Raw genomic sequence first — 72,089 nt, forward strand, 5'->3', positions numbered from 1 at the left:
TGGATTACTCTTTCTGATTGCCCATCCATCTGAGGATGGAAAGCTGTGCTGAAATGGAGTTGTGTACCCAAGGACTCATGCAACTTCTTCCAAAATCTTGATGTAAACCTTGGGTCTCGATCAGATATGATGGAAAGTGGAATTCCATGCAGTCTAACTATCTCACTGATATACAATTCTGCTAACTTCTCCAGTGAGTAGTCAGTCCTAACTGGCAGAAAGTGTGCTGACTTGGTCAATCTATCCACTATTACCCATGCTGCATCATGTTTCTTCCGGGTGAGAGGTAGCCCACTTACAAAATCCATGGTGACCCGATCCCACTTCCATTCAGGTATGCGTATTGGCTGTAGCAAACCCGATGGAACTTGATGTTCTGCCTTGACTTGCTGACATGTCAAGCATTTAGTCACATAGTCAGCTATGTCCCTCTTCATACCAGGCCACCAATACTGAAGCTTCAGGTCATGATACATCTTTGTACTTCCTGGGTGCATAGCATATACACTAGTGTGTGCCTCTTTTAGTATATTGGCTTTCAATTCCCCATCATCTGGTACACACAGTCTTCCTTTGTAGTACAGGCACCCATCTGCTTTTACCACATAATCAGTTGCTTTTCCCTCTGAGATCTTGCTCATAATAGCCATTAGCTTCTCATCTACCTTCTGCCCATCTAAAATCTGCTGTAGCAGGTTTGGCCTCACTTGCAACTCAGCCAAAATAGCTCCATCTCGAATCAAAGATAGACGGGCATTCAATGATCTCAAGGCTGTCATGGATTTTCTGCTTAAAGCATCAGCAACTACATTTGCCTTCCCAGGATGGTAGTCAATTACACAGTCATAATCCTTCAGGAACTCAATCCATCGCCTCTGTCTAAGGTTGAGCTCCTTCTGGGTTGGCAAGTATTTCAGGCTTTTGTGGTCCGTGTAAATGTAGCACTTTTCCCCATACAAGTAATGCCTCCATATCTTCAGTGCGAAGATAATTGCTGCAAGCTCTAAATCATGGGTAGGATAATTCTGTTCATGTGGCCTTAGCTGCCTGGAAGCATAAGCGACCACCTTCCCTTCTTGCATCAATACACATCCTAACCCATTATGTGAGGCATCACTGTAGACCACGAAGTCTTTTCCTGACACTGGCTGTGTTAACACTGGTGCCCCTATCAACATAGCCTTTAATTTCTCAAAACTGGTCTGACATTTGTCATTCCAGTCAAATCTGACATTCTTGTGTAACAACTTGGTCATTGGAGCAGCTATTAGGGAAAATCCCTTCACAAATCTTCTGTAATACCCAGCTAGCCCCAAGAAGCTTCTGACCTCAGTTGTGTTTCTGGGAGGCTTCCATTCCATCACTGCTTCTATTTTCTTCGGATCCACCCTAATCCCATCAGCTGACACTATGTGTCCAAGGAATGCAATCTCATTCAACCAAAAGTCACACTTGGACAACTTAGCATACAGCTTCTTTTCTCTCAGGGTTTGTAGAACAATCCTCAAATGCTCATCATGTTCTTCCCTGGTCTTGGAATACACCAGAATATCATCAATAAAGACCACTACGAACCGATCTAGGTATGGATGGAAGATACGGTTCATAAGGTCCATAAATGCCGCTGGTGCATTTGTTAGGCCAAAGGGCATCACCAGAAACTCATAATGCCCATATCATGTCGTGAACGCAATCTTGGGCACATCTACATCCTTCACCCTCAACTGATGATACCCTGATCTGAGATCAATCTTAGAAAATACTCCTGCTCCCTTCAGCTGATCAAACAGATCATCAATTCTAGGCAACGGATATTTGTTCTTCACAGCACTTTATTCAACTGCCGGTAATCAATACAAAGCCTCAAGGACCCATCCTTCTTTTTCACAAACAGCACTGGAGCTCCCCATGGTGACACACTGGGGTGTATGAACCCCTTATCCAGCAACTCTTGCAACTGAGTTTTCAACTCCCTCAATTCAGTGGGTGCCATCCTATAAGGAGCAATGAAAATGGGTGCTGTACCTGGCAGTGTCTCAATAGCAAATTCAACTTCCCTTTCTGGTGGCAAACCAGGAAATTCTTCAGGAAATACCTCTGGGAAGTCTCTCACTGTGGGTATGTCACTCAAGTTTGGCTTAGCCTGCCTAGTATCCACCACATGTGCTAGGTAGGCTTCACAGCCTTTTCTCATCATTCTTCTTGCAACTGTGGCTGAGATGACATTGGACAGGAAATCTGTCCTTTCCCCCACAACTGTAATCTCATTACCCTTCGGAGTTTTCAGAGAAATCCTCTTCAGTTTGCAATCAACTATTGCCTGATGACGTGACAACCAGTCCATTCCCAAAATCACGTCAAACTCGTGGAAGGGCAACTCAATCAGGTCTGCCAAGAATTCATACCCCTGAATCCTTAACAGGCAACCCTTATATACTTTGTTCACTACCACACTGTGGCCCAACGGATTAGTGACCAGAATGTCTTGGTCATTTTCCCCTACTAGTATCCCCCTTTCTACGGGTAGGTTGATGCAGATGTATGAATGAGTGGATCCTGGATCCACCAATGCATGCACAGGTGTAGTGTAGAGGGAGAACGTACCCCTGATGACGTCCAGGGCATCTTGCTCCTCCTGAGCTCTCAGGGCATAATTTCTTGCTGGTGGTCTGCTGTCAGGCCTCTCTGGCGCTCGAATGCAGCCTCTGTGATGGTCCCACCGCGTCGGACTTACTAGATTTTCTACCTCTCGTAGTGCGGGAGGCGGTGCATGCTTGTGTTGGAGCAAATGTAGTAGTTCTGCGTGGGCAATTCCTCGATTGATGTTCACGACCCACACCTCAAGCGAGCACCGCCACTCTCCAACACTCCCCCTTATGCCACTTCAGGCAGTGTGGACATGCAGAAGATGCTGGGGCTGGTCCCCTGAACCCCATCCCTAGAGAGCTGCCCACTGATGGTGTGGACTGACCTCTCCTAGGGGTGAACTGTGGCCTGGGCCCCTGAGGTGACCACGACCACGTGGTGAGCTGTACTGCGTGCGGGAGGACCCTTGAACTTCTTCCCAAATGCGGGAGCTGAACTAGTGACCGGGCCCCTCTTCTGCCTATCCCTTCAGTGCGCTCACCGATTCTTACTTTTTCCACCTTTATTGCAGCTTCCACTAACTTGGTAAATTCTGTGATTCCCAAGGCAGTGAGCTGGATCTTGATGTTGTCATTTAGTCCCTCTTCAAATCTCTTGCACCTTTCAGCTTCATTAGGGACTATCTCCCTTCCATAGCGGCTCAATCTTACGAATTCCTTCTCATATTCGGCCACTGATAGCTGTCTCTGCCTCAGGTTAATAAACTCTCTTCTTCTCTCTTCGGTATCTGATGCCCACATATTTCTTCTTGAATTCAGAGAGGAAGAAATCCCAAGTTACAGCTTTTGGCTGCACTTCACTGGACACCGTGTCCCACCACTCATAAGCATCATCTTGCAAAGAAAGATATGACAACTTCGTGTTTTGCCACGGAGTGCGGTGGAGTTGTTTAGGACTCTGCCTGCATTCAACCAATTCTACCGCAATGAGTCATCTTCTCTCTTGCCATAGAAGTCCACAGCTCCAAACTTTCTTAGTCTTTCCAGGTGTGATTTCTGCTATGGAGCTGGTGGTGGTGGTGGTGCTGGCATTACCCCAGCCATTTGTCTAAAGAAGTCGGCCATTTGTTGGAACATGGCTTGTGGAGGCTGAGCAGGCTCTGCCTGAGCTGGTGGAGTAGATTCTCTCATACCCCCAGTCTCAGCTGCTGCAGGTGGAGCATGAATCTCCACTTCCTCCTCAACAGCTTTCTGAGATGAAGGGTCCATATCCTATTCAAAATAACAAAAACAAACAGATCTGCATTAGTGTCACCTCGACTCTTATAAATGCAATGCATGGTATGGACTCAATCTAGGCCCAGAAACGCCTAAACCGTGCTCTGATACCACTAAATGTGACACCCCTTACCCGTCTACAGTGTAGCCGAGCAAGCTATGCCACACGGTGTACCGGCACACTCTATTTTACCTTAATTAATTTTTTTTGTCAAGGTTTTGAATATAGCTTGTGAAATATAGTTCATTTATTGAAATTATAATTTACTTGATGTTCTGAAAATTTTATAGAAAATCCGGCAGAGTACCGGCTAAAAATGGAGAAAACAGTTCTTCGGAACCTGTTAAAAACACTTCCAAAATTTGTATTCAATCATCTCAAACTCCAATATCCAAAATCTCAACAATATTTCTCAATTTCAGTTCTCAATAACCTTTTCATTTCTCAAACATCCATTTCTCATAATACTCATATACAAGCAATAAATAAATGCTCAAATTTTGCATTCATAGTCATAACTTTCATTATTTACATGAACATCAAAATATATTACATAAGTTCGAATACATATGAGAAAGTAAAAATTTGCTACAAAATATCAAAATGACACCTAGTGTCCTACCAATGCACTGCAGAAGTTGAGGTGACAAGGACACTGTGTAGAACTGCAGGATGGACTCACCCGATCACTGGTCTCTCACGGGCGCACGATCGGGATCTCCAGTACCTACGCGTGGCAAAAGCAACGCGCTAAGCAATAATGCTTAGTGGTGCAATAATATAATAAAAGAAAATAGCAAGAAAATAAATGTGTATAGGATGTGTATGCTTTCTTTGTTTGGTGTTGGTATATTCATTATTTCATTAACTTTGTTCACTTTTATTCATTTGGTTGCCCCAAGTAACCTACACTAGACGACTGGACTGGATAACGGGTAAACTGGCACTGGGTATCTAGTACCTCGGGCCGTCACACCATCGGTCACATATGCATCTCTCGGTGTGCATGAGCGACTAACAATAAGTCAGAATAATATTAGGCACGAGGCCAAGTCTCAATATAATGTCAAAATGGCTAAAAGCCATAAAATCACGGAATGGCATATTGCCATGTGCAGTACTGCTAACTGAACCCTATTGGCATGCCAAACTATCCAAACCAATCTTGTTAGGTATACTAGGGCATTCGATACTTTAAAATTCTTCAATCTTTGAATTTCAAGTTTCGGTGTTAGTATTCACCTCTATGGTCAACTAAAATGTTGACTTTTAGGTAGAAATTAGGTACATTGGTTTTGGCACTCCCAACATACCACATTTTTTATTTATAACTTGTTGGCATTGAGCGTTAATACCATTTCTAAGCATTAAACAAAAGGAGCAGATTTTTCAGATTTTGTACCATAACTTTACTGTTCCATTTGGAACTGTTACTGTGGAAATTTGAAGAAATGGCAAACATGAAAGTTGTTCCTTATTTTGTCTAGTTGAATTTCCTTTTTTGAATCACTCCATTTGGAGTTTTGTAGCTCCAGATATGGTCCAAAAACCACAGCTGGCCGGATTTCCATTCTGCAGAAATTACCATATCTACAGTAACATGAACAGTGACTGCCACTGTCATTTAGGTTAGGTTCTGGCCATAATTTGGGGTAGGTTTCTTCATGAAAGTTGTTTGTCTATGTCATAACTTGTTGCTGTAAAAATTTCAGGTCAATTGACCAAATCTACAGTGAGTTATAGCCAAATGAATAGTTACTGTTCATTTGGTCATTCTGCAGAATCAGTTGCAGGGTATCCGGATTGGGGCCAAGTTTTGGTCCTCTTGCTTTGGTCTTTTGGGCATGGTTTCTTCAGCAAAAATGTGCCATTATAAGCCTAGTTTCATGTCCAATTGGCCAAACACCAATTGAACCAACACAGCCCAAGTTATGGCAGTGCAAGTGGACTGAATTTTCAGTCCCTCTGCTGCTGTCCTAGGGCAGCCTGCAACTCCACTTTGCAATCCTATTTTTCAGTCCATTTTATGGTCAACTTACCTAAAATGGTCACTAATTGACCATTAAAATGTTCTCTAATAATTTCCTAAACCAAGTTTACATTTTTCTCACAAAACCCTAATTCAAATTCATGTTTTATACAATTTACCTTAGTTAGCTTTTAATTCATTATTCTTGTGTTTATAAACTTCCAACATGATTCTAGTTCACTTCAAACTCATCAAAAACACTCCCTTCTATTCCATAGCTAGGGCAGCCGAAATTCATATACTCATAGACATGAGTTTTTGTTCATTTAAATTACAATTCTTACTAAGTTTCAAGTCCCAAATCATGAAAATAAAGAGTTTTGGGGATATAGATGCACTAACCTCTTGTAGGCAGATTTTTCCCAAGTTAAATCTTCACTTTCCTTCACTTTCTAGGCTGCCAAACACTTCCCCAAGAGGTGTGGTTAAGTTTTAATGAAGGGGTTTAGGGTTTAGTGGTGGAAATAAAGGAGAAAGGAAGCTTGCTTGATTGAACATCAATGGAGGGAGGAAGATGGGTTTCGGCTGCACTTGAGGAGAGAGGGATGGCTACTGGTTTTTTGATGAATTTAGTCTTCATTTATCTCTTTTATTAATTAGTCAAAGGGTTACTTAATTGTGATTGGTCATAATTTATAAATGACATCATTAAGATGTCATAAATGAGCTTTTCTTTGATTTTTCTTTTCTTTTCATCACTACTCAATTTCAATTTAATTTCTAGAAATGTTTATTCATATTTTATGTCATATTAATTATTTACTCAACTGGACAAGTCAGCCAAAAATCACCTCTGAAGGCGAAATGACCAAAATGCCCTCCGTTTGGCTTAACGGGTCAAAATTGTCTTACCGATTGAAATATTTTTCTAGGTATTTTCTTGGCATTCTAATGCCATAGGAACCTCAATGACCCTTCTCTGGAGTCCCAAAAATTTATAATTTTTCCCCCGGGTCTAAGGCTCCTCGTTGCGAGAACCGCAACTTCCCTCTGGTTACCCATCGCTAGGGCACCGGCTCGTTTAACTTGGTTGTATTTTATTTCAAAAATTTTTACTAAATTTTTCTTATTAATATTTGAGTTAATTATGATTCCCGACTTTAGTTTAAATATTTTTTCCGGACGTTCTAGCTGTCCGGACCGACACCGGTCATCGAAACAGTAGAATGTATGGAGTTGCTACCGGGAGGGTGTTACACACATACGTGTCCGGAACATACTTCTATCTAAACTCCCTCAGAAAATCTTCCTAAGTCAGAACTGGAGGCTCTACCAGGCTGTGGTGAATGGTCTTCCACCATTCATAAGCGTCCCTTTGCAACAAAGAAATGGAGTATTCAAACTTCAGATCATCTGTGCAGTGTAATTTCTTGAATACTCTCTCCATTCTCTCAAGCCATTATTCTGCTTCCAATGGGCCCACTATACCCTTGAACTCTATCGCCCCATACTTCTTTAACTTTTCGTACTATCTGGCTGGAGGTGGTGGTTGCACTGGAGGTGCTTGCACAGGAGCTTGGACTGGAATATTGCCAGCCATTTGCTAAAATAGTGCAGACATCTGCTGAGCGAACTGAGCATGAAACTACATAGGCGGGACAGGTGCAACTGACCCACTAGCATTTTTAGGAGCTGGGGCCTCCCCCTGTACCTCAGCTGCTACTAATTGCTCTACTTGGTGATCCCCCTCTTCCATACTAAATCACAAGGAGATTTCCCTCCATTAGTCCATATTTATAATGTAATGCACTATATGTATCAATTAATGATAGTTGAGCAGTTGTAATTATTAAATTTTTCAAACATGCAATTTCAAAACTTGTATAAAAACCAAAGCTTTGATACCACTAAAACATGTCACACCTTATCCCTGGTAAGGCATGACATGTTTCTGTAGCATACCTAATGAATTATCAAACTCTACCTACCGATAACCCATTAGTTATGCTACAAAGGATTTTAAAACAAATAATAGCTTTTTATCTTATAAATTCTTTTGCGAAAAACTGCATGAGAATAGTTAAAATTCCATGTAAACATTCATTGGAAATAATGATAGACTAAATATTGCAAAAGTTACATTTTCATAAGTCTCAAAGTAAAATACAAAATAGTTACAAACTCAAAATGTGATAGTAATGCAATACTTTTAAATACAATCTACTCAATATTCATACATCCATACATATAGGTACAAAATACATCAAAAAAAAATTGCAGGGGTATACGTACAATGTATACCCATAATCAAAACTAAAATGCTTCTTCCAAGTCTCTCACTCAGTAGCCTTCTCCTTTCCCTATCCTGCGATAGTATAAATGAGCTATCGCTGAGTGTATCACTCAGTGGTGCACAATTAATAACTTTAAAACTTAAAATAAAGTAAAACTTGTCAAGGTATAATAAATCACATCCTTCTTAAGAATGAAAACATCACAATAGTTCTAAGTTCATAAGAGCCATTTACTGGAATAACATTTCAAATGAGAAATCACACTTTATAAATCATAATTCACAAGCATTAACATTGCCAACATCAACAGACAGTTTAGGCCATTACATAAAATTTCATGATCAGTGCCTTGTTGTACACCACGATAAAGCAATCTCAACCTCACTAACCGTTATTAATGAGGGAAGGGCTAGCTAGCTAATGAGTACTCATGTAGTCTTACCCTACTAACCGTTATTAATAGGAGACATAATCAATATCTGTTATCAACCCCAAGTAGCAGTTACTACAGGAGGAGTTCCGAAAGGGACTGTCATGCTAACTGTAGTTTCAAAACAGTTTTCAAAATTTTCCTACTCAACAACCACATTTATAAATCAATAAACATATTTAAATTCATCATAATATCCATATAAAGGTGGCAATACCCAAATTTCTTAAATGCAAGAGAAAAACTATATTTCAGTCAAAGTAAACTTGTTCAAAGCAAACTCATTGAAATAAACACATTCCAAACAATTTACAAGTTTAAAAACGAAGAAAAGGTTAGTTGTGCACAAACCTTCAATGCTCTCCTTTCTCTTTACTCACTATTCCTTGTCCGTCCCAACCTCTTTCTCTATTGAAAATACACAAATAGAATGTCTCAATACGCATCTCAATTGCTACCAAGAACTCATTACATGAATGTCTAATGCATCCCAAATTAGCTTTGCAAATTTTAGAGAGTTTTAGTTTTGGATAGCTTGGTGCCCCAATCTTTGAACCCAATTTCTACCTAGTTTCGATCATAATTTGGTGAGGTGTTCTTCATGAAAATTGTTCATCTGGGTATTAACTTTATTTTCCTTTTTAAATCACTTAATTCAGAGCTGTGTAGCTCAAGTTATAACCAAAAAACAGTTACTGTTTAAGTTACTGTTCACCCTGCAATTTCAGTTTTAGCAGATTTAACGATCCAAATTCGTTCAGCAATTTGATCAAGTTAAGTCCATAATTTAGTCTAATATTCTTCATATGAAATGTTCTAATATGTCTTAGGTTTCCATCAGTTTAAGAATCGCCTAAATTGAAGTTTTCTAGTGAGAGTTATGGCCATGCAAAATTTGCTGTTCATATGGTCAATCTGCAGATTTCTAGATTTTCTACAGATTTGGTGATTCAATTTTGCTTAGCAATTTGATTGGGTTAAGTCCATAATTTGGCCTTAAGTTCTTCATATGAAATGTTTTACTATGTTTTAAGTTTCTATCGGTTTAAGAATCACCTAAATTGGAGTTTTTTAGAGAGAGTTATGGCCATGCAAATTTACTATTCATATTGTCAATCTGCAAATTTCCAGATTTTCTGCAGATTTTTTGCAGATTTGGTGATTCAACTTTGCTTAGTAATTTGATTGAGTTAAGTCCATAATTTTAAATTTTATCTTAATGAAAATGAAAATTTAAGTTTTCACTTCTTAAATTTCCCCTTACACATTTTTACTTGAATTTTTCCTCAAAAATTTATTCATAATTTAATTTATTATTTTCATTTACTTAAATTGACATTTTGGTAAAAAATCAACTATTAAAGTGAATTGACCAAAATGCCCCTTATCGGGTCATAATCCCTCTTTTACAATATACTCGATGAGTCCTTATATTTTTGGGTCACTTGAATTTTTATTGTGTCTATCTCAATTAATTTTTTATTTATTTTTGGTCCTCAAGGTGTCTTTGAATAGTACTAGTCACAGACCAAAAATGGTAATATTCATAACTCGGAGGTTCGGGGTGTTACTTTATGGATCTTATCCAGCTTTGGTGGTAAAGCTAGCCTGTAGGCTATTGGTACCACTTGTTCAATGACTTCATATGGGCTAATAAACCTATGGCTTAAGTTACCCTTTATCCCAAACCTCAATACTTTCTTCCATGGTGATACTTTGAGAAACACCTTGTCGTTAACTTCATATTCTATATCTTTTCTCTTTAGGTTAGCATATGACTTTTGTCTATTTGAGGCAGCTTTCAAATTAGCTTTAATCAATTTCACATTTTTCTTAGTCTGTTTCACCAGGTCCGGTCCCACAACCTTGTCCTCACCAAGTTCTGTCCAACACAGTGGTGTTCTGCAATTCCTCCCACATAAGGCTTCATAAGGAGCCATCTAAATACTAGCTTGGTAGCTATTGTTGCAAGCAAATTATGCTAGTGGGAGGTATCTATCCCAACTCCCCTCAAATTCTATGATATAACTCCTCAGCATATCCTCAAGCACCTGAATCACCCGTTCTGACTGTCCATCCATTTAAGGATGAAAAGCCGTGCTATAATGGAGTTATGTACCCAAGGCTTCCTATAACTTCTTCTAAAATCTAGATGTAAATCTCGGGTCTGTATCCGATATAATGGAAATTGGGATTTCATATAGTCTAACTATCTCACTGATATACAACTCTGCTAGCTTCTCCAGTGAATAGTCAGCTGGAATTGGCAGAAAATGTGCTGATTTAGTTAATCTATCCACTATCACCCATATTACATCATGTTTCTTCTGGGTGAGAGGTAAACCATTAACAAATCCATGGTGATCCAATCCCATTTCCATTCAGGTATGTTTATAGGCTGTAACAAACCTGATGGAACTTGGTGCTCTGCCTTGACCTGCTGACATGTCAAGCATCTAGTCACATAATCAGCTATATCCTTCTTCATACCAGGCCACCAGTAATAAGGCTTCAGATCATGGAACATTTTAGTACTCCCTGGGTGTATAGCATAAACATTATTGTGTGCCTCTTTCAGAATATTTTTCTTCAATGTTTCATCATCTGGTACACACATTCTTCCTTTGCAGTACAAACTCTCATCTTCTTTCAGCTCATATTTGGCCTCCTTCCTCTTTTTGATTCTGCTTATAATGTTCACCAATTTCTCATCTTATTTTTATGCCTCCTGTATCTGCTGCAGCAAGTTTGACTTTACTTGCAACTCAGCCAAAATAGCTCCATCCTGAGCTAAATATAAGTGGGCGTTCGAGGATCTCAAAGCTGCAATTCCTAGGATGATAATTTATCACACAATCATAGTCCTTCAGGATCTCAATCCATCACCTCTGTCTAAGGTTGAGCTCCTTCTAGGTTGGCAAGTGCTTTAGACTTTTATGGTCTATGTATATGTAACACTTTTCACCATACAAGTAATGCCTCCATATCTTCAATGCAAAGATAATTGCTACTAACTCCAGATCATGAGTAGGGTAGTTCTTTTCATGTGGTCTTAGCTATTTGGAAGCATAGGCAACCATTTTCCCTTCTTGCATTAGAACACACCCTAACCCATTATGAGAAGCATCATTGTAAACTACAAAGTCCTTCCTAGATACTGGCTATGTCAACACTGGTGCCTCTATCAACATAGCCTTTAACTTCTCAAAACTGGCTTGACATTTGTCATTCCAGTCAAATTTTGCATTTTTATGCAGCAACCTGGTCAGTGGAGCAGCTATTAGAGAAAACCCCTTCACAAACCTTCTGTAATACCCAGCTAGCCCCAAGAAACTTCTGACTTCAGTTGCATTCTTGGGAGGCTTCCACTCTATTACAGCTTCAATCTTCTTGGGATCCACTCTAATCCCATCAGCTGATACTATGTGTTTAAGGAAAGTGCAATCTCATTCAATCAGAATTCACACTTGGACAGCTTAGCATATAGCTTCTTCTCCCTCAGAGTCTGCAGAACAATCCTTAAATGCTCATCATGCTCCTCTCTGTTCTTAGAATACACCAGAATGTCATTAATAAAGACCACTACAAATCGATCTAAGTATGGATGGAAGATACAGTTCATAAGATCCATGAAAGCTGCTGGTGCATTTGTCAACCCAAACGACATCATTAGAAATTCATAATGCCCATACCGGGTCCTAAATGCAGTTTTAGACACATCTGCATCTTTTACCCTCAGTTGATGATACCCTGATCTGAGATCAATCTTGGAAAATACCCCTGCTCCCTTCAATTGATCAAATAGATTATCAATTCTGGGTAATGGGTACTTGTTCTTTACTGTTACTTTGTTTAATAGCCGATAGTCTATACATAGTCTTAATGTCCCATCCTTCTTCTTCACAAATAGTACTGGAGCTCCCCATGATGACACATTGGGGCATATAAACCCCTTATCTAGTAACTCCTGTAACTGGATTTTCAGCTCCTTCAATTCAGTGGGTGCCATCCTATAAGGATCAATTGAGATCGGTGCTGTACTCGGCATTACCTCTATGGCAAATTCCACTTTCATTTCTAGTGGTAAACTAGGCAACTCCTCAGGGAAGACATCAGCGAAGTCACATACAGTGGAATATCATGGAGACTAGACTTAACCTTTCGGGTATTAACAACATGCGTTAGATAGGCTTCACAACCCTTCTTGATCAGTCTCTTTACAGTGGTAGCTGAAATAACATTAGACAGGAAGTCTATTCTTTCATCCATAACCATGATCTCTTTGTTCTCAAGAGTTTTCAAAGTAATTCTCTTCAATTTATAATCAACTATTGCCTAGTGATGTGCTAGCCATTCCATCCCAAGGATGACATCAAACTCATGGAAGGGTAATTCAATTAGGTCTATCGAGAACTCATACTCCTAAATCCTCAATGGGCAACCTCTGCACACTTTATTTACCACTACACTGTGGCCTAGTGGGTTAGTGGCTAGGATATCTTGGTTACTTTCCTCTACTTGAATTCCCCTTTTCAAGGGCAACTTAATACAAATGTAAGAATGAGTGGATCCTGGATCCACCAATGCATGCACAAGCATATCATAAAGTAGAAATGTACCCCTGATGACACCCTGAGCATCCTACTCCTCTTGTGCCCTCACAACATATGCCCTGGCTAGTGCCTTTGCCTCTGGCCTCTCAACTGATTCTGATGTAGGCCTCTATGAACTCCCGGCTGCCTCTGTCTGACAATGCTTCCTACCCTCTAAGTTGCAAGGGGGGATCTATCTACTTGTACTAGAGCAGCTATAACATTTCTCTGTGGGCAATCTCTCACTTGATGCTCAGTAGACCCACACTGGAAACATCATCCAGTTAGTCACCAACACTCACCTCTGTACCACTTATGACAATGTAGGCACACTGTAGAAACTGTTGGGGCTGGTACCCTAAACACCGTCCCTAGAGAGCTGCCCATTGATAGAGTGGACTAGCCTCTCCTAGGTGTAAACTGAGATCTGGGCCTCTATGACTGGCCCTGACTCTGTGTCTGGCTATGGCTCTGAGCCTGGGGGCCTTTGAACTTCTTACTAGGTGCAGATGAGGAACTAGCTTGACCTTGACCCCTCTTTTGCTGCCTGTCTCTTTTGTTTTGCTCATCATTTCTAACCCTCTCAACCTTTAGTGCAGCCTCAACCAACTATACAAAGTTTGTGATCCTCAAGGCTGTAATAAGCAGCTTAATATTATCATTTAGCCCCTTTTTAAATCTTCTACATCGGTCTGCCTCAGTAGGGACTATTTCTCTTTCATATCTGCATAATCTTACAAATTCTTATTCATATTCTACCACTAACAATTATCTCTGCCTCAAACTGATGAATTCTCTCCTGCTTTCCTCCAGATACACATTGTTGATGTGTTTCTTCCTGAACTTAGCAGGGAAGAAATCCCAGGTTATTTGAACCGGTTATACCTCCTTTGATACTGTGTCCCACCATTGATAAGCATCCTCCTAAAGTAGGGACATGACACCCTCCAAATTCTGCTCTGGGGTGCAGTGGAGCTGCTGAAGGACCCTTTTTGCTCTTTCCAGCCAATGTTCATTTGTCGCAGGGTCATCTTCTTTTTTACCCTTAAAATCTACAGCCCCATATTTTCTTAATTTCTCCAAATGGGACTTTTGTGGTGCTGGCTGTGGTGGCGAGATTGTTGGGATTGCCCCCATCATTTGTCTGAAAAATGCAGTCATTTGCTCAAATAACGCCTGTTGGGGTTATGCAAGCCCTTTTGGTACTGATGGAGCAGGAGCTTCTCGGCTTCCAGTTTCGGCCATGGGTGGACTATGACTCTCCACCTCTTCTTCAACGGCTCTCTGTGATGCCGGATCCATATCCTAACAATAAATAATCAAAGATAAACAGATTTGTATTAGTGTCACCTCAACTTTTACAAATGCAATGCATGGTATGCACTCTATCTAGGTCTAGAAACGCCTAAACCGTGCTCTGATACTACTAAATATAACACCCCTTACCCAGTCTACAGTGTAGCTGAATAAAGCATGTCACACTTTTTGTCAGAGAACCTTATCTTATCTTACTACATTTCTTGGTAATTACATTTAATATTTATTAATTTAAGTTCAATTATTCAATTGAAAAAACTGATGGAGTCTTCCCTAATTTATTAACATTTCGATGATTTCCCACCTGTTTAAAATTAATTTCATATCATCACACATATTCTCATTATTAATATCATTCTCATCTCAAATTCAATTTTTCAATAATCATTTCCATTCATAACCATTCATACAAATTCATATATGAAGTATGAAAATTTATGAATTTACATTAATGTACAAAATAATTATATAAAGTTCTTAATTTACATTACAAAATTTATTAATAATTACAATACACAAAAATAACTAACTGTGTCTGGTGAACCCTACCAAAATGCACTGCAAGTCTGAGGTGACACAATCCGATACTATGCAAATCCAAAATCTCCAACTCCTAGTCTAAGGTCTAGTGGTCTCTCTCTCCTAGTCTCCAGTACTTACGCGTGATAAAAAATGACGCGCTAAGCATAATGCTTAGTGGTGCAATAATAATATAAAAATAAACTAAATAATTAGAAATAAAGAAATTATACTATTATGCAACACAAGATTTATTTTTGATAACTGTTTGTAATTTATATAATTTAATGGTTTATCTATTTATTATTTATTAGTGAATTTTTAGGACTTATTTTAATGCCCAAGTAACTTATACAAGTTGATTGGACTGGATAAATGGGTAAATTGGCACTGGATATCAAGTACCTCGGGCTGTCAAACCATCGGTCACATAGTGTCTGCCAAGTGTGCAACAGAATGGCTAAAGAGCCATAACGTTAATCGGGCATAAAGCCATGTGTATCAAAGAGTAACAGAATGGTTAGAAGCCATAAATCACAGAATGGCAATAAAAGCCATAAATCATAGAATGGCAAGGAGCCATAAGCAGTACTACAAGTCAGAACTCTATTGGCATGCCAACCTATCCAAACCAATCATAAACTAGGCATACATGAGCACATTAGCATTTTAGATGTTGGTTCTTTACATTGTATCATTATGGTTATTCATAACACTATTCATGCTAAATTTTGGTTATGCCATATATAATGGGAACATAAGTCCCAATTTCATGTACAACCCACATTTTGGTTCATTAAGTGGTTGACATTAACTGCCAACCATACACCAAGTCATTCTAAGAGTATTTCAAAAATTTCAGATTTTGTAACCTAAGTTTACTGTTACATTAGGCCAATCTACAGTGGAAATTTGATCAATTTTTCTTCATCAAAGTTATTCCTTAATGTCTTAACTTTAATTTCCTTTCTGAATTACTCCATTTGGAGTTTTGTAGAGTGAGTTGTACTCATTATAATGTGTGATGTTCATTTGGTCATTTTCAGGATTCCATAATTACAATTCCGGATTCTAGTCAGTTTTTGGCTATTCTCCCATTATTTTCAGGTCAAGGTTTCTTCTTGATATTTGTTCCCCTATGTCTCAGCTTTCCAACGAGGTAAATTTCACTTCATTGGGATTTATACACAATAAGTTATGGTTACATTACCAACCCTGGTTCACAGGCACAGTACCCTGTGATTTCCAAATTTTCAGTATTCAGGTCAATTTTTGCATTCCACATTTGGGTATCTTACACTCAGAATTTGTATAAAGTCTCTAAATCAAAGTTGTAGCCCTATGTCTTCGGTTTCCAGAACAATTTAGATCATCTCAATTGGACTTATATATAGTAAGTTATGCTAATTTTAGTACACAGATATCACAGTGCATTCTACTGGAATCTATGGCAATTTCAGATGCAGAAATTTCAATTTACCCTAGCAATTTGGTTAAGTTGCCCTAGAAATTTGGTTCGGGTCAAATCATCAAAGTTGTAGGTATGGATTTCATCTGTAATTTGGAAATGATTTCACAATAATTGGAGTTGTGAAACTCAAGTTATAGCCATTTGAACCTACTGGACACTAGTTGTCCAGAATCTATTTCGTTGCATATTCCCCCATTCCATCAATAGTTTGGTAATCTTATTTACTCATATGACTAGTTGCATGCCAAATAACTTAATTTAGACATAAATATACCGTTTTAAGCATATGAATTCCAACCTCCAATTTCAAAAACCCTAAACCCCAAGTGCTGAAATTTTAAATTTCTTATAATTAATTAGCACTAACCTTGTTTTAATCTTCAACCAAGCTCACTCCACACTTTCCAATCAATTAAGCTTGTTTCCCCTTACTCCAACTTCCTTGGCTGAATCTTGGCTGCCCCAAAACCTTCCAATTTTCTTTCCTTTCTTACTTGTCTTCCTCAATTAAAGGTTCTAGGTAAATTTCCTAGCAATTTTCACTAAGGTTTATTAAGAAAGTTAAGGTGCATGAAGCTTGATTTTCTTGCTTCAATGGTGGAAGAAAGGTTTGAGAGAGATGAAAGAGAGAGAGAGAGAGAGAGAGAGAGAGAGAGAGAGAATTGGCTGGATGAAGACTAGTTTTCTGCTCCTTTATTTACTTTTTGATATTTATAATTATTTAATAATTAATGGCAAAGTTGTAAATATATTAAAATGGCAAACTTGTAATTCCTTTAATCTTTGTAATAATTTATTTTGACTTTTTTAATAGTTATATTTAATTTTTATAATCTCAATTAATTAATCTAATTTAGCTTTATGACTTAATAAATTTCATTCTTGGTCAATGTGGGACTAAATTTCATTGACCGAATTTTACTCTTACCGGGTTATCGATTTGCATTTTTCTTTAATACTCGATAAGTCCTTCTTTTAAATTTTTCATTAGCTATTCATTTTCTTATTTAAACTTATTTCTTTGCATTTTCTTCACTTATTTATGCATAAGGTCCTATAGGTATCTGGAGTAGCTACCAGATCCGTAATCACTTCCTAGTGAGGTCACCCATCGTTGGGACTTGTGCTTGTTTAACCTATTTACATTTCATTTCTTTGATTTCCCCTTGATTTTACTTAACCTTTATTTAGTTTATTTATAACTCCTCACTCTAGTTTAAGTATAGTTTCAGACATTTTGGCTATCTTACCAGAACAATAGAATATACGAACTACCTAAAGGGCATTACAAGTCATAGGTTATCGAATTTGTAATTCTGTCATTGACAACAGCATGGGGTGTGTAATGGGTTTAATTTACATAGCCTTGCCCCTTGTAATTCTTTGGAGCTTTAATTTTCAGTGATTTAAGGGCACAAAACATGACTCAGGCTGTGTTATTTTAGGTACAAAAGAACACAAGCCATGTTATTATCTATCCCCTTTTTTCGCTGCACTTTTGCATTTCAACACTTCTCCAATTGCCTTTATACCATCCCAAGCCATCGATACACACCTAATAAAGGTTGAAAACTAAGGAATCAGACCAATTTAACACAAAATTTTAAAAGAAAACTAAAAACACTTGAAAATAAGCATGAAGGTAATAAAATATTAAAAAAATACAATGAAAGTAACAAAATACTAACAAAATGCATTAAATATGCTTCCTAAATGCCTATATAATTTGACTGTATCAACTTTACTTTGTTATCAAGTTCTGCTCCAACTCTAACTCCACTGATTAAGATCTTTGGGTCTCGAGTCGTGTCCTTTACCTGTGACTCGAGTACAAAGCTGGTGTTGCGGTTTTTCCTTACCCTCCCTCCTTGAAACTTTGATGATTTCACACATTTTGACTCTCTAAAGGAACTTACCACACTGCAACTGCCATAGTGGTTGAGTTGGTTAATGTACCATCGAGTGAGACCTTTTTCCACACCTAGGCCTCTTTTACTACCATGAGGCCTTTGCACACTGGTGCTACTTTTGCCACTCTACTAGGAGTGACACATCCAGGACTAGAGCTTTACATGCATTCTCTTTAGTTTTGATAGTTTGATATTGTTCAGGGTATTCCTTCCCCTATCCTTATTTACAACCTGATTAGTTAGGCCAGGATTTCTTTTCCTTAGGATTAGATTATTTTGTAGTCTTACAGTGGCTCCAGGCTCTGTGAGACAGCACAATTGTGCTTGATTCCTTCCTCTACTTCCATTGTCTCACTTTTCATTCCTGGTGGACCTATAAGTTTCAAGAATCTATAAGAGTTCAGCTTCCACCAAGTAACTCTTCCATACTTTACTTATTCTTTTTTTTTTTTCTTTTTTTTACTTCTGACCTAATGCCTTTTTACAGGTGCTTCACTTGTTTCTCGTGCCATCAAGAAACAGAAGGTGGCTCCTTTATAGCCTACCCCTCCTACTACCAAGAAAGTAAAGTCCACCACAAAAAAAGTTTAGGCCTAAGATCCAAGGCACATCACATTCTGCTTCTAGACTAAAGAGAGATCCTTTTGCATTTATCCCTCCTAGGCACTTAGGTTGCACAATTCTAAGGACTAAAGGTTCTAAGTTCTAAGACCTTTGACTCGAATTTTGTTGTGATTTTTGCTACCTTTGATTCTAATCACACTGACTCTTCCAATCCCGGGGGTACTTTTACTACAAGCATTTCCTCTTCATAGGGTGCTGCTTCCAATGAGGGTGAGAAAGCTACTGCAACTACCCTTGACCACAGAATAGATACAGAGGTAGCAGATAAGGATGATTTTGACTCCTTGGATGATGACACACTATTCACTTCTCTTTTTGAGGTTCAAAATTTTCAGCATTTGTGCATTACCACCTTGTTTTATTGTATTAACCTTTCCCTTACATGCAGGTATTAGATCCTTAGGTCATAATGACTTCTGTTGACCCTATTATTATTTCCACCATAGACAAACTGATGAGCCTAATATTGTTGCTGCACCAGTTGCTCCTGTGTTTCCATTGTTCAGTTTTTAGACCATATCTAATCCCACATTGGCTCTAAACCTCTCATTCTTCACCAATCTTGAGGTTGATTCTACTAGTTCACCTCTTAAGCCTTCTGTATCAACTGTTAGAACAACTAAAGAGAGACTGAGACTTCTATTCTCCCTAGAGATTAATGATCTTTTTAAGGACTAGCATGATATGATCTTATCTTCTCTCTCCATCTTGGCTGTCTCTGAGCCATCTAGCTAATTTGGTGACTTCCAAGCACAGTTGTTTAATCTATTTCCTCAGCACATGGAAAAGAAAAAGGTAGCTAAGTCTTTAACCAAGGAAATTCAAGGCTTCATATCTCAAAAGGCCAGCCTTTGTTTGTTGGTTGATCAGGCCAACTTGCAGGTAAGCTTAGCATACGAGAAGAAAGATGAGATCACAACTTTAGATCAACAACTAATTTAGCTAGAGGCTACGATTGCCCAGGTAAAGGCCAAAAAGGCATCACTATTGGATCAGGTTTAGGAGATAAATGTTGACTAAACCTAGAGCATCAAAAAGGTAGATGTTAAAGGTAAGCTCTTAAAGTTAGCACTTCCTCAGATGGAGCTCTAAATTTAGAGTCGCCGAAGCTATCTCGAGTTTCTATATTCTTGCTGCAGCCATTGGTCATTTCTTAGAGCAGTTGTCCTTGCATTAATTTATATTTGATTTGTGATAGTACTTTTTATAGGAAGTAGTACAGTATATTCTCATGATAGTTATTTGAGAACTTTGATAAATATTTGAGCCATGGATTGGCTCTTTTTTTATTTATATTAGTGGCTAACAGGCCTACTTTATTACATAGTTGCATTTTGACTTTATATGTGTGAATACATCGAAAACATTATTGATTGTCAGCTTTGTTTATTCTAATGCCTATAGAAACCTTCAAAGAAAGCATGGGGTTGGCCAAGTGAGGCCGCGGATTCGACTTTAGCTTTCTTCCTCTGACTTCTCTTATACTTCCCATATAATGGGAAAGTACTTCTTCAGGTACTTGCCATTAATTGCCTTATGGTACGACTCCCCTACAAGGCTAGCCAACCAATAAGCATTTCCCTTGAGTACCTGATGCACTTGGAAAGGTCTTACCCAATTTGGAGACCATTTGCCAAACCTTTTGTCCTTAGCACCAATAGGTAGTAGTATCTTCCACACTAGGTCTCCTTTTTGAAAACTCTGTCTTTGGATCTTTTTGTTGTAAATCTTTGATACTTTTCTCTTTTGTACAGCCATATACTTTCCTCTTAATCAAAATAAAAAATTAAGAAAAATCCAAAAATTAAAATGACAAAATAACAAAAATCCAAAAATTGGATCAAAACCAAAACAATTGCAAGAACATAAGAACACCAATAACAACACCTTTGTAAATTGCAAAAAAAACCTAGAAAAATTGAGGGAATCAACCCACTAACATTAACCCAAAAATTCAACCAATAACCAAAGCATAAATTTATTTTCTCTAATCCAACCTAGATTCACGTGATTTGACCTATTTTATTCTTATTTAAAATCATGACATAGGGAGCAACAAATCACTGAGTTCACTGATCTCTTTAGTTCTCACCACTTTTTCAGTCATCAATCATAATGTGGGACCCTCGAATCTAGTTTAGCATTGTCTTCCCATAATACTAACACGATGCTTAGATATTGATAACACAAAGATGGAGGAAAAGAGTCACCACCCAAGTAATAACCGTGACAAATTCATAAGAAGGGATATGGGTGGCAACTTATTCATTATAGAGGTGCACTACCCTTCTTTTATTATTAGCCCAATGGCCTAGGTTCAGGATAGTGGGTATAAGAGAAGAAAGGTGTTAGGCACCCTATTTACCTAGTCTTACCTTAGAACAGAGGCCATCCTCTACTAATGATTCATAAAGTCTGTCTTATTGTCTCTTTTATTAGCTTTTTGAATCATACATTTATGCAAATTAACGTTACACACATTTAAATTCAACTATAAAAAATAAAATAAAATAAAATAAAATTGCAAAAGGCAAGCATTTAAATAAAGAAAATGGGAAAATAAATAAATAAATAATAAACAGCAAATAAAAAATAAATAAACTATTTAACTAAAACAAGTCAAAATTAAAAATTAGAAATTAATTTTAATTAATTCAAATGTCCTAATCTAATAAAATTAATTAATCCAAGTTTCATTAGGTCTAACATTCCTAAAAAAAATCTTAATTAATAAAAAAACATGGGTTTGAATTTAAAAAAAAAAAATATAAAGAGACCTATTTTAACTAAACTAGTCAAATTTCTGAAAAATTTTAAATCTATTTTGTAAATCCATAAAAAATATGAAACTTATAAAAAAAAACCTAGAAAAATTACCTAAAGTCCTAAACATACCATACTTTAACATGGAAAAATGAAAATACTAAAAATTTCATACCAAAAAAATATAAAAGTGACCAATGCTAACCTATATGTAGAAATCCTGAAAGTATGCAGCAATTTTGTAAAATTAAGGAAAAATACAAAAACACCATGAAAAATCATAAAAATTTACTAGAAGCTACCTAACATATCAACTAAAACATGCTAAAAAGAAAATAATTATTCAATCATAGATCATTTAAGGAAAATTAATTGAATTGATCAACACTAAAATCTAGACAGCGTTGCACAATAATTTTGTAAAAATTGCTCACACTAATCTACCTAGGATTTTGTAAATCTACAAATAAATTAAACATCTTTAAAGATCACCAAAAAAAAGAATGACTAAAAATAAGTAAGACTTGACCCCTAAACAGATTTTATAAATTCAGGTATCATAAATTGTCCATAATCATGTCATAACTTAAAAAGTTAATATCTAAACTTGCAAAACAACTTTTTTAGTGATTCAAAGGGCTATTCAATATGGAAATAACCAATGAATCTTCTAAAATTATTTTCAAGTCCTAAATCTAACAATTACTTGATGAAAATGCATGAATAATAAAAGCGACAAAAATAGCAATATTAGAGTTGTGATTGCCCAATTAGAGATGCACCTTTCTTCAGATGATTTCTGTAACACCCCTATTTGCATAGCCTGGTATATTTCACTGTTTCGGTGATCGGAGTCGGCCCGGATAATTAAGAGGATTAGAATCACATCTAAGACAACTAGTTAAGCCATAAACCCAAATAATTAGTAATTGTTAATTAGTTAAGTATAAATAAGAAAAACAGAACATAAGAAGTTAAACGAGCTGAGAGTCACAGCGATGGGTGACCTTCTCGGGAAGGACTGCGAAGTTGATTTAAACTCAAATTTCGAACCGTAAAATGTGACGTCGCGGTCCTTAAGACTATTGCAAACACAGTGGAAAAGAGAAAATCACGAAAAAGAATTGTTAAGCCAGTCAAATAATTAGGTCAAAGATCCGAAAGAAATATTGAATTATTTACAAACCGGGTCGAACTGACGAGGGACAATTTGGTCAATTGACCCCGAGAGCTGACTCCTGACCTAACTGTCAAATAAAATCTGAGAAAAGAAAATTTCGGAATCGAAAATTAAATTAAAGAATTAATGGAAAAATAAAAAAAAGAAGAAAAAGGAAAAGTAGAAATTGGTGACATCTGCATGACATCATGCATGATGTCATAAATACTAATATAATTAAAAATTAAATTTTGGATAATTGTGGTCTTCCATAAGACTTAAAAATTCATAAAAAAAAGGAAAATCATTTCTTCTTCTTCTTCAAAAAATGTCCCCATCTCTCTCTCACTTTCCTCTCCCAAGGTTCCTCCATTAACAAGCTTTTAAAGCTTGAAAAACTTAGTTCTTCCCCACAAATTTCAACCATAAACCCTAAAAAGCTTCTAAGTTACCCTAGAAGAGAAGATAAAGAAGAATAGGAGGGAAGAAAGTGAAGGAATTGAGAAGTTGAAATTCAAAGTAAATGTTAGTGCTCTAACTCTTCACTTCCTAGGTTTGATTCATATGTATGTAATGAAATAGTTTGGAAATTATGAGAAAATGGAAACAAATCAAAAGAAAACATAGTTGAGGGACCAAATGTAAATTTCTTCCAGCCATGGTACCTTGAAGTTTTGATATGTTCAATTTAATTTAGACATGAATTTGACATTGATTGAGGTTGAATATGTGATTAGTGTAGTAAATTGGGTATGAATTAATTAATTGCATGAATTAGGGTTTTGGCATCTAGGGTTTGGAAGACAAAAATGTGAGAAATTGTTAAATGATGTGTTTAACCTAGTTTGAGGTGAGAAATGGTCATTTGAGACCAATTGGAGTATGTTAGAAGTGTTGGAACCAAATGCAAATTCGGGTTGCTTAGGGTCATGCTGCAGGCAGCAAGACCAAGGTCCCTTTGAGGGACCAAAACTAAAAATTTACAAGTCCAATTGGTATGAGACCAATTGGGAATGAAAATAGACACAAAATGACACATTTTTCATTTAGGAATCATGCCCAAAAAGTGACCAAAACCTAGTGAACAAATTGACCAAATCCGGAATTATGCAGTCTGACCTGTACAAAAATGACCAAATGAACATTATTTGTTCATTTGGCCATAACATGGGCTAGGTAGGTCTAAATGACCTAAAATTTTACCAGTGGATAGCTGAGATATAGAACTAAAACATTCATGAGAACACAAACCCAAATTATGCCCTTAACCAAGTCATGTGGCTACCCAAAATTGGTGACCTAAAACTGCTAGAACCAGTTTGGTGCCCAGAAATCTGGGTTAAGTCCAATCCGGTAGCCATGATTCAAATGGCTATAACTTGAGCTACAAAAATCCAAATGGAGTGATTCAAAAAGGAGACTAAAGTTAAGACAATAGGGAACATTTTCTATGAAGAAATTTTTACCAAATTCTAACAGTAAAATGACCAATGGAACAATGCAACATAAGACACCCAAAACTGAAAATTTGCAAAATTGCCTAAAAGACTTAGAATTTGAGAAAATAACCAAAACCAACAAATTTAGTGACCAAAATGTGGTATTTGGGTAAAGTTGGAATTCCCATACCTATTAAGCCTTAGAAAGTCAACAAATTGACTTGAATAGTATAGTGAATAGTAATCCCAAAACACAAAATTTAAAGAACATCAAGTTTAGCACATTAGAGCTAGGTAAAAGTGAATTTAAATTTATTTTTGGATTTATGTTAAGTTATGATACTGAAACACTGTGAAACTGTGTGTTTCAGTAGAAAAGAATACCGGGAAGGAACCCGAGGTGTCAAGTCAAGGCCAAAAGGTGACTCATATAAGGTTTGTGCACAACGTGGAATTTTTGTAAATTTTCTTCTGCATATTGTTTTGAATAATTTGAAATATTGAATTGTGATGAAATATTTATTATGCTTTTGATTTAAATTGTTGAAAGTTATTTGTGTATATTTGAAATGGCAATATTTAGTAAATTGTTAAGATAAGTTTTGAAACCACAGTGTCATGACTATATATTTGAACACCTCACTAGCATGACTAGTGGGGGTAATCAGTTTCGAATTTTGATTCCTTCTCTGGCTGAAGTGTTGAGGTGTGTGTTAGTAAAAGAAGAAATTGAATGGATATCCATATTTGAGCTAGCTAGCCTTGTGATGTCACTTCTCCTTAGCCTCTGGCTATTGAGATTATATTTGTTTCGAATGGCATGATATAACTGTGGGTTTTATGAAGTGTGTTTTGATACTTCGAAATGAAATTGTTTGGATTAAAATCTCATAATTTATGTTTTGTATTTAATTCTCATGTTCAATCCAATTTTTGAATAAATATGATTTAAATTCTGCATAAAGATTATTTTAGTATGTTGTGCACCACTGAGTCCTAGTACTCAGCGATGGCTGTTATTGCTGTCACAGATATAGAGACTAGAAGAGCAGCAGAATGAGCTGTTGATGATAGAGGAGCTACCTACTCTGAAGTCTATCGGGTATATTTTATACCCTGACTGTAAAAATTTATTTTGATGTATGTAATGTATGTAAAGGTATGGACATGTAAAACTGGTCTTGAGCAGTTTGTATAAAGTTTGTAATAAATTTTAGTTGGATTTTTCCTAATGGAAGTATTTTGTTTTAAATTGAATGAAATTCATTAATGGTATTTTAATGATTGTTGAATATTGGAAATTGTGGATTTGAATTTTTGGAGATTGATAATGATGTTGAAATTGATTGTGAATCTGAAGAAGTTGTTGAGACGGATTATTGGAAGTGTTTTTTACAGGAATTTGAAGAACTGTTTTCTCAAAATGTAGACGACACTGCTGAAATTTTTATAAAATTTGAAAAAAAATAAAATGGGCAAAAAATTTTAACTAGTTTTCAATTTTAATTAAATGTTTTAATACCTATTGGAAAATTCTCACTACTTATAAAAATAAGAAAATTGTTTTAAAATCCCTTGTAGGGTACTTAATGAGTTATCGGTAGGTGAAGTTCGGTAGTTCATTAGGTATTCTACGGGATCATGTTATGCCTTACAGAGGAGTAAGGTGTGACAATTTCAATGGAATTATGAGGCTGATTTAGCATCTTGGAGAGCTTAGGAATGATTTGGAACAAATAAAATAAAACAATTTTGATGAATTGATTAATTAAACTAACTAACTAGGTGATTTGTGTGTGAATGTAGGGAAAAAATGGTTAGGAAATTGGAGGAACAAGAAAACTTCTACAGAGAAGCTCTCCCATAGACCAACAGATCTTAAAAAGCCTAAATTTTTCACTGATTTCAACCACCCTAATTGTCTCTGGCCTCCTCAAAAGCCCTAGCTATAATAATACATTTATAACAGTAGGGTGATAAGATAAACCTGATCAAATTAGGTTTTCAAAAATTAAAAACAAGATAATTAAAATAAATAAATAAATAAGATAATGAAAAAATAACCTAATCTAATCTTCAACAACCATTTTTATCTGCTTTCTATCTTTATCTTTTTTTTTTAAATAATAATAATAGTAATAATAATAATGATGATGATGGTGATGATGATGAAAGGATAACTTTTCAGCAAACTTTTTTTTTTTCTCTTTTTCTTTGTTTTATTATTATATTTTTTTATTAATCAATCAAAAGGTCTTTTAATAAAGCCCCCCAAAAAATAAGCCCATAATTATTTTATTTTATTAATTTTTTAATCATTCCATAGTCTTTAAAATACTTCAGGATCCTTACCATTCAATGGTATTTTCATCATAAGGTTAATTATTGTCTCTGCAACATGTTTAAAACAGAGGGTAAAAAGTAGGTGTCGGCACATAAGAAGAAATAGGTTTAAGTAGAAGAAGAAAAAGAAGAAAAATAAGAATAAGGGTAATGGGTTTTTAAAGAATAAGAGGGGCGACGCAAAAAGTTCAATTGTAGGTGGGAAATGGATTTAAGAAGAAGAAGAAGAAGAAGAAGAAGAAGAAGAAGAAGAAGAAGAAGAAGAAGAAGAAGGGGAATGGAAATGGATGATGGGCTTTCAATTCTGATCTATTTAGTCTAGGTAGATTTTAGGTTTTTCTTTTTAAATTTTTTTAAGTAATAGATAATTTTAATATTTAAAATTATAAAATTAATATGTAATTATTAAAAATTAGAAAGTTTACTGATCTATTTAGTTCTCGCCACTCTTATCAGCAATTAATCACAAGTGTGAAGGGGCGTAGCAGGGAGTTCAATCGCAGGGGTGGGAAATGGGTTTAAGAAAAAGAAGGGAATGAGAAGGGGAATGGGGTTTCAAAGAAGAAGAAGGGGTGACACAAAAAGTTCAATCATAGGTGAGAAATGGGTTTAAGAATAGGAAGAAAAAGAAGAAGGGGAATGGGAATGGGAATGGGAATGGGTTTTCAAAGAAGAAGAAGAAGAAAGAGAGAAATGGGAATAGGTAATGGGGTTTTTATTCTGATTTGAATAGATTTTAGTTTTTTCTTTCTTTTTCAAAGAAGAAGAGTAAGAACGGGAATGGGAAATGAAAGAACGGGAATGGGAAATGAGTTTTCTATTTTGATTTGGTGGATTTTAGGTTTTTCTTTTTAAATTTTTTTAACTAATAGATAATTTTTAATATTTAAAATTATAAAATTAATATGTAATTATTAAAAATTGGAAAAAATATTTTAATTTTTATCTGAAAAAGGGTCAATATAAAATTAAATGCAAACTTTTTATTTAGCTAAAAGGATGAAATTGCACTTATTTGGACTTTTTTCGTTGGTGTTTTCATTACACTAAGATATAGTACTTAAAGACCAAAAAGTTGACTAGCAAGATATATTATATTACTATCTGTGCTTTGTTATGGAATGTAAATATTTTTGTTTTTAAAATTAGTACACTTAAAATTTTACATAATTATCATCAAATTAACATATATGTAGATTAAGTATAGCTAGCGCAACAGTTCTAATCTCGATTTTTCTCTTGTATCATTTGTGGAATTATCTTTAAAATTGATCAATTCTTTTCTTTCTTGAATTTTTCTTGTATCAATTGTGACAAATAGAAATGGATTAATAAAAAATATTTAAGATAGATATCAATTGTGTTGGAGTACCCTATCTTATCTTGTCATGTCCATTGTAAATTTTAAATTTCATTTGTTCAGGTTATCCATGTGTGGAGATTTTTTTTATAGCACATTTTATTTTATTAAAAACCTGGATAGAGTCTTCTCTGTTTTATTTACATATGGCAGGTTCTACTATTTACCTGTTAAAATCACTTATATCTATTTAATATTTTCATATGTCATCTCATGTCATCTTTACTCATACAACCTCAAGGGAATCATATATATATTTCATTCATATACAAATTCATTTACACAATAATTTATAATTTATTTACAATCCAAAATGATATACAACATTCACTTATGTATAATAAACAAAATACAAAATCTAATTACATGAGCTCTACCAAAACAAAACACAGAAGTGACTCTCAGACTGTAGCAGATCTGGTCAATACTCTATCAGAGCATTACTGCTGTGACTACTGCTGCTGCTGTGGCTGCTAGTGGTCTCCAGTAGCTACGCTATAGAAAATCAATGCGCTAAGCGAATTGCTTAGTGGTGCATAATTTAAAATAAAAATAACAAAATAATCTAACATAATTAATCTATGTATGATTTATAACATTATGGTCTTTTACATGTTTTGATCTTTGGATATAATTAAATTTATCAGGGTTTTTTATATTCATTCCTCTCATATTCTGTCTAATCAAATTCATATCATTGCCCAAGTAATCTACAACAGATTATAAAGGCTGGATACCCGGGAGTATACTAGTTGGACATCCGTATGTCTATCAAGTATACATCGATTATGTTAGGCACAAGGCCAGCGAGTAGGCATAAAGCCATAAATGATAATGGGCACTATGGCCAACGAGCAGGCATAAAGCCAGTAGAACAACCATCTTAGACATTTGTTATCTGTCAATGATCATTCATGTGAGTAGTACTGCAATCGGTAGTCCCTACGTGGTATCCAAGCTATATATATGAGTCTAAGTATACTTTGGGCAAATTAATATTATTAATTACTTTATATAAAATTTATGTCCCTTTGTAGTGGGAAGTAGGTCCCACACATATTTCCATGTAATTTATGCATTTAGTAATTCAAGTAGGTAATTTGCATATTAGGTATTAAATGATTTCTTGAACCTTTATTTAGGTCCAAATTTGGTATTATATCTTTACCTAGCAAATTGACCAAGATATGGCCACTATTTGGCTACACATCCTCCATGGAAGTTGTTCCTCTATGTCTTTTCTTTGTTTCCCTTTCTGAATAATGTCATTTGGAGTTTTAGAATTCAAGTTATGGTCAAATAACCACAACTAGTTCTTGGTCTCTTTCTGAGTCCAGAATTAGGCATATTCTGGAGTCCATTTGTGTCTAATTAATTGGACATGTTATAGCCACTTTTAGGCCTAATATTCTACATAGGAGTAGCTACCCTATGTCTTATGATCACTCATAATTTTGAATCACAATTTTTCAAGTTTTTTAGAATTATTTATAGCTAATTAACTAGCCTGGACTCATATACCCTGTGCCAACAGGATTCTAGTTCAGGTCAATGGCTTTGACTCAACTTTTAGGGTTCTTACATTCACAATTTAAGGAAGGTTTCTAAAAAAAAGTTGGAGTTCTGTTTCTTAGGGTTCCACAACAGTTTGGCTCATCCTAATTGGAGTTTCCTAGTGGGAGATATGACTAAAAGACTATTCTGAGGTCAAGTGGTCACTTAGGAAATTTCCAGAATTTTCATACTAACTTGACTTAGCCAATTGACCTAGTTCCCTTGATTTCTAGATTTTGGTCAAAATACCAATATTGTAGATTTATGTCTTATAAAAAGTTTTCCATTGGTCTCATTGCATTTGGATTTTTTTAGACTAAGTTATGATCTTTTAGCCAAAACTGGTCGGATAGGCCTATGTCCAGAAAATTCTGGGCAGTTTGGTTCTGGACAATTTTGTGACCTAAATTATGATAGCAATTTGGTTTGGTTAGAGGCATTTATGGGCTCTGTGTTCTTCATGGAAGTTGTACTCCTATGTCTAAGCTTTACAATGGTATAAAAATCAGGTCATTTGGATCTTTATAGAGGGAGTTATGGCCAAATGAACATGTACTATTCATTTGGTCATTTTTCTGGGTTCAGGATTTGGCAAGCCAGATTCAAACAGTATTTAAGTCAATTTATGGACAGAATTTGGGCATGGTTTCTCCATGAAAAATGGAGTATTTTGGCCCTAGTTTCATCTTCAGTTGGCCTCATTCCAATTGGAGCAACAAAATTCAAGTTATGGCTCAAAACACACACTGGACTTATAGAGTTCCAAACCTGTAAGGAAAATGTACACTCCCAATTCATTTCCTCCAACCTCCCAAACTTCAATTTAGTATACATGACACTTCTAAATAGCAAGAATTGATCTCAATAATGCTAATTGCAAGTAATTTCATAAAAGCCCTAATAGTTAGGTCTAAACCTAACTTAAAATGTTAAGGTCAAGCATACTCATGCAATCCAATTTCTAATACATGTAACTTCATCAATCAACATCACTAACCATCATTATAATCAAGAATTCATCAACCCCTTAAGGATTCCAAGGCTGCCGAATTTAGGGTGTTTAATTCCTTAACCATTTCTTTCAATTTTCTTGAATTTCCCACCTAGTTTAACATGCTTACTACATCTAGAATTGGAAGAAAGGATTTTAGTGCACTAACCTTTAATGAACACTTCTTAGACTTGTGAAAACCTTGAAATTTCTTCACTTTTTGGTAACCAAACTCTTCCTTATGGTGTGGGGATAAATTTTAGTGAACGGAGTTTAAGGTTTTGTGGTAGGAAACTTAGGGAAATCAAGGTAGAAATGAAGAAAATGGAGAGAGCATGGGGAGTGATGGTTCGGCCATGGCAAGAAGAAATGAAGACGAAGACCAATTATGAGTATTTTAATCTCTTTTTGTTTCTTCCTTATCTCTTATAATTATTTGTTAAGTTTTAATTGGCTACCAATTTTTAATGATGTCATCACACATCATGCTTACCTCATAATTCACTTACTTTTTGATTTTCTTTCTTTTCTTTTCTTTCCCATTTTCATTGCATAATTCATGATATAATTTATTTTATGTGTTTTAATCTCTTTCATTTTAATTGACATTTATGTCAAAATTCTACTCTAAGGGTGAAATGATCAAAATGCCCTTCATTATGCTTGTCGGGTTATTTTTTTCTATACCGATTAATAAATTCTCTTGAATTTTCTTTGACATTTTTAATGTCATTTATACCTCAACAAACCTTCAATTAAGTCACAAAAATTATTTTCTAGGGTTCCTTGCGGGTCTAGAGTTGGCAACTGACTTCGTAGTTACTTTCCGGTACAGTCATCCATCACCGGAACCTCGACTCATTTAACCTAGTTACATTTCATTTCTTTTATTTTCTCTAAATTTTTCTTATATTTTCTTAAAATTTATTCTATCAATTTATGTCTCCTCACTATAGTTTAAGTGTAGTTCTAGACATTTTGACTGTCTGAATAAATGTTAGTTATTGGAATAGTAGAATGCACGGACTACCTACAGTGAAGGCGTTACAAAAACAATTTGGTTGTAACAATTAATCTCAACTTTTTGATAAAATCTCCCATGCTTATCTTCTTTACCTAATATTTATTCTATTAAAAATATTAATTTCTTATATTTATGAGGAATTTATGTAAGAAGTAGAAGGAGCTGAGAGAGATAAGAGAGGAAAATTTTTTTCCTCAGATTTTTCAATTAGAGAAAGCATAATAGTAATTAATAGGAAAAATAAAAAGAGAGAAAAACTTTATGAGGAACACTAGCTACATGAAGGACAAAGAATAAACAAGTTGTACAAGTGAATGGAGTTTTTTTTTTTTTTTTTTTTTTTTTTTTTTTTTTTTTCAAATTGTGATAGTGTGGACGTATCATATAAGCATTTTATCAAAACTCTTACTGAATTGTGGTGAGAGAGATTTTTGGTGAGAAAAATAAAAACTTATGTATTTTTTTTCAATGAACTTTAGCTTAGTGATATTTGAGTTGTCTCTAGATTTGTGTTGTGCAAAATTTCGCAAGTGCACATATTTTTAATAGGTAATAAAGTGATGAGTGAGTATTGTTCCCACGAGGACCATGTTGAGTACCAAACAACACAGCAATTATAATTATCTAGACTATTGAATTTGAGTGATTATTAAAATAAAGCTAATTATCACTAAAAGACTAATATGAGCTAATTAACTAAATTGAAACACTAATGTATTAAAACATTTGTAACACCCTCACTGTAGCAATTCTGTACATTCTACTGTTTCGGTGATCGGTATTGGTTCGAACAGCTAGAACGTCTAGAAAAATATTTAGACCAGAGTGAGGAGCCATAATTAACTCAAATATTAATAAGAAAAATTTAGAAAAAAATTTAGAAATAAAATATAACCAAGTTAAATGAACCGGTGCCTTAGCGATAGGTAACCCAGTGGGAAGTTGCGGTCTTCGCAGCTAGGAGCCCAAAACCCAGGGGAAAATTTATAAAATAATTTTTGAGACTCCAGAGAAGAGTCATTGAGGTTTCTATGGCATTAGAATGCCAAGAAAAGGCTTAGAAAATTTTTTTCATTGGTACAGACGATTTTGGCTCAATAAGCCAAACGGAGGGCATTTTGGTCATTTTGTCTTCGGAGATGATTTTTGACCGACTTGTCCAGTAAAGTAAATAATTATTATGCCATAAAATTTAAATAAATATTACCAAAATTTTATTTAAAAATGAGTAGAAAAGCAAGAAAATGAAAAAAGAAAGAAATGTTAATTATTACATCATGCTTATGTAATTAAAAGGTACTCCGCCAATCATACTTAGAAAACACACTTAAGAGATATAAAAGGAATAAATTAAAACTAATTTGTGTCATCTTTTTCCATTTGGATTAGCCTTGGCCGGAAACTCTCCTCATGCTCTCTTCTTCCATTTTTTCTTACCCAAGCTTCTTAACCTTAAATTCTTTCCATCTTTTTCATAACTCCCACTACTAAAAATAATTCTTGGATCCTCCTAGAGTGGTTGGCAGCCAAGAAAGAGTTAGAAAGTGAAGGAAAAAATTGAAGTTAGCTAAGGGAAAATTCTGCACACAAAGGTTAGTGCCTAATATCATTATCTCTTTTGTTTAAAGTTTGATTTAGACTTAAGAAGAGTTGAAATTACTTGAAATAAAAAGAAAATGATAACTTTGTGTAGAATTAAATTTTTAGCAGCCATAAGAAGTGATAGGATTTTGATGACATGAAGGTTATACTTGTAACATCCTCACTTTAGCTAGTCCGTACAGTTTACTATTCCGGTGATCAATGTTGATCCAGGCAGCTAGAATGTTTGAAATTATAATTAGACTAAAGTAGGGAGTTATAAAGAAACTAAATAATGCTCACAAAAATCAAGGAAAAAATTTTTAGAAACGAAATACACTAAGGTTAAACGAGCCAAAACCCCAGTGATGAGTAACCCAAAGGGGAAGTGACGATGAAGGCTGTTAGCAACCCTAAACCCGGGGGAAAAATTATAAAATAATTTTTAGGACTCTAGAGAAGAGTCATTGAGCTTCTTATGGCATTAGAATGCCAAGAAAATGCTTAGAAAAAATTTTCTATCGATACACACAATTTTGGCTCGTTAAGCTCAAAGGAGGGCATTTTGATCATTTCGTCTTCAGAGATGATTTTTGGCCAATTTGTCCAGTTAAATAAATAATTTATATGACATAAAATGTGAATAAATATTTTTAAAAATTTAATTGAAATTAAATAGACAAGAAAAGGATAGAAAATGAGAAAAAATGAGGATTATGACATCATTATGATGTCATTACTATTCTCCCACCCAATCAAATGTTGACACATGGCACTAATTTGTTTAAAAAGACTTAATGGGCAGAAAAGAAAAGAAAAAAAAATCAGAAAGCTCTTGCATCTTCTTCTTGCCGTCCTACCTCACTCCCATGCCCACCATTTTCAAGCTAACCAAAGCTTGATTTCCTTGGTTCTCATCCATTAAAACCTAAGTTTCCCAATACAAAAACTTGTTCTTTCATCTTGGTAAATCTTTTAGGAGCAAAAAGAAGAGAAAAAGAAGAACCCTAGCAAGTTTGAATTTCACTCCATTAGAAGCTAGTGACTTAAACTTGTTTTTCTCTTTAAATTCATGTTGAAGGAGTGGTAATTGATGCAAATTTGTAAGAAAATTTAGTAAACATTAGGTGTATGTCTTGCTCTAAATTCTAGCAGCCTTGAACTTGGTAGTGTTTTGAAGAATTCTTAGAATTAAAGTGGTATAGTGGCTGCCCTTAACATTAATTTATTGGTTAGGATAGTGAAAGGTAAGTGAATGCAAGTTTTGAGATGGTTGAGCTAGGGTTTGAGCTTGAAATTGAGACTTGTTCATGTATTTGGTGAAACAAAGTTTTAATGGTCAATTATTGACCATTTGGCTATGTGTGAATAAAAAATGAAGTGGCTTGTGTAGTGGAAATTGAGTTTGGTGTGGCTGCCCTTGGTGACTTGTAGGACTGGGCATGAGTCCAGCAGGTTTGGGCAGTAATAACTAGAGTTGTAGAGGATTAATTAGTGTAATGCTAATTGGATATGAAACTAGACACATAATGACACAACTTTGGTGAAGAAACCATGCCCAGAAAATCAAACCAAGTTGACCCAAAGATTACCCTAATCCGAGTGACCTGCAATCTGCCTGGGTAAAATGACCAAATGAACAGTATTTAGTCATTTGTTCATAACTCAGTGTAGAAAGGTCCAATTGACATGCAATTTTACCAGAAATAAGATGAGATATATACCTACAACTTTCATGAAGAAATCTAACCCAAATTATGACCATAACATATTCAAAAAGTGACTTACAGTCACCGCTCAAAATATTATAGATTTGGTCAGTCCAGAAATTCTAGAAAAATTATAATCCGGCCAGTTGTGGTTTTTGGGCTATAACTTGAGCTACAAAACTCCAAATAGAGTGGTTCCAAAAAGGAAATGTAACTAGACAAAATAAGGAACAACTTTCATGTTGATCATTTTTCCAAATTCCCACTGCAAAAGTGACTAATGGAATAGTAAACACAAAGCTTGAAAACTAAAAATTTTGAACAATTAACATTTAACTTAGAAATAGTATTGGCATCCAATACCAATAATTTTAGAATGTAAAATGTGGTATATTGGGAGTATTAGAACCAATGTACCTATTGCCTATGCAAAAGTCAACATTTTAGTTGACTAATGAAATGAATAGTAACACCTAAACTTAAATTTCTAGAATTGTACAATTTAAAAGTGTAACATGCTCTAGTACACCTAGCAAGATTGGTTTGGATGGGTTGGCATGCCAATAGGGTTCTGTTAGCAGTACTGCATATGGCTTCATGCCATTTTGTGTTTCATGGCCTCCCATGCCATTCTGTGATAAAATAGCCTTTGGCTATGTTAATTGAGTTATTATACTTGAATTATATCCTTGATGATTATTACAGCTTATTAGTTGTTCTGTTGTACACCGGGAGACACAATGTGACCGATGGTGTGATGGTCCAAGGTATTTAGTACCCAGTGCCAGTTTACTTATTTATCCAGTCCATTCGACTAGTATGGGTTACTCGGACAATGATAATGAATTTTACAAAATTTTAAATTAAATTATACTGCAATAAATGCCAGAAATTAAGTCTACCTAAAATGTAAACATACATTCTGCATATTTATATTATTTTAGTTATTTTATTTTATATTGTCACCACTAAGCAGAATTGCTTAGGGCATCGCTTTTGCCAAGTGCAGGTATTGGAGACATAGCTGGGGAGTCCAGCAGGCCTCATACTGGGTGAGCTTTCAGATCTGCACGTAGAGTTCAGAGTCACCTCACATTGCAGTGCATTTGGTAGGACATTAGGCCACTTTTGATATTTTGATATTTTGTATTTTGTAAACTTTTGTAATGTATATTATAAATTCATGTAATTATGCTTTTGATGTAATTATCTATGAACTATGTTCAGTAATAAATGTGAGCATTTCTCATTGAGTTGACTGTGATATGAATTGAATTTCATTTTAAGCTACTGAAGTCATTTGAGAAATTGTTGAGAATATATTGGTGGTTGACTGAGAATGATGTGATGATTTTATTGGAAGTGTTTTTAACAGATTTAGAAGAACTATTTTTCTAATTTACAGCTGGCACTCTGCCGGATTTTCTATAAAATTTACGGAAAAATTTAGATTACTCAAAAATTATAAAAAAATAAGTAAAAAGAGTAAATTGAATTGAAATATGATTTGCTGCTCTGGCACACTGTGTGTCACACCCTACCCCTCTGTAAGGCATAACATGATCCCGTAGTATACCTAATGAATTACCAACTCCGTCTACTGATAATCCATTAAATACACTTCAAGGGATTTTAAAAACTTTTCTTACTTCTTTTACAGTGGTGAGCACTATTTACAGGTGTGAAAGACTTTGGTGAACTGAAGTGAAACAACTAACTCATTTGATTTATTTGGAATATCTGTAAAAATTTTGGCAAGGTGCCATTTGTATTTTGGACAAAACAGTTCTTGAAAAACTCAGAAAGCACTTCAATATATTTTCAAATCTCAACTCCAACATTTTTATCAACACAACACATTTCTCAAGTCAAATCCACAGTGATTTTCAAAGACTAAGATACAAAGATATAACACAATTTTTACAAGCCAAATAACTCATAATTATTTTACAACTTTACTGTACAACTTAAATTTACAACTTCAAGGTAAAATTTGAATTTACAACTGCTCAAAACCAAAAACAAAATGTACATACAGTGTCATACATTACAGTACAAAATGCAAAATATTGGTATACTCATTATACTGTAATCCTCATGGATGTATTAGCAGCCTAGTCTACATGCTGTCACTCTACTCGCGACAAGAATAAAGCTATCAGAGACAATGTCTCAATGGTACAACATTCACCAAATACAATTTTAATTCACAATTCATAAATCATATCAATAGTGGATACTTAAAACCATAGTTAAATTCAAGACAATGAATGTCATAAGGAATTTAAACTCCAATTCACAAATTATCAAAATTCAAAATAATACAATTTAGTCAAATAGTTTAAGAATACCGTATTGCCAATTCATGCACAATTTGATCAAATAACTGAATAATACCTTTTTGCAAATCAATAACACAATTCGATCAAATAACTAAATAATATCATTTTGCAAATCAATAACACAATTCAATCAAATAACTGAATAATATCGTTTTGCAAATCAATAACACAATTGATCAAATAACTGAATAATATCGTTTTGCAAATCAATAACACAATTCGATCAAATAATTGAATAATATCGTTTTGCAAATCAATAACACAATTCGATCAAATAATTGAACAATACAATGTTGCCAATCAATAACACAATTTAGGTCATGACACAAATTTTTCCATATATGCCGTGTTGTACACCACGACAAGACATACTCACCCCAATAATCGAAATCAATGAGGGAGGAAGCTAGCTATCTAATGAGTACTCATCCACACTCACCTCAGACTGATAAGTCAAAGAGGGAGGAACATAATCATACTCACCCCAGACTGATAAGTCAAAGAGGGAGGAATAATCACACTCACCCCATTAATGGAGGAGGAACATAGTATCAGTGTAATGCCAATTGTGAGTTAAAACAATTCCAAACATTTTATTCAAATGATCCGTAAGAATCCAATAAATTTCCAAACTTATAAATTCATTCACAAAATGGCAACACAATTCGTAATTCACTTCAATTTCCACAAAAACCATTTACAGTGCTTTTCAATCAATAAGTATCCATCAATATCATTCAAACAATTTTTCACAGTTTCAAACCATTCACAATGTTTTTCAATCAATAAGTGTCCATCAAACACATTTCCACAATTTAAAACAATAATATACAAATAGTCAATATTTATTTCAATTGAAAAATTCAAGAGAAATAGTTGTTGTGCACAAACCTCTGATATTTGGAAGGGTTAGATGAAGCTTTAAGGAAACGTTAATGGTGGACTTATCCTTTTCTCAATTCGGCAATGTTGGGAGAATTGGAGAAGATGAAGAATTCAGATGGCATTTTTGACTTACACCTGCCCCATTACATGTTTAATTTATTCATTAGTGGACCACTCACCCATTTAACAATATAATAAGCTTAAATGTGTTATTTACACATTTTTCACTCCATTTTTGGCTATTTGTATTAGGTACCACTAAATTAATTTTTCATTTTATTTTCTAAGTGTAATATTATTTATTTTTAATGGACATTTAGGTCAAAAGACAATTCGGGGTGTCAAATGACCATAATGCCCCTGTTCGGGTTGCATTCCCGATTTTTTGGTAACACCGTATTTTGTCTGTTTTTCGATTTCTCACTTTTCTTTGTACTAATTATTTAATTTTTCTTTAATCTTTCTAATGAGATTTATACTTCAATAAGGGTCTATTTATGTCCCAAAAATGTTTTCAGTGGTTCCCATTCGCAGGCAGTACCAACGGTCCACGCCGTGACTTCCCGGTGCGGTCACCCATCGCTAGGTTTCCCGGCTCACTTATTCGGTTACATTTCTTTGCTATGATTTTTCCTTTGTTTTTCTTGTATTTTCTTTTCTTGTATTTCATTATTTATGTCTCCTCTCATATCAAGGTGTGGTTCTAGGCATCCTAGCAGTCCTGACAAAGATCGGTCACCGGAACAGCAGAACGCACTACCGAACTTAGGGGTGTTACAATTCTCCCCCCCTTAAATAAATTTCGTCCACGAAATTTTTACCCAGTAGTCATCTTACAATAGTCATACGTTTATTTCTCCTTTCTATATGATCGTAAGACTTTTAACAATCTAATACAATGTTTAATTTGTTTGGATAACACCAATCTCCTCTTACTATTATGCTGTCTAATATTTTGGTTCACGTTGCTCCTTGAATGACCCTTGAGGTCATGTTAGAATCATTCATCAGTCATTGGTCCTCTGACCATTCTAGTCCATAGTCTTCCTCACATTTTTAATATTTCTTTGTTACACATGAATCAACTGTTCAATTCTCTACTTTCATAACTCTTTTTATCTGTCAATATTCTATAACTTACTTCCTTTTGTACTGAACTATAACCTTTCGATATTTTAACTTTTGAGTTTTAGATCCCTAAGTAGGATTTTCAAACTTATTTCTAACAATTAAATTCTGTCATGGCATAACTATGCCAAAACAGATGCCGTTGGCAACTATTCTCATCAAGGTGTACTATCGGTTAGTACGTAGCTCTACACAATAATCTCAAGTTAGTACTGTAATCTGCAGCTTACAGTATAAACATCAAGAACATTGCATAGTTACTACGATACATCCCAATAGATCAAACTTTGTTATCTTTTATTCTTTTTGAATTCACTGATATTCGAATCTTATTCTGATTACAATATCCATTAGCAATTTCTAACAGTAACCTCCTTGCCCTTATCAAGAGCAATTCCATTACTGCATCTTACTTTTACGTCCTCTTGTCTTACATTAAGTAGGCTCACTAATTAGCTTTATAATTTATGGTGTGTTAGAAAATACTTTTCGCCGATAAACTCTTTCAAAACTAATTTCACTTATTATCACAATCCTTATCTTAAGGGCTAATCACTAATGTGTCAAAATTTATTCCTCTGTAAACGAATAACAACAGAACATATAGTTCTAACACTAATGTAAAAATATGAAAATTCCAGGTCAAACAATACATATATATATCTCAGTTGCTAATTGAGAAAGTACCAGCAATGATGTCAAAAGTCTCACTCTTTTCTCGTCAGATAGCGTATACTCGTTGAAGCATCACCTGCTTTTGGCTGATTCACGTGAGTCCGACTTCTAGGTGTACGACCCTACCTCTACCTTTGCCTCTACTAACTGATGGTGAACTCTTTGGGGTAGAAACTTGGGTTGATCCCTTTGGTGTAGTAAATGATCCAGAACGACCTGGATTTACACAATCCTTAGCAAAATGACCAGTCTCTCCACAATTAAAGCATGCTCCTACGGCTTTATAACATACCCCACTATGTGGTTTACCACAAGTTTCACAAAGTCGATCTGACAGATTTACTGGTTTCGTTGAGTTTGCTGATCGGATCGAGGTGGTTTCATCCAAAAGATCTATCTCTACCTGACTTCTTACTATCTCCGTCAGATCCCCAAAGTTTTTCCTCTTTCCAAGAGGGACCACTAGAACTCTGCTCACGACTTCCCTCTTTTTCTGTCTTCTCTGATTTCTTTTTCTCAAGAGCCGCTTCAGATTCAATTCTTTCTAATTCTAGCGCTTGAGAAATAAGTTCAGAGAAGTTGTTATGTTTGAATCCGACCACTTGTAATCTGATACTAGGCTTCAAGCCGGTTTCAAACCTCTTACATCTCTCCCTGCTGGTAGAAAGTAGACTTACTGCATAATGGCTTAGGCGGGAGAATTCCCTTTCATACTCAGCCACTGATCTGCCCCCCTGTTTCAGACTTAGGAATTCTTGCAACTTTTGGTCTACATAAGCATCGGGGACATATTTTTGCCTGAATTCCCTGAGGAAGTCATTCCATGTTAGCACTGCAGGTTCTATCAAAATGTGGGGAATGGTTTTCCACCAGTCATAAGTATCCCCCTGTAGCAAAGATACTGAGTATTCAAATCTAAGCTCCTCTGTGCAGTGCAGTTTCTTGAATACCCTATCCATCCTCTCTAACCATTGTTCTGCCTCTAGAGGATCTACTGTCCCCTTGAACTCTGTAGCCCCATATTTCATCAATTTATCATACTGCCTTGCAGAAGACTGTGGTTGTACCACTGGTGTCTGTATTGGGACTTGAGTAGGCACATTACCATCCATTTGTTGGAACATTGCAGCCGTCTGCTGAGCGAACTGAGCAGAGAACTGCGGTACTGCAGGGGCTGGTGCTACTGAACCACTGACGTTATGTAGGCATGGGGCATCCCCTTGCACCTCAGCCTCAATAGATTGATCGACTGAACGATCACCCTCTTCCATAGTCAATGCGAGGATTTTAGATCTCCTAAACCAATAACACAAGGAGATTTCCTCCCGTTAGTGCATATTTATAATGTAATGTACTGTATGTATCAAACAATGATATTGAGCAGTTGTACTGTGAAGAAAGAATATTCAAATGACAGGTGAAAACAGAATTTAAAAACTTTGCTCTGATACCACTAAAACATGTCACACCCTACCCCTCTGTAAGGCATAACATGATCCCGTAGTATACCTAATGAATTACCAACTCCGTCTACTGATAATCCATTAAATACACTTCAAGGGATTTTAAAACTTTTCTTACTTCTTTTACAATGGTGAGCACTATTTACAGTGTGAAAGACTTTGGTGAATCAAGTGAAACAACTAACTCATTTGATTTATTTGGAATATCTCAGAAAATTTTGGCAAGATGCCATTTGTATTTTGGACAAAACAGTTCTTCAGAAAACCTGTAAAAAAGCACTTCAATATATTTTCAAATCTCAACTCCAACATTTTTATCAACACAACACATTTCTCAAGTCAAATCCACAGTGATTTTCAAAGACTAAGATACAAAGATATAACACAATTTTTACAAGCCAAATAACTCATAATTATTTTACAACTTTACTGTACAACTTAAATTTACAACTTCAAGGTAAAATTTGAATTTACAACTGCTCAAAACCAAAAACAAAATGTACATACAGTGTCATACATTACAGTACAAAATGCAAAATATTGGTATACTCATTATACTGTAATCCTCACTGGATGTATTAGCGGCCTAGTCTGCCGCCTGTCATCACACTCTACTGCGACAAAGAATAAAGCTATCACGAGACAATGTCTCAGTGGTGCACAACATTAACCAAATACAATTTTAATTCACAATTCATAAATCATATCAATAGTGGATACTTAAAACCATAGTTAAATTCAAGACAATGAATGTCATAAGGAATTTAAACTCCAATTCACAAATTATCAAAATTCAAAATAATACAATTTAGTCAAATAGTTTAAGAATACCGTATTGCCAATTCATGCACAATTTGATCAAATAACTGAATAATACCTTTTTGCAAATCAATAACACAATTCGATCAAATAACTAAATAATATCATTTTGCAAATCAATAACACAATTCAATCAAATAACTGAATAATATCGTTTTGCAAATCAATAACACAATTGATCAAATAACTGAATAATATCGCTTTTAAAATCAATAACACAATTCGATCAAATAATTGAATAATATCGTTTTGCAAATCAATAACACAATTCGATCAAATAATTGAACAATACAATGTTGCCAATCAATAACACAATTTAGGTCATGACACAAATTTTTCCATATATGCCGTGTTGTACACCACGACAAGACATACTCACCCCAATAATCGAAATCAATGAGGGAGGAAGCTAGCTATCTAATGAGTACTCATCCACACTCACCTCAGACTGATAAGTCAAAGAGGGAGGAACATAATCATACTCACCCCAGACTGATAAGTCAAAGAGGGAGGAATAATCACACTCACCCCATTAATGGAGGAGGAACATAGTATCAGTGTAATGCCAATTGTGAGTTAAAACAATTCCAAACATTTTATTCAAATGATCCGTAAGAATCCAATAAATTTCCAAACTTATAAATTCATTCACAAAATGGCAACACAATTCGTAATTCACTTCAATTTCCACAAAAACCATTTACAGTGCTTTTCAATCAATAAGTATCCATCAATATCATTCAAACAATTTTTCACAGTTTCAAACCATTCACAATGTTTTTCAATCAATAAGTGTCCATCAAACACATTTCCACAATTTAAAACAATAATATACAAATAGTCAATATTTATTTCAATTGAAAAATTCAAGAGAAATAGTTGTTGTGCACAAACCTCTGATATTTGTCTCCTGATCTTGACTCAGTATTTCTTTCCCTTTTGCTGAGTCCTTGCTAACTGAGAAACACAATTTGAAGTGTTTCAGTGCTAAATTAATTTGCCTCTAACGATAATGTTCGATAAACAATTCACTGAATACCTTTATTTGCTTAATCACCCAATATACCGACCCTCGATGTTTTCTAGGTAAATTAGGTTTTAGTGTCCTTTACATGTCACATTCGATAGGGTTTTAGTGTTGGTACGTGTTACCAAACTCAATTCTATGTATATTGCGTTTTCTTGCATTTCATTGCAAATTGCTAGATTTCGGGATACTAGTTTGACCTAGCCGGACGATCTAGTTCCCTCGGTTTTCGGGTCTCGGTCGAAACTACAAACTTGTAGATTTAGGTCTTATGGACCGCGGTGCAAAATTTCAGGTCAATCCGAGTTAAGTAGACCGAGTTATGGTCATTACACTCTTGCTGGTCAAATGGTACCATTTTAGGTCAATTTTAGGTCAAATTGGTCAATTCTGGTTCGGCCAGTTTTTGGACCCGAACTTGTGCAAGTTGTTTGACTTGCTTATGGTCATTTCTGGGCTTTGGTGTCTTCATAAGACTTGTAGGTATGGGTCTTAACTATTCTTGGTTAAAATTTCAGGTCAATTGGACCTGGTTTGAGTGAGTTATGGCCTAAACACTCACTGCTGCCCAATTGGTCATTTTTCAGGTCCTAATTGCACCTAATCCGAATTGGTCATTTTTTTAGGTCACCTTGCAAGCAGAATTTTGGCATGGTTTCTCAATGAAAGTTGGCACATTTTGTGCCTAGTTCCACCTCCAATTGGTCTCATACCAATTGAGGTTACACATTTAAACTTATTGGTCTATTTGCACACTGCCCTCTATATGCCTTTCAAACCCCAATTCAAACACACATTTAACTTGCTCTACTTTAAATCCCCATACCTAATTCTGATTTTATACCATTCCATTTTCATTTATCACTTCTTACTATGGTCAATTTGGACAGAATACAAACATTCTCAATACATCAAATACAACCCTAAACCACAAAGTCCAAATTTAGCAATATATGTACATAAATACACCTAATCATTACATATAATTTCCACTACTAATTTACATACACATTCATCAATTCTTCTATGTCAACATTCTGCCAACACTTCCATCACTACATACAATTATTCAAGTGTCCCCAAGCTGCCGAAAACCTTCTTCAACACCACATTGCCCTACAATTCATCAATTCTCATCCAAGTGCCAAAATCACCATATAAACATGAAGTAATTCACTAGGTTGTTAAATCATCATGATCAACACCATTTCTCATCAAATATATGCTCACATATCTCATCAAATACATGACTCCATGGCTGTCCAAAATGAAAACAACAATAACTCTTCAAACTCAAAATTTTCCTTCACAAAACCAACACCCATAACATGCACACAAAACTTAACAAAGCTATCTTCAAAAACACTAACTTACCTTATGGTTGGAGCTTGCTAAACCTTGATTAAACTTCTCAAATTTAGTATCAAACTCTTCCTTGTGATGTGTAGACAAACTTTCATGAAGGGACCTAAGTAATTGAAGGTGAAATGGAAGGGTTAGATGAAGCTTTAAGGAAACGTTAATGGTGGACTTATCCTTTTCTCAATTCGGCAATGTTGGGAGAATTGGAGAAGATGAAGAATTCAGATGGCATTTTTGACTTACACCTGCCCCATTACATGTTTAATTTATTCATTAGTGGACCACTCACCCATTTAACAATATAATAAGCTTAAATGTGTTATTTACACATTTTTCACTCCATTTTTGGCTATTTGTATTAGGTACCACTAAATTAATTTTTCATTTTATTTTCTAAGTGTAATATTATTTATTTTTAATGGACATTTAGGTCAAAAGACAATTCGGGGTGTCAAATGACCATAATGCCCCTGTTCGGGTTGCATTCCCGATTTTTTGGTAACACCGTATTTTGTCTGTTTTTCGATTTCTCACTTTTCTTTGTACTAATTATTTAATTTTTCTTTAATCTTTCTAATGAGATTTATACTTCAATAAGGGTCTATTTATGTCCCAAAAATGTTTTCCGTGGTTTCCCGCCCAGTAATACCAACGGTCCACGCCGTGACTTCCTAAGGTCACCCATCGCTAGGTTTCCCGGCTCACTTATTCGGTTACATTTCTTTGCTATGATTTTTCCTTTGTTTTTCTTGTATTTTCTTTTCTTGTATTTCATTATTTATGTCTCCTCTCTCATATCAAGGTGTGGTTCTAGGCATCCTAGCTGTCCGGACAGCACTGGTCACCGGAACAGCAGAACGCACTACCAAACTTAGGGGTGTTACACTGTGTGGCATACCTTGATCAGTTACACTGTAGATGGGTAAGGGGTGTCACATTTAGTGGTATCAGAGCATCGATTTAGGCGTTTCTGGGCCTAGATAGAGTGCATACCATTGCATTGCATTTGTAAGTGTTGAGGTGGCACTGATACAGATCTGTTTGTTTTCTTATTTTGAATAAGATATGGATCTTGCTTCTCAAAGAGCAGTTGATGAAGAGGTGGAGAGTCGTTCTCCACCAAGGGCTGAATCTGGGGGCAGAGGAGAATCTGCTCCACTAGTAGCTGAGGCACCTGCCCAACCTCAGTTTGCACTATTTCAGTAAATGACCGAGTTTTACCGGCAAATGATGGGGGTAATTCCACCACCACAACCACAGCCACAACCTCCAGCAGCACCACAGAAGTCCCATCTGGAGAAACTGTGAAAACATGGGGCTGTGGATTTCTTTGGGAAGAAGGAGGATGATCCCATAACAGCAGAAAACTGGTTGGATAGAACAATCAGAGTGCTGAAATAGCTTAATTGCACCCCCGAGTGGAACCTGGAGGGTGCTGTGTCCCTACTTTAGGATGATGCATATCAGTGGTGGGACACAGTAACCAGTGAGGTGCAACAGGAACGGATCACTTGGGAATTCTTCCTCACAGAGTTTAGGAAGAAATATGTCAGTAAAGTATATTTAGAAGAGAGAAGAAGAGAATTTATCAGTCTGAGATAAAGGCAATTATCAGTGGTAGAGTATGAGTGTGAGTTTGTCAGATTGAGCCGGTATGGGAGGGAGATAGTCCCTACAGAGGCAGAGAGGTGCAGAAGGTTCAAAGAAGGGCTCAATGACAATATCAAAGTCATGATAACAGCATTGGAGATTACGGATTTTGCTACGCTAGTTGATGCTGCAGCGAAAGTAGAAATAGTCTAGATAAATGAGCAAAATAGAAGGGAAAGACAGTAGAAGAGGGGTCCAGGTCAGTCCAGTACATTTTCTGCTCCCAGTAAGAAGAGAAAGGGTTCTCTTGCTTAGGGTTTAGGACAACCACAAGGTCAGGGTCAATCTCAGGAGCCCAGACCACAGTTTACACCTAGGAGAGGCCAGTCCACACCATCAGTGGACAGCTCTCCAGGGACGTTGTTTAGGGGACCAGCTCCAGCATCTTCTGTCTGTCCGTATTGCCAGAAATGGCATAAGGGGGACTGTTGGTGAGTGACTGGTGTATGCTTACAGTGTGGATCTATAGAACATCAGATCAAGAATTGTCCGAAGAGGACTACTACAGTTGCTCCAACACAAGCTGACAGACCTGCTCCTGTACCACAAAGGGGTAGGAAGCCCGGTAAATTTGAGGCAGCTGGTCCATCACTGAGGCCTGCATTTGAGTCAGCTGAGAGGCCAGAGACTAGAGTACCTACCAAGGCTTATGCCATCAGAGCTTAGGAGGAGCAAGATGCTTCGGATGTCATCAGGGGTACGTTCTCCCTCTACAACACTTTTCTGCATGCATTGGTGGATCCAGGATCCACTCATTCATACATCTGCATCAAACTACCCGTAGAGAGGGGAGTTCCAGTAGAGGAGAGTGATCAAGACATTCTGGTCACAAATCCACTAGGCCACAGTGTGGTAGTGAATAAGGTGTATAAAGGTTGCCCGTTGAGGATTCAGGGGTATGAATTCTCAGCAGACCTAATTGAATTGCCCTTCCACGAGTTTGACGTGATTTTGGGAATGGACTGGTTGTCACGTCATCAGGCAATAGTTGATTGCAAATTGAAGAGGATTTCTTTGAAAACTTCTGAGGGTAATGAGATTACTGTTGTGGGTGAAAGGACATATTTCCTGTCCAATGTTATCTCAGCCACAGTTGTAAGAAGATTGATGAGAAAAGGCCGTGAAGCTTACCTAGCATATGTGGTTGATACTAGGCAGGCTAAGCCAAACCTGTGTGATATACCCATAGTAAGAGACTTCCCAGATGTATTTCCTGAAGAGTTGCCTGGTTTACCACCAGAAAGGGAAGTCGAGTTTGCTATTGAGGTAATGCCGGGTACAGAACTAATTTCTATTGCCCCCTATAGGATGGCACCCACTGAATTGAAGGAGTTGAAAATTCAGTTGCAGGAGCTACTCGATAAGGGGTTCATACACCCCAGTGTGTCACCATGGGGAGCTTCGGTGCTGTTTGTGAAGAAGAAGGATGGAACCTTGAGATTGTGTATTGATTACCAGCAGTTGAACAAAGTAACTGTGAAGAATAAATATCCGTTGCCCAGAATTGATGATCTGTTTGATCAGTTGAAGGGAACCGGTGTATTTTCAAAAATTGATATCAGATCAGGGTATCATCAATTGAGGGTCAAGGATGCAGATGTGTCAAAAACTACATTCAGAACCCGTTGTGGGCATATAAATTTCTAGTGATTCCGTTTGGGTTAACAAATGCACCAGTAGCATTTATGGACCTTATGAACTGTATCTTTCATCCATATTTAGATCAGTTTGTAGTGGTCTTTATTGATGATATTCTGGTGTATTCTAAGACTAGGGAAGAACATGATGAACATTTGAGGATTGTTCTGCAAATCCTGCGAGAAAAGAAACTGTATGCTAAGTTGTCCAAGTGTGACTTTTGGATGAGTAAAATCTCTTTCCTTGGACACATAGTATCAGCAGAGAGGATTAGAGTGGATCCCAAAAAGATAGAAGCAGTGATGGAATGGAAGCCTCCTAGAAATACAACTGAGATTAGAAGTTTCTTGGGGCTAGCTGGGTATTACAGAAGATTTGTGAAGGGGTTCTCTCTTATAGCTGCTCCAATGACCAAGTTATTGCACAAGAATGTGAAATTTGGCTGGAATGACAAGTGCCAAGCCAGTTTTGAGAGTCTGAAGGATATGTTGATAGAAGCACCAGTGTTAACACAGCTAGTGTCGGGAAAAGACTTTGTGGTCTACAGTGATGCCTCACATAATGGGCTAGGGTGTGTATTGATGCAAGAGGGGAATGTGGTTGCCTATGCTTCTAGGCAGTTAAGGCCACATGAACAAAACTACCCTACTCATGACTTGGAGTTAGCAGTAATTATCTTCACACTGAAGATATGGAGGCATTATTTATATGGTGAAAAATGCTACATCTATACAGACCACAAGAGTCTAAAATATTTGCCAACCCAGAAGGAGCTCAATCTTAGACAGAGGCGATGGATTGAGTTCCTAAAGGACTATGATTGTGTGATAGATTATCATCCTAGGAAGGCAAATGTAGTTACTGATGCCTTGAGTAGAAAATCCATCACAGCTTTAAGATCACTAAATGCCTGTCTGTCCTTAGCTCAAGATGGAGCTATTTTGGCTGAGTTACAAGTGAGGCCATACCTACTACAGCAGATACAAGATGGGCAAAAGGCCGATGACAAATTGATGGCTATTATGGGTAAAATTCTAGAGGGGAAGGAAACTGAATATGAGATGAAAACAGATGGGTGTCTGTACTACAGAGGAAGAGTATGTGTACCAGATGATGGGGAACTGAAGACTAGTATTCTGAAAGAAGCACACACTAGTGTTTATGCTATACACCCAGGAAGCACAAAAATGTATAATGATTTGAAGCCTTATTATTGGTGGCCTGGTATGAAGAAGGATATAGCAGACTATGTGACTAAGTGTTTGACATGTCAGCAAGTTAAAGCAGAACATCAAGTTCCATCAGGATTGCTACAGCCCATAAGCATACCTGAATGGAAATAGGACCGGGTCACTATGGATTTTGTTAGTGGTCTACCTCTCACCTAGAAGAAGCATGATGCAGTATGGGTGATAGTGGATATTGACGAAGTCAGCATATTTTCTGCCAGTTAGGACTGACTACTCACTAGAGAAGTTAGCAGAATTGTATATCAGTGAGATAGTTAGACTGTATGGAATTCCACTTTCCATCATATCTGATCGAGACCTAAGGTTTACATCGAGATTCTGGAAAAAGTTGCAAGAAGCCTTGGGCACACAACTCCACTTTAGCACGATTTTTCATCCTCAGACGGATGGATAGTCAGAATGAGTAATCCAGGTAAATCTAAGTACTAATTGAATTTTCGCAATTAATAAATTGAAATGATAGTAACAATGTGAATTATGTGATAGATCCTGGAGGATATGCTAAGGAGTTGTGTCATTGAGTTTGAGGGGAGTTGGGATAGATACCTCCCACCGCACTGTGATATAACAATAGCTACCAAGCTAGCATTCAAATGGCTCCGTATGAAGCATCGTATGGGAGGAAATGTAGAACCCAAAGGTGTTAGACTGAATTGGCGAAGATAAGTGGTAGGACCGCACTGTGAAACAGACTAAGGAGAAAGTGAAGATAATCAAAGCTAACTGGAAGGTTGCCTCAAATAGACAGAAATCTTATGCCGACTTGAAGAGAAAAGAGATAGAGTATGCAGTTGGCGATAAAGTGTTTCTCAAAGTCTCACCGTGGAAGAAAGTATTGAGATTTGGAAGAAAGGGTAAGTTAAGCCCTAGGTTCATTGGCCCATATGAAGTCATTGAATGTGTGGAACCAGTGGCCTATCGGCTAGCTTTACCAGCAGAACTGGATAAAATCCATAATGTATTTCATGTTTCTATGCTGAGAAGATATCGCTCAGACCTTTCACATGTCATCTCCATGGAAGAGATTGAAATCCAACCGGACTTGACATATACAGAAGAACCTATACAGATCCTAGCTCGGGAAGTGAAGGAATTGAGAAATAAATAAATTCTACTAGTGAAAGTGCTTTGGAGGCACCACAACACTGAAGAGGCAACTTGGGAAAGTGAAGAGACGATGAGGCAATAGTTCCCTCAACTGTTTGCATCAGGTAAATTTCGAGGATGAAATTTTTATTAGAGGGGAAGAGTTGTAACATCCTCACTTTAGCTAGTCCGTACAGTCTACTGTTCCGGTGACCAATGTCGGTCCGGGCTGCTAGAATGTTAGAAATTATAATTAGACTAAAGTAGGGAGTTATAAAGAAATTAAATAATGCTCATAAAAATCAAGGAAAAATATTTAGAAAAATTTTTCTATCGGTACACACAATTTTGGCTCGTTAAGCCCAACGGAGGGCATTTTGGTCATTTCGTCTTCAGAGATGATTTTTGGCCAACTTGTCCAGTTAAATAAATAATTTATATGACATAAAATGTGAATAAATATTGTTAAAAATTTAATTGAAATTAAATAGACAAGAAAAGGATAGAAAATGAGAAAAAATGAGGATTATGACATCATTATGATGTCATTACTATTCTCCCACCCAATCAAATGTTGACACATGGCACTAATTTTCTTAAAAAGACTTAATGGGTAGAAAAGAAAAGAAAAAAAAATTAGAAAGCTCTTGCATCTTCTTCTTGCCGTCCTACCTCACTCCTATGCCCACCATTTTCAAGCTAACCAAAGCTTGATTTCCTTGGTTCTCATCCATTAAAACCTAAGTTTCCCAACACAAAAACTTGTTCTTTCATCTTGATAAATCTTTTGGGAGCAAAAAAAAGAGAAAAAGAAGAACCCTAGTAAGTTTGAATTTCACTCCATTAGAGGTTAGTGACTTAAACTGGTTTTTCTCTTTAAATTCATGTTGAAGGAGTGGTAATTGATGCAAATTTGCAAGAAAATTTAGTAAACATTATGTGTATGTCTTGCTCTAAATTCTAGTAGCCTTGAACTTGGTAGTGTTTTGAAGAATTCTTAGAATTAAAGTGGTATAGTGGCTGCCCTTAACATTAATTTATTGGTTAGGATAGTGAAAGGTAAGTGAATGCAAGTTTTGAGATCGTTGAGCTAGGGTTTGAGCTTGAAATTGAGACTTGTTCATGTATTTGGTGAAACAGAGTTTTAATAGTCAATTATTGACCATTTGGCTATGTGTGAATAAAAAATGAAGTGGTTTGTATAGTGGGAATTGAGTTTGGTATGGCTGCCCTTGGTGACTTGCAGGACTGGGCATGAGTCCAGCAGGTTTGGGTATCAATAACTGGAGTTGTAGAGGCTTAATTGGTGTAATGCAAATTGGACATGAAACTAGACACATAATGGCACAACATTGGTGAAGAAACCATGCCCAGAAAATCAAAGCAAGTTGGCCTAAAGATTGCCCTAATCCGGGTTACCTGCAATTTGGTCATAACTCAGTGTAGAAAGGTCTAATTGACCTGAAATTTTACCAGAAACAAGCTGAGATATAGACCTACAACTTTTATGAAGAAACCTACCCAAATTATGACCATAACATATTCAAAAAGTGACTTGCTGTCACTGCTCAAAATATTATAGATTTGGTCAGTCCAGAAATTCTGGAAAAATTATAATCTGGCCAGTTGTGGTTTTTGAGCCATAACTTGAGCTACAAAACTCCAAATGGAGTGATTCAAAAAAAGATATGTAACTAGACAAAATAAGGAACAACTTCCATGTTGATCATTTTGCCAAATTCCCACTGCAAAAATGACTAATAGAACAGTAAACACAAAGCTTGAAAACTGAAAATTTTAAACAATTAACATTAAACTTAGAAATGGTATTGGCAACCAATACCAACAATTTTAGAATGCAAAATGTGATATATTAGGAGTATTAGAACCAATGTACCTATTGCCTATGCAAAAGTCAACATTTTAGTTGACTAATGAAGTGAATAGTAACACTTAAACTTAAATTTCTAGAATTGTACAATTTAAAAGTGTAACATGCCCTAGTACACCTAGCAAGATTGGTTTGGATAGGTTGGCATGCCAATAGGGTTCTGTTAGCAGTACTGCATATGGCTTTATGCCATTCTGTGTTTCATGGTCTCCCATGCCATTCTGTGATAAAATAGTGTTTGGCTATGTTAATTGAGTTATTATACTTGAATTATATTCTTGATGATTATTACAGCTTATTAGCTGTTCTGTTGCACACCGGGAGACATAATGTGACCGATGGTGTGATGGTCTAAGGTACTTAATACCCAGTGCCAGTTTACCCATTTATCCATTCCAGTCGACTAGTATTGTAACACCCCTATTTGTGTAGCCTGGTATATTTCACTGTTCCGGTGACCGGTGTCGGTCCGGATAATTAAGGGGATTAGAACCATATCTAAGACAACTAGATAAGCCCTGAACATAAATAATTAGTAATTGTCAATTAGTTAAGTATAAATAAGAAAAATAGAACATAAGAAGTTAAATGAGCCGAGAGTCACAGCGATGGGTGACCTTCTTGGGAAGGATTACGAGGTCGATTTAAACTCGAATTTCGAACCGCAAAATGTGACGCTGCGGTCCTTAGGACTATTGCAAACACAGTGGAAAAGAAAAAATCACAAAAAAGAATTTTTAAGCAGGTCAAATAATTAGTTCAGGGATCCGGAAGCAATATCAAATAACTTGCAAACCAGATCAGACCGGCGAGGGACAATTTGGTCAATTCACCTCTAGAGGTGATTCCTGACTCAACTGTTCAATAAAATCGGAGAAATGAAAATTTCGGAATAGCAAATTAAATTAAAGAACCATTGAAAAATAAAGGAAAAAGAACAAAGAAAAGAAAATTGCCTTATGACATCATGTGTGTGACATCACACATGACCTCATAATTACATTCTAGTTACTTGAAATTTTGACTAAGTCAAAAAGAAGGATAATTATACATAAAAACAAAATTAAAAAGCTAATTTTCTATCATCTTCTCCATGTTTGCCGTGGCACTCACCTCTCTCATTTCTCTCCCTAAGTTCCTCCATGAGAGCTTAAATTTAAGCTTTCAAAACCCTAAATTTCACCATAAATTTCCTAGTTCCTCAAGTTAAACCTTGATTTTGAGTATTGAAAAGAAGTGTAGAAGAAAGAAATTAGAGAAAAATTGGAGAACTAAGAAGATTGGAAAGCTCAAGTGAGGTAAGAATTTAAATTGAAATTTTTAGTTTAAAACATATGTTTTGAGTTAATTTAACTTAGATTTTAACTTAAATTCAAAAGAAAACTAGTATGGGAGACCAAATAGAAATTTTAGCCAGCTAGGATTAGGGTTTGAAATGAATGAGTTTGATGGTTTTGAATGATTATTTCAGATGAATTAAGTGTATAGATGTTGATTATGTACTTTAAATTCATTAATTGAATGAATTGTGTAAGTTAGGGTTCTTGGCACTTAGTGTTTGGGAGAAAAATTGTAGAAAATGGTCAATGGATGTAAATAACCTTATTTGAGTTGAGAAATGGTCAATTGTGACCATTTGGTGGTGTGTATGAATTGTTGGAAACAAGTTTAAATTTGGATTGGAGAGGGTCAATCTGCAGGCAGCTTGACCTAGGTCTCTTTCAGGGACCAAAACTAAAAATTTACCAACCCAATTGGTGTGAGGCTAATTGGGAATGAAACTAGACACAAAATGGCACATTTTTTATTAAGGAATCATGCCCAGAAAGTGTCTATAGCATAGTGAACAAATTGGCCAAATCCGGATTAGGCAATCTGATCTGTATAAAAATGACTTCATTTGGCCACAACTTGGGCTAGGCAGGTCTAAATGACCTGAAATTTTACCAGTAGAAAGCTGAGATATAGACCTAAAACTTTTATGAAGAACACAAACCTAAATTATGCCCTTAACCAAGTCATTTGGCCACCCAAAGTTGGTGACCTAAAACTGCCAGAACTAGTTTGGTGCCCAGAAATCTAGGTTAAGTCCAATCCGGCAGCTATGATTCAAATGGCTATAACTTGAGCTACAAAACTCCAATTGGAGTGATTCAAAAAGTAGAATAACGTTAAGACAATGAGGAACATTTTCTGTGGAGAAAGTTTTGCCAAATTCTAACAGAAAAATGACCAATGGAACAGTACAACTTAAGACACCAAAACTAAAAATTTGCAAATTTGCCTAAAAGACTTAGAATTTGAGAAAATAACCAAAACCAACAAATTTAGTAACCAAAATGTGGTATGTGGGTGAAGTTGGAATTTCCATACCTATTAAGCTTTAAAAAGTCTACAAATTGACTTGAATAGTGTAGTGAATAGTAACCTCAAAACACAAATTTTGAACAACATCAAGTTTAGCATATATAAGCTAGATAAAAGTAGATTTGAATTTATTTTTGGAGTTATGATAAATGGTGATACTGAAACACTGTGAAAATGTGTGTTTCAGTGGAAAAGAATATCAGGAAAGAACCCGAGACATCGAGTCAAGGCCGAAAGGAGACTCGTATAAGATTTATGCACAACTAACTATTTTGTTACTTTTCACTTCTAAATTGATTTGAACAAGTTTATTTTATGATTTATAATTTTCTTGTGTTGAGGATTTTAATTTGTTGAATGAAATTGCATAAATTAAATGTAAATTTTCTTATGCATTTAAGGATTTATTGCATGTTTTTAAGGATTGTAAATTTTAAGTTTGATGTGTTGCCAACCTTGAGCATGAATTTATGATTATTCAATATGTTAATGGTTTGTAAACACTTTGTAAATAGAAATTATTTTGAATATGATTTGAAACCATAGTTGACATGGCAATATATGTTGTGAATTCTCATTAGCTTGTCTAGTGAGATATCTCCTCCATTAGATGGTGTGAGTTCTTTCCTCTCTGGCTTGCCAGTTGGGGAAGAGTTTGAATACGTACTTATATATACTAGCTAGTCTTTGTTCCTCCCTTTTAGCCTCGGTTATTGGGAGAGTTTGAAATGTCGTGGTGTACAACACGGCATCTATTTGAATTTTGGGTCATGGGTTCAACTGTGTGAATTTTTGGCAACGCCCTTTAAATTATGCATAGTTTGATAAATTGTGGTTGAAATAAATAATTTGTCAGTGATTCAAAATATTTTTGTATTGTTTCAAGATTTAAAAGAAATGTAGATAAATAATTACTATTTGATCAAAATGTTATTCAAATGAATAATTTGCATGAATGAAAATATTGATTTCTAAATGTTATGAATTTTGAACAATTTAGAAATTTTAAATTTTTATTTGTTATGAATTGTCAAGCATAACTTGTATTAAGTTTTAAATTATTAGTTTGTGCACCACTGAGTTCACCATTCAGCGATAGCTTTGTATGCTGTCGCAGGTGAAAAAAAATATAAAGTAGCTGAGCAAGATTACTGAAAGGCATAGTGAGACTATCTTCGGGTATATCATAGGTATACTCTTGTACTTTAGATTTTGATGTAATTTTGTAATTATATGTATGAAATTCACTTTGAGCAGTTGTACCAACTCTTTTGTAATATATTTTTGGATTGTAATTAAATACAAATTATTATAAGGTTATCTTAAGATTTTATGTATTTATAAAGTTTTACACTACTAAATTTTTAATGATACCATGAATGTAAATATTAATTTTGTTACCTTAATGAGAAGTTTCAATGTTTGATTTCATTTAAACTATGTATTGAGTTGCTTGTGTTGATTTGTGAAATGAGATTGAATAATGGAGTTGTGATTGAGAAAAATATTGGGAGTGTCTTTATTTTCAGGTTTTGAAGAACTGTTTTCTCAAAATACAGATGGCACTCTGCCGAAATTTTTGTAAAAATTACGAAGATTTTAAATATCTAAAAAGTTGATTTATGTTTGGACTTTAAATAAATGTTTTTAATATCTGTAAAAAATTTTACCCACCAATTAAAAAAAAATGAATGAAAATTGTTTTAAAATCCCTTGTAATATATTTAATGGGTTATCAGTAGGCGAAGTACGGTAATTCATTAGGTGTACTACGGGAGCATGTTACATCTTACGAGGAGTAGGGTGTGACAAGTATGGGTTACTCGGGCAACGATAATGAACTTTACAAAATTTTAATCAAATTATACTGCAATAAACGCCAAAAATTAAGTCTACCTAAAATGTAAACATACATTCTGCATATTTATATTATTTTCGTTATTTTATTTTATATTATCACCACTAAGCAGAATTGCTTAGCGCGTCACTTTTGCCACGTGCATGTACTGGAGACATAGCTGGGGAGTCTAGCAAAACTCATACTAGGTGAGCTTTCAGATCTGAACACAGAGTTCAGAGTCACCTCACATTGCAGTGCATTTGGTAGGACATTAGGCCACTTTTGATATTTTGATATTTTGTATTTTGTAAACTTCTGTAATGTATATTATAAATTCATGTAATTATGCTTTTGATGTAATTATCTATGAACTATGTTCAGTAATAAATGTGAGCATTTCTCATTGAGTTGACTATGATATAAATTGAATTTCATTTTGAGCTACTGAATTCATTTGAGAAATTATTGAGAATATATTGGTGGTTGACTGAGAATGATGTGATGATTTTATTGGAAGTGTTTTTAACAGATTCAGAAGAACTATTTTTCCAATTTACAGCCGGCACTCTGTCGAATTTTCTATTAAATTTGCGAAAAAATTTATATTACTTAAAATTTGTAAATAAATATGTAAAAAGGGTAAATTGAATTGAAATATGATTTGGTGCTCTGGCACACTGTGTGGCTTACTTTGCTCGACCACATTGTAGACGGGTAAGGGGTGTCACAATACTTGTGATTATAAGTGTTGATTAATGAGTAAATGTGATTAGCATGTTGATTTACATGTGGTGTGCATAAATTGAGACCTTGAGTTAGGGTTTGATTTAATTTTGTTCCCTTGGTGATATGACTTGAGATTGATCTTATTGAGACTGTTTTTTGATCATTTGAAGTGTTATGAGTGATAAATTGTAGTTGGGAGTAAGGAGGATGGAATATTGGAAGTGATGTTTCATGTGTAGGAAATTCAGACCTATGAGTCTAGGGTATTGTTTGACCTATAACTAAAGTTGTGTGACTCCAATTGGTATGAGGCTAATTGGAGGTGAAACTAGACTCAAAATACCCCATTTTTCATGGAGAAACCCTACCCAAATTCTGCCCATAAGTTGACCAATTTGCTGGTTCAATCCGGATGTCCAAACACTGAACCTAGAAAAATGACAAATGAACAATACATGTTCATTTGGCAATAACTCTCTTTAGACAGGTCCAAATGACCTGAATTTTATACCATTGGAAAGATTAGACATAGTACTATAACTTTCATTGAGAATACCAACTTAGAAATGCCTCTAACCTAATGAAATTGTTGACTCAAATTAGGACACCAAACTGACCTGAACCATTATGCCCAGAATTTTCTGGACATAGACTACCCGACCAGTTTTGGCAAAATAGCCATAACTTGGTCTGTAAAAGTTAAATGCAATGAAACCAATGGAAAAAGTTTTATAAGACATAGGTCTACAATATTGGTCTTTTGACCAAAACCCATAACCCAAAGGACCTAGGTCAAATGGTTAGAAGAAATTAACACATTAAAACTTGGAGTTTGACCAAATCACAATTGACCCTAGAATAGTGTTTATAGCATATCTCCCGCTAGGAAACTCTAATTAGGTTAAGCCATACTGATCTAGAACCCTAAGAAACAGGGCTCTAACTTTGTTTTAGACATTGTCCTCAAATTATGAACATAAGAGCTCTAAAATGGAGGTTAAATTTACTGATATGAAACTGGACCCTGAAGACACAGGGTACTAGAATCTAGGCCAATTAAATTGATATAATTAATTTTACAAAACTTGGAAAATTATAATTAAAATTTTTGAGTGACTATAAGACATAGGGCAACAAATTATATGAAGAACACTAAGCCTAAATACAACATTTCCAATTAAATTGGAAAATGGTAATGCCAAAATCTACCTAATTAAAGAGACAGAATTAGGAAATGAACCAGTTATGGTTATTTGACCATAACTTGAGCTACAAAATTCCAAATGGAGTGATTCAAAATGAGAATTAAAGAAGACACAATAAGGAACAACTTTGATGAAGAAAAGTTAGCCCAGTTTCCACTGAAAAATTGACCAATGGAACAGTAATCCAAATACTTGAAATCTGAAAATTTTAAATAACCAACCCTAAGCTTTGAAATGAAATTGGCAACCAATGCCAACAACTTTAGAATGCAAAATGTGATATGTTGGTGATATTAGAATCAATATACCTATTATCTATGAAAAAGTCAACATTTTAGTTGACTAATGAAATAAATATTAGCCACAAAATTTCAACTTCAAAGAATTACATAAATCAAAAGTGTTAAATGCCCTAATAGGCCTAGTGTGATTGGTTTTGGATAGGTTGGCATGCCAATAGGATTCTGATAGCAGTACTGCGTATGGCTTTATGCCATTCTGTGATATGATAGCCTATGGCTGTACTGATTATGATGTTATACTTGACTTTATGCCTTATTGCTTTTATGGCTTATTAGCCATTCTGTCTACACACTGGGAGACACATTATGACCGATGGTGTGATGGCCCGAGATACCTGGTACCAAGTCCTAGTTTACTTGTTTATTTAGTCTGGTCAATTTGTATAGGTTACTTGGGCATGAAAAAGTATAAATATAATTGAATTGATTATTAAAGGAAGTAAGGAAATTAAATATCAAGATAAAGAATAAGAATAATTACAATAAAATGAGGCTCAAAATCATCAAAGAAAACAATTAATAAAATTTTAGAAAGAATTGAAATGACTGGATTGATAAAAAAAAAAAGTTATCTATTATTGAATGCACTAGGAACTTTAATTATTATGAAATAATTTAAGATAACCTAGAAGGTATTGAATTAAATGATACAAAAAGATTAATAAAAGAAATATAAATTAAATAACTGTTACAAGTGTACCTTTCATAATAATATAAAGTTAAGAATAATACTATTAGAATATTAGTATATTGTATATTCTTACTGTAATCTTATGAACTAAGCACCTCCAAAGAGGACTACATTAGAAAAAAAGAAAGATATTAAATTTTAGAAACCTTATTGAAGCATAATTAGATCTAAATTATCTGAACCATGTTTTATTTCCATCTGTATTTTGTATATTATTTTCTTTGTTATATTATTACACCACTAAGCAGAAATGCTTAGTGCGATGGATTTGTTTTCTCGCGCAGGTACTGAAGGTAAAATCCAGCAAATATTAAACAGATATTTTAGAGTTCTGATCTACAGAAGTGTCAGAAGTGTCAAGATTGTCACCTCCTCAACAATGCATGTAGATATGGCTCACATTAATCGTATTATGCAATTTGTGAATTATAATGATTTATTATGTTGTAATGAAAATTAGGAAATTGTATGTAATATGCACCTGATGTAAATTATGAATTTATGCAATTAGTTTGCAAATTATGTTAATTAATAAAATTGAGAATTTTAATATATGTAATAAGCATGAATGAATTTGTACAAATGAGGATGGATTTGAATTACATAATGATTTTTGAAATGATGATATGAGTATGGATGAATTATTGTATGGAAAATATTATTGAAATTTTCAAATAGATGAATAGTAAAACATGTCAATCGATAATAAAATAGGGAAAACTCCATTAGTTTCTCCGTCGAAAAATAATTGACATTAAAAGATAATAACTTGAAAATGATAAAAGGAATAAAGTAAAATAATACAGAGTGCTCCGGCACTGACTGTAGCATACCTTATTCAGCTACACTGTAGACGAGTGAGGGGTGTCACAACACTGACTGTAGCATACTTCAATTAATTATAAACTCAATCTGACTTACTCAATGAATGGGAGATTATAACTTTGAAGGAAATTAATCTTATGCTATCTCAAGTCCTCTCTCAAGGTACTTAAGTTGTATCTTATTCAACTTAAACTCTACTTTCGTGGCGATTAAATTAATTAAAACCCATAAAGTTCTTTGACTAATTATCAGTTTCACATAAAATTTCAGCCTATCTCTAGATCAAGAACCTTAAGTTCAAAATCTTATTTTATCCAATATTAATCTTCACTTTTCAGTCCCTCAATTAGTATTTAAAAAATAATACTAAATGGGTACTAACACATAACATGCATTAAAATAACAAGAAATCAAATCAAATAACAAAATCCCAATATATTAAAATAAAATAAAATCAAATCCATAATTGAATTTAAAGTGTTTATCCCGAAACCTAAAATTAAAAACCTACTCACACATGGTGAGTTTTACAATCAAGTTTACAAAAATAATAAAGAAATGACATGAGAAAAAATAGAATAAAAGAACCCAAAAAGAGAATCGTAGCCTTAAACTTTTGGAACTTTGGTTGGAACTTCCCCTGAAAACCTTGTAGATATGTTTCCCCTCTCACCTCTCTCAAAAGAGATGTGCTCTCTTGAAAGTAAAAAAGGTTCATCCCCCTTGAAACCCTAACTTATTATATTTATATATGGTGTAAAACCCTTACTTCAGAGTCCAAATAGGCTTAGAAAACTTTTAGGAATAGCCAGGAATCGTGAAAAGTTGAGTTAGAGTTTCTATCATTAAAAATAGCACGGGCCGTGTAATTACTTTTGTTTACATAGCCTTGCCTCGTGTAACACAATGGAGCTTGAATTTTTAGCTTTTTGGGAGCACTAGAGATAACATGAGCCATGTTATTTTTACATGGTGTAGACACCATATTTTGGTCGACCCTCAAATGCATAACTTAATATACAATTTTCTTTTAAAGTTGTAATGTGATTGAAATTTCATTATGTTTTCTTGAATGGACTATCCATCTTAATGTTATCCTTTCTCAACTAATGACCCGATCACAGGTTGCCTTTCTAAACTCAACAATGGTTTGTCTTCGGAATAACTCGATCTCACGTTTAAGTTAGATTGTTTTCCGATCTCTTCGTCTTTATTCAATGTGTTCGGATTGATATTGGATCTCCGAACCATTCAACCTTGCATGCCATTATTTTTCGATCCCACTATGTTCAAATACCTAAAAATTCTAAATCTGCATATAGTTTTGTGATCAAGTATCTCTCTCAAATTATTCAAACATTTCTCAGTAAAGCTTGAAGGAACGGAAGCATGAAAAACACAAGTTTATACCATTGAATTCAAAAATTTTCACCTAGGGTCACATGCATCATGCAAGATTTATTTTTATCTATTTGATTTCAATGATAAACAACAAATTAAAACTCTTTTAATATGTTTTTGGATCTATATTTTCCATTTAAGATTTTAAAATTAATCAGATTAATTTTAAAACCCTAGATTAAATCAAGAATGATTACACTAACCTCTTGATGTACTACAGTGTGTCTGCGCCTCTGAGATTCGTCTTCAGGACACTAGATGTTGTCCCTCTAGTTTGTCCACACCAAGAACACCTATGGCAGCCCTTGAACAGCTTCTAAAGATTTTTCTATTAATTAGAAATTCAAGTTCTGCCTTTTAAGAGATTAGAGATGTAAACAGGACACTAGAAACAATTTCTAGTGTTCTTAATTCAAGAGATTGATGGCTAATCTCTTTGAATTGATGAGAGATGAAGAAGAATAGATGAAAAGCCTCAAAGTGGCGTGAAAAAGGAGAGGAGTGGCTGCTAGCTGCTTTTCTTTTCATAACAACACTTAAATAGCTAGGTTAACACATTAAACCCTTGCCACATGTCACCCTTTGATTAGCTCTAGGTTTAAGAGACCCAATCACATTGTGCCAAGTGTCAAACCTATATTGAATCTTGATTTTAATCATCTTACATTATTTAAAAACATTTAGCAAGCTTATGTGTAATCCCATGTGTCACCATCTCATGGTGCCATGTGTCACACTGTGAAATGACCAAAATGCCCCTGTGTCTTAATTTTGAGTTCTTAACCCAAAATAATTACTTTTTCTTCTTCTAATCAATTTATATCAATTATAAATTAATTAATTAATCTCTATTAATTAATTTCTCATTAATTAAATTCATATTTAAAAACTTTAAATATAAATTTAATTTGTACTACACATCCAATAATCTAGATTTGGTTTCAAGTCATGCTATGGACTTTGCAATTTAATTGCAAACCAAACCTATTTAATTAATCAATTAAGCTCTTTAATTAATTAATTAAATCATATTTAAATAGGTGATAACTTGTGTATGTGTATGACTTACTAGGCTCATCACTAATTGGCAATGAGACATGATATCAACTCTTAATATCATCAGAACTCTTTCTTACCATAAATGATTTCTCTAAATCATTTTATGAACCTCATAGACCAAGGTTAACACCTAGCATAGCATGCCATGGCCACCCAATTAGTAATAAGGTTTACCTTAAATGAACCTATAATCATATGTTACCATGCACTAGAATCTCTCTGTTATAAAATCCCAACTCAAGCTGGAGTCATGGTTTATGTCAAACTCCATTTGCTATGAATATTATATTCTCTTTTAATTCCAGTTCTTGATTAAAAAGATTTTCTCATCAGAAACGCTTTTCTAAATAAATCTATCTGTCCTGGCCAGGAACTTGAAACGTCAAGAACAATTAAATGAACATAGGATTTTATCTCTATTTACTTAGAGAAGCAGATTCCATCTTGATCAACACCTAACTCCATATATAACTAGTAGGAGCCAACAGATGCCCATATACCCATACATTTTACAAGTATGAAAGCAGTATCAAACTCAAACTACCTATATACAAGATAACTGTGCTATCTCAGGTCTAAAGATTATATGCACTGATATGATTTATGACAAAACATTAACAAGAGTAAACTCCATGTGCTTGTCATAAGTGTCACTGGTTTGGCCTACTTATCATTTATAAGTGCCTATCATGTTTGTTATATGGCATGAGACTCACCATTCCATCTAATTTATATCTCATATAAATAACTTGAGAACAAACATGAATACAATCTTTCTGGATAAGTCATGTCCTTATTATGAAGTATTCTCGATTGTGAACCTATTTATGATACTTTGTGCTAGAAATATTGTCACTCATATTCTTAACAACTTAAGAATAATATTTCTAACAAAATATCAATGGACTTTTTCTATTACACATAAATATATTATGTAAACGGAAAAGTGGAAATGCCTTTTATTAGTAAAAATATGTACAAGATACATACTAAATGATATGCTCTAGGGCATACTACTAACAATCTCCCACTAGCACTAGAGCCATTCATTACAATATTTTAGACCTATCTTCTCAAGATGTCAATCTAACTGAGTCTGTGACGTAGGCTTAGTGAATGGATCAGCTGGAATTTCAGCTGATGCTATTTTCTGCATGGTTATATCGCCTTGCCCAACTATATCTCTGATAATGTGGTAGTGCCTTTCTATGTGTTTAGATTTTGGGTGAGACCTTAGTTCCTTGGCCTGTATGACTGCTCCATTGTTGTCACAGTGTAATGGAACTGTTGACTCAATGGAAGGAACTACTGTAAATTCTGTCACGAACTTCTTTATCCAAACAGCTTCCTTTGCAAAGATCTCGATGCGAGAATATACTCACCTACGTAGTGGAATCTGCAATCGTGCTCTGCTTGGAACTCTTCCAACGATCGCACCTCCATTACAAATGAACACATATCCAGAGGTAGACTTTCTATCATCGATATCTGATTGGAAATCAGAATCAGTATAACCATCCAATTGCAAGTCTCCACCTCCATAAATCAAGAATAAATCCTTAGTTCTTCTCAAGTACTTAAGGATATTCTTGATGACTATCCGATGTTTCAAACCTGGATTGGATTGATACCTACTAGTCAAACTAACAGCATATGCGATATCCGGCCTAGTACACAACATTGCATACATTAAACTTCCAATAGCCGAAGCATATGGAATCTTGGCCATCTTATCTCTTTCTTTGGGTGTCTTTGGAGACATCTCTTTAGAAAGATGGATACCATGTCTCACTGGTAACAATCCTCTCTTAGAATTAAGCATGTTAAACCTCTTTAACACCTTTTCCAAGTATAGACTTTGGGATAAACCAATTATTCTTTTTGCTCTATCTCTATATATGCGAATCCCAAGAATATAGGTTGCCTCTCCTAAGTCTTTCATGGAGAATGTATTTGACAACCATACCTTTATAGTTGTCAACATACCTGTGTCATTACCCATCAATAATATGTCATCCACATATAAGACAAGGAAAGTGATAGCACTGTCACTAACCTTCTTATATACACATGGCTCATCCTCATTTTTTATAAAACCAAAGGATTTAATGGCTTCATCAAAACGGGTGTTCCAACTCCTCGAAGCTTGTTTCAACCCATAAATGGATCGCTTTAGCTTGCATACCTTGGAAACATCTTGGGATTCAAGACCCCTAAGTTGTTCCATGAAAATGTTATCTTCATTGTATCCATTGAGAAAAGCTGTTTTGACATCCATCTGCCAAATCTCATAATCATAGTATGCAGCTATTGCTAATAAAATCCTAATTGATTTAAGCATGGCAACAGGTGAGAAAGTCTCCTCATAGTCGATTCCTTGCCTTTGGCGAAACCCTTTCGCTACTAGCCTTGCCTTATAGGTCTCTACCTTTCCATCAGAACCAATTTTCTTCTTGAAAACCCATTTGTTCCCTATAGGTACAATACCTTCAGGTGGGTTAACAAGATCCCAAACTTGATTCTTATACATGGAATCAATCTCGGATTTCATAGCATCAATCCATTTTGAAGAGTCTATATCTGATATAGCTTCTTCATAGGTAAGTGGATAATCTCCATGATCTACTTCTTCATGAGTAGACAACTCTTGTTCTTCTTCATGAAGAAAACCATATCTCACTGGTGGGTGAGATACCCTGATTGTTCTACGAGGAACAGCTGTAGATGTTTCATCAACGGGTATAGGTTGACTAGATGGATCTATATCCATCTGATCTATTGGTTGGTCAGAATTCTCCAATTCTAACTCTATTTGCCTTCCTTTGCCTCCTTCTTGAACAAATTGTTGTTCAAGAAATGTGGCATCTCTACTTATCACAACCTTTTGTGAAGTAGGCAAATAAAAATAATATCCAAAACTATCTTTTGGATATCCAACAAATCGACCTTTTCTCGATCCGTCTCCAATTTATCAGTGTTTAGCTTTTTGATATAAGCTGGACAACCTCAAATCTTAACATGCTTAAGACTTGGTTTTCTTCCATGCCATATCTCATAAGGTGTGGAAGAAACTGATTTTGATGGAATCCTATTCAGAATATACAAAGCTGATTCTAATGCAAATCCCCAAAAGAAGATTGGCATATCAGTATAGCTCATCATACTACGTACCATATCCAATAGGGTACGATTCCTCCTTTCAGACACACCATTCAGTTGTGGCGTTCCTGGAGGAGTCAGCAGAGAAACAATGCCATGCTCTCTCAAGTATTCATCAAATTCAGTACTCAAATATTCACCTCCACGATCTGATCGAAGAGCTTTAATACTCTTTCCTGTTTGATTTTCTACTTCAGATTTAAATTCTTTAAACTTTTCAAAGGATTCATGTTTGTATTTTATTAAATACAAATACCCAAACCTTGATTTATCATCAGTAAAGGTAATAAAATAATGAAAGCCCCCTCTAGCCATTTCTTTAAATGGACCACATACATCACTATGTATTAGCTCCAAAATATTTTCAGCTCTTAGCCCTTGTCCAACAAAGGGTGATCTAGTCATTTTGCCCTGAAGGCAAGATTCACAAGTTGGAGTAGGCTCAGAGCCCAATGAGGATAGAATCCCCATTTTCTCCAGTTTTGCAATCCTATCTTCTGCAACATGACATAACCTTAAGTGCCAAATATATTTTGAACTTGAGTTGGTTTTCACCATGGCATTGCATTCTTTTAGATCACTTGCATTCAATTTGTGTTTGCCATTATTATCCAAATAATACAGACCATCATTCATATAACCCGAACCAACATATTTATTTCCAAAATAAATATTGCAAACATCATCTGTGAACTGAAATTCATAGCCATTTCTAGTCAAACTAGATATAGAAATGATGTTCTTAAAAGCATCAGGTACATATAAAATATTATCCAAACACAAAACATGTCCAAACATGTAAAAAGATTTAGATCCTATGGCTAAAGCTTCAACAGTTGAGCCATTGCCAATCCGGACTCTAATATCTTGAGAACGCAAGTCGCCATCGCTTGCTAGTTCCTGCATATCATTAGAAATGTGAGAACTGCACCAAGATCTAAAACCAGTGTAGATGAACTATGAGTATCATCAGAATCTAAATAACAAGATATGGACATACCTTCCGAAGGTGTATCCTTCTTGTCCTTCAGAGAAGCAAGATACTCTGGGCAGTTCCTTTTCCAGTGCCCATCCTTTTGGCAGTGGAAACACTTTTTTTTTTGCCTCCATCCGCTTTAGTCTTCCTTTTCTGTTTAGCTATTTTCTTGGAAGGACCAGGAATCTGAGGTTTCTTTTTCTTATTGCCCTTCTTCTTGTTGGACTTTCTAGCAGAAAAAGATGCAACCAAAGCTACCTCTTTTCCTTTATTGCCTGGCATATTCTTTTGGGCAATAACTAGCATGTTGAGTAAACCAACTAAGGTGCATTCCTGTTTAATCATATGGAAATTTGTCACAAAATTCCCAAAAGACTTAGGAAGGGACTGAAGGATCAAATCCGTCTGTAGTTGGAAATCCATGTTGAAGTCAAGATGTTCCAACTGCTCAATCAGCCGAATCATCTTGTGGACATGATCCCCAACATTCTGTCCCTTAGACATCCTCATACGGAATAGCTGTCTAGATATCTCATACCTAGCATTCCTGCTGTGCTCACCATACAACTCTTGTAGGTGAAGGAGGATCTCACTCGCACTATGCATGTTCTCATGTTGCTTCTGTAACTCATTACTCATGGAAGTAAGCATGTAACACTTAGCTCTCATATCATGCTCCTTCCACTTGTCCAAAGTTTCATGTTCCTCTTGTGTGGCCTCTGGAGGTAAGGGACCAGGAACATTTGAATCTAGAACATATCCTATATGTTCAAGGTTCAGGACAAGTTTCAAATTTCTTAGCCAATCAGACAGATTAGGTCCTGTCAAACTATTGTGATCAAGTATGCTTGCAAGGATATTGGATGGTGGTGGTTGTTTTGTGCTTATTTTTATCAGAAAATTAACTGCAGAAAATAACCAGATTAATTAGTAAATGTATCATGTAATTAACCAAAATGATTATGGCCTTTTAATCAAATTAGTCCTCCCACTAACTTAGAGAATCCTACACTTCCAAAGTAGAAAATGGAAATCCTAGTTGGATGGATTTCTAGTGGGTGATTGAATTCATATAATTCTATTGATCATCCTTAGGTACATCCATTATTGGAATTACAATAAACTATAAGTGAGCAACTCCTTGCCCATCACATCTCATGTGAGGTTCAATTCTTTACCTAGCCCCTAATGCTCAAAATCTCAGGTACATCCATTATTGATCAACTGAGCCAGTAATTATGCAAATAATTTTAATGTCCTCAGGTACATCCAATATTGGCTATTAAACCATTTACATAATTACAACATCTCATGCTTAACAATTATTCTTAAGAAAATCTCTTAAATTAATTGCATCTTATGCAACTATTTAAAATTTCTTAAAATAATTGCCGCAATGGAGGGCCTATGTTATAATTACTTTAATTATAGCATTTCCAACTTAATCATATGTTTGGAAGATTTTATGGTCATTCTAATTACTATTAAGGTCTCACTTTGCACATTATCCAATTAGCATGCATATATCATATAATAGCATACATTCCCATACATCTCATGCATTCATGGATAACCAATAAATATGGTATGATCATGGACTTTCTAAGGGATTCAATTCTGAGCCACCAAGAATTGAATCAGGGCATTCCTAGGTGCATTTCATTCTTTCATTCATTTTACAAGAGTTGCTGAAGGAGTACATAATCAACACTTGATCTTGAATTTCTCCCACTGGTCCCACCAATGCTCTTGACCTCCATGAACTTCTTGCAATCCAATATTACATGGTAATCCTTGGCATACCAAGGCGAATTTACAAGAACTTAAATAAATGAAATTACAACCCAAAAATTATTAGAAACTTAATAATACATGCCCAAAATAAATTAAAATAAATTAATTAATTTACAATCCCAAAGAAACATAAAAGAAATAAATCCAATCACATTGGTCTTTTATAGTCTATGATCATCCATCATACATGTCACTATTTAACAATTAAATAAAACATACATATTTAAATTAAATTGAATATCTCATATTCAACTTAAAAATCTAGATTTGAATATGATTCAAATAAATTTAAAAATTCAGATTTGAATCTCATTCAAACAACTTTAAAAATTCAGATTTGAATCACATTCAAACATTTTTAAAAAAATCAGATTTGAATCACATTCAAACATTTTTTTAAAAATTAGATCTGAATTTTATTCAATCAATTTTAAAAAATCAGATTTAAATATGATTCAAACAACTTTAAAAATTCAGATTTGAATCACATTCAAACAACTTTTAAAATTCAGATTTGAATCACATTCAAACAATTTTTAAAATTCTGATTTGAATCATAATTTAATTGTGTGATTAAAATTACTAATTAAACACTTTAATTAGTCAAAGAATAGGCCTTAGATCATACAACAATTGTAGAATTAAAAGCCAAATCTTGAACCACCTATGGTAGCCAAACCATACGCACCATTGATGGTGTTTTTTTCAAGTATGCCGCCACCTTGCTTTGCAACCAGCAATGAACTTTTGATCTCATGATCAAACACACAATTAAATCATATAATCAATAATCTAAATGGCAAATATAGTGGCTCTGATACCAATTGAAGGAACGGAAGAGTGAAAAACACAAGTTTATACCATTGAATTCAAAAATTTTTACCTAGGGTCACATGTATCATGCAAGATTTATTTTTATCTATTTGATTTCAATGATAAACAACAAATTAAAACTCTTTTAATATGTTTTTGGATCTGTATTTGCCATTTAAGATTTCAAAATTTATTAGATTAATTTTAGAACCCTAGATTAAATCAAGAACGATTACACTAACCTCTTGATGCACTACAGCGTGTCTGCGCCTCTGAGATTCGTCTTCAGGACACAAGATGTTGTCCCTCTAGCTTGTCCACACCAAGAACACCTATGGCAGCTCTTGAACAGCTTCTAAAGCTTTTTCTATTAATTAGAAATTCAAGTTCTGCCTTTTAAGAGATTAGAGATGTAAATAGGACACTAGAAACAATTTCTAGTGTTCTTAATTCAAGAGATTGATGGCTAATCTCCTTGAATTGATGAGAGATGAAGAAGAATAGATGAAAAGCCTCAAAGTGGTGTGACAAAGGAGAGGAGTGGCTGCTAGTTGCTTTTCTTTTTCATAACAACACTTAAATAGCTAGGTTAACACATTAAACCCTTACCACATGTCACCCTTTGATTAGCTCTAGGTTTAAGTGACCCAATCATATTGTGCCAAGTGTCAAACCTATATTTAATCTTGATTTTAATCATCTTACATGATTAAAAAACATTTGGCAAGCTTATGTGTAATCTCATGTGTCACCATCTCATGGTGCCATGTGTCACACTGTGAAATGACCAAAATGCCCCTGTGTCTTAATTTTGAGTTCTTAACCCAAAAAAATTATTTTTCTTCTTCTAATCAATTTATATCAAATATAAATTAATTAATTAATCTCTATTAATTAATTTCTCATTAATTAAATTCATATTTAAACACTTTAAATATAAATTTAATTTATACTACACATCCAATAATCTAGATTTGGTTTCAAGTAATGCTAGGGACTTTGCAATTTAATTGCAAACCAAACCTATTTAATTAATCAATTAAACTCTTTAATTAATTAATTAAATCATATTTAAATAGGTAATAACTTGTGTATGTGTGTGACTTACTAGGCTCATCATTAATTGGCAATGAGACATGATATCAACTCTTAATATCATCAGAACTCTTTCTTACCATAAATGATTTCTCTAAATCATTTTATGAACCTCATAGACCATGGTTAACACCTAGCATAGCATGCCATGGCCACCCAATTAGTAATAAGGTTTACCTTAAATGAACCTATAATCATATGTTACCATGCACTAAAATCTCTCCGTTACAAAATCCCAACTCAAGCTGGAGTCATGGTTTATGTCAAACTCCATTTGCTATTAATATTATATTCTCTTTTAATTCCAGTTATTGATTAAAAATATTTTCTCATCAGAAACTCTTTTCTGAATAAATCTATTTGTCCTGGCCAGGAACTTGAAACATCAAGAACAATTAAATGAACATAGGATTTTATCTCTATTTACTTAGAGGAACAGATTCCATCTTGATCAACACCTACCTCCATATATAACTAGTAGGAGCTAATAGATGCCCATATACCCATACATAGTACAAGTATGAAAGCAGTATCAAACTCAAACTACCTATATACAAGATAACTGTGCTATCTCAGGTCTAAAGATTATATGCACTGATATGATTTATGACAAAACATTAACAAGAGTAAACTCCATGTGCTTGTCATAAGTGTCACTGGTTCGGCCTACTTATCATTTATAAGTGTCTATCATGTTTGTTATATGGCATGAGACTCACCATTCCATCTTATTTATATCTCATATAAATAACTTGGGAACAAACATGAATACAATCTTTCTGGATAAGTCATGTCCTTATTATGAAGTATCCTCGATTGTGAACCTATTTATGATACTTTGTGCTAGAAATATTGTCACTCATATTCTTAACAACTTAAGAATAATATTTCTAACAAAATATCAATAGACCTTTTCTATTACACATAAATATATTATGTAAACGGAAAAGTGAAAATGCCTTTTATTAATAAAAATATGTACAAGATACATACTAAATGATATGCTCTAGGGCATACTACTGACAAAGCTAAGGTTTTATCTGATCTCTAATTAATGATTTTGACCCTAATAAGCTCAAGTCATTTTCAAATCTTTACAATTCTACCAAATCACTCTTCAAATGTTTCAAGGTTTCAGTCAATATTTGGTCATAGCATCGTTCGATCTCATGTTCACATATAATGGTTTTCCGATCTCTTGAAGTAGCTTGATGTTTAATGATTAATAATTGGTCTCAGGTTTAATGTTCAACTGTATTCAATTGATTAAGTACTCAGGCAATTTGGTTTTGATGTTTTCTGATCTCATCAAGAAAATTGAGCATGAAAAAGACTTAGAATCATTTCAAAATATAAAAATATACAAGTCATTCAGCAGGAGGGTCTCCCCTAATCTGCTCTTCAGGTACATTTTCAGTTATGTCATTCCCTCTCTCTCTCTCTCTCTCAGGCTCCTCCTCACTGTATTCTTTAGCTCTTGGGATGAGATCCACCATTCAGGAGAAGTCCTTCTCAGGATGGCGCTTCACGAGCTTGGCCAGAAGATCACCATGAGCATTCACATAAGCACCAGCCTCTCTCCCCAGGGCCTTTTCTTCTTTTGCCTTGATCTCTTTGGTAAGTCGAGTGACATCGGCAGATCAGCAGGCCCGAGCATCTTCAAGTTCCCGCTCTTGTTCAGCTATCTTTTCCTCATAAGATTTTGCC

The sequence above is a fragment of the Hevea brasiliensis genome, chromosome 5 (genome assembly GCF_030052815.1).
Source record: "Hevea brasiliensis isolate MT/VB/25A 57/8 chromosome 5, ASM3005281v1, whole genome shotgun sequence".
Lineage (NCBI taxonomy): Eukaryota > Viridiplantae > Streptophyta > Magnoliopsida > Malpighiales > Euphorbiaceae > Hevea > Hevea brasiliensis.